Source organism: Theobroma cacao, chromosome 10 (assembly GCF_053813885.1).
Source record: "Theobroma cacao isolate CCN51 chromosome 10, ASM5381388v1, whole genome shotgun sequence".
Lineage (NCBI taxonomy): Eukaryota > Viridiplantae > Streptophyta > Magnoliopsida > Malvales > Malvaceae > Theobroma > Theobroma cacao.
The window spans coordinates 21,019,166-21,091,254 of NC_142648.1; the positions used below are offsets into that span (position 1 = coordinate 21,019,166).

General features: G+C 34.0%; 2 protein-coding genes and 1 non-coding gene across 3 annotated transcripts; 1 reads left to right on the plus strand and 2 right to left on the minus strand.

Annotated features, from left to right (window-relative positions):
• Positions 1-25,703: 25,703 nt before the first annotated feature.
• LOC18586850 (glycosyltransferase BC10-like) lies at positions 25,704-28,326 on the minus strand. Its single transcript, XM_007010421.3, has 2 exons — positions 27,094-28,326; positions 25,704-26,099 (listed from the first exon to the last, which is right to left on the minus strand). The coding sequence occupies exon 1, from the start codon at positions 28,178-28,180 to the stop codon at positions 27,104-27,106; it is 1,077 nt and encodes a 358-aa protein (XP_007010483.1). The 5' UTR covers positions 28,181-28,326; the 3' UTR covers positions 25,704-26,099; positions 27,094-27,103.
• Positions 28,327-36,075: 7,749 nt separating this feature from the next.
• Positions 36,076-38,766, plus strand: LOC18586851 (dnaJ protein homolog). Its single transcript, XM_007010422.3, has 7 exons — positions 36,076-36,237; positions 36,332-36,498; positions 36,852-37,017; positions 37,110-37,251; positions 37,360-37,636; positions 37,758-37,956; positions 38,254-38,766. Exons 2-7 carry the CDS (start codon positions 36,349-36,351, stop codon positions 38,571-38,573), a joined length of 1,254 nt encoding a protein of 417 aa, XP_007010484.1. The 5' UTR covers positions 36,076-36,237; positions 36,332-36,348; the 3' UTR covers positions 38,574-38,766.
• A 12,574-nt stretch (positions 38,767-51,340) lies between these two features.
• On the minus strand, positions 51,341-51,447 carry LOC148760413 (small nucleolar RNA R71). Its single transcript, XR_016023293.1, has one exon. It is a non-coding gene; the product is annotated as a small nucleolar RNA R71 (small nucleolar RNA).
• Positions 51,448-72,089: the final 20,642 nt, after the last annotated feature.

Here is a 72,089-nt window from a genome sequence, read left to right on the forward strand (position 1 = left end):
AGCCTAAAACCACAAGATCCCCTCAACACTTTATTTGAATCTCTTTTACTGTCTCTTTACTTACTAGACAGCTAAGTCGTTAACCTAGAGTTTTAATGTATTTATAAGTCTCATTCGATGTTCTTATAAAAATATCTCTCTTAGCCAACCTACTATATTCCTATGAAAATTGTAATTAAGAAAGACTTATTAAGCTTAAACTTTAATTATGGCTACATATGACATGCAAGTGTATTTCTATCCTATAGCAAATCAAATCAATCATCTCATGCAATTGAAATTGAACATATGCTATTTCATCCAAGGCTTACACTAAACTCCCTCTTCCAGTTCCAATTAGGTTACCTTATCTATTTAATTGGTGATCAAGTAATCAGATGAATTAATTATAAAATTAAAATAAACAACTAAAACACTATCAATCAAAAGCAAGAAAGAGTATTAAAAATTCAAACTATATGTTGGTTCAATTGCAAATTATAGATAAGAAATTTAGTTCCTCATAACTACTAAAAACATCATCCAAAAAAGCTTAACCATCAATACAAAAAAAAAGAAAGTATAAAAAGAACTAAAGAAGAAAAGAAAACTAAGATTTGTCAAGTCTTCGATCTTCAATCTTCAAGAGCTTTTCCTCACTTTCTTGTTTTTTTAATGGCTCTTTTTCTTCAAAGAAAATCTATCTTAATTGTTGCCTTCAAGTGCTTTGGAAGGGCCTTTAAATAGGGCTTGAAATCCTACATGAAATCAACTTTTGAACTTTATGCTTGGGAGGCTTATTGTGTTAACGCTGCAGCAACACTTCCCCAATGTTGCGACGCCCAAGGTCTTATTTTTTTTCTGTTTCCTTCTTTCAAAGTAGCAATGCTCCTCATTTGCCATCACAGCACCCTACTCTCTATTTTTTTGTCCTTTGCACTCCTCTTCAAGGTCCCGTGGCGTTTATGCATCAATAGCCATGGCACCTAATGTGCTGCCTTGTCTTGTCTTCTCTACTGCACTTCAAATTGTGACTCAATTTTTTCCTTCTTCCAAGATGAAATGGGCAAAGTAGTAAACATGAAAATTATAGCCTTGTCTCTTAGCTTTAAATTGGTTTAAGAATCACATCAATTGGACTTCTATAATGAGAGTTGTGCTCAAACTACTGGAAAATATGCATGAGAAACATGGACCTTTTATGCACTTTTTTTTACTAATTGTAACCCTTTTCATTTACACACCTACAAAAGCAACAAAATAAATGAAAAACAACTAAACTATAAGAAAATTATCATCAAACTACAATAAAATAACTTAAATTAAATCAACCCAACATGATTTACTAAACTAAGACAAATAAGACAAATAAATAAAAATACCTAATTTCTAAACTAAATCTCAAGAACTTCCCCAATTTAATACTCAAAATGTGACAAAATAACTCTATAACATGGAGCTATCATACCCCAAACTTAAGATTTTGCTAGTCCTCAAGCAAAAACATAAAAGAAACTTTAAACAAAAGAAAACATGTAAATGATGAAAACAATTTAAATTAAGCAAACAACTAAATAGAACAACTAATTAGAGATAGGTTTCACCAAATCAATGATCTCCCATAATTTCCTCAAAAGTTATCTTGAAATCTCAACTCAAGGTTAAACAAAGGTATCATTCAAATTCATGATTCAATTCAAATGCAAGCTCATTCTTGAAAAGATTTTTGTGTGTGTGTGCAATCTTTTATAAAGAATATCATGCAATTTGGATAAGTTTATGCTCATGCAAATTCAAACTAGTCCAGGAATCCCATAAGTTTGCATTTCATCTCTTTCTCCACTAATATAGACTAACACTTAATCAAGGATCCTTAGGACTTTATTTGGCATGTAATGAATGACTAGGGTCAATGTTGGATAAGATATTTTTATGGTTCAAATCACCCTAAGCATTTCAATTATTCTAAGACCCTTGTAGAGCCTAGTTCATCCTCCAAGCAACACCCCATACTTAACTTCAAGTTTTTTTTCATTACAATTCTATACCCTCCAAACTTATTTCTTTTTAATATAGATAATGGGGTGAACATTAAGCATAATTTAATTTTTCAACAACTCCACCCTTTTTACCTTATTTTTCATTTAGCTTAATACACTTCCTAAAGTGAATAACATACTTAGGAGTGAAGGATGCAAAATTGAAAACTTATTTATTGGCTAAGCTAAATAAAATAGGTGTTTGACAAAGAAGCCATTGGTAATTGTTGGAAGCCATCTCCTTTAACAAGTCATATGCCTCATCAATAAATTTACCTATCAGTGCTCCTCTTACTGCAACATCAATGGTAGCTTTAATTGGTCCTAGCAAACTATCATAAAAAGTTTGTACTTACAACAATTTAGGTAACTAATGGTGAGGAGATCTCCTAAGTAAATCCTTATACCTTTTCCAAGCCTCATATAGTGATTTCGAATCAAATTGCATAAAATAGGTGATATCATTCTGCATCTTTGTTATCTTAGCTGGTGGAAAGAACTTGGCCAAGAATTTCTGAGCCAAATTATCCCATGTACTAAAGGAACCAGTTAGAAGCAAATGCAACCACCTATTTGCCTTGTTTCTTAGTGAAAATGGGAAAAGCCTCAATCTAATGGCATCATCAAAAGCGCCATTGGCCATGAATGTATTGCAAATCTCTAAGAAATTCATAATATGTGCATTAAGATCATCATTTGATAATCTGTCAAACTGAAATAAAGTTTGAATCATCAAATGATTGATGGCTTAATCTCAAAGTTATTGGCTTTGATAGTAAGTCTATTGATGCTAGAATGAAGGCCTTGTATGAGAGGTACAACATATTCTCACAAGGACTTGTTTTGTTCTTGATCAGCCATTGTGTCTTGTTGAGTCAAAACTTGTTGATTCTCCCCCTGAACTCTTTGAAAGGTCTTTTCAATTTCTAAGTAAAATGGAACAATTTCCAAATCTCTTATTCTTAGCATACAATGACCAAAAGTACCTACAAACAAAGATAAAGAAAGTTTGAATTAAGACAAGATTGCTTGGTATTAATATTAATAAAAATTATGAAAACAATTCCCGATAATGGTGCCAAAAACTTGTTGTCGAATTTACCACACAAGTGCAAGTATCATTAACAAGTAATATAATGAAGATTTAAAGTATCATTAACAATTTCGATGAAGAATTGCACCAAATATTTTGCTAACTACTAAAATTAACACAACTCAATCTTATCCAAACTACCAATTTTTAAAACTACTAAAAAAATAAAGCAACTAAAACTAATAACAAGAATTACAAATTAATTAGATAAATTCAATCAAACAAAAGCCTAGAACCACAATATCCTCTTAACACTTCATTTGAATCATTTCTACTCTATTTACTTACTAGATAGTTGAATTGTTAACCTAGAGCTCTAATGTATTTATAAGTCACTTTCAATGTTCTTATAAAAATATCTTTTTTAACCAATTATGAAACCTCACTTCTTAAATTAGGTTAGATTTTTAACCTAACTTAGTGAATTGTTAATTCGGTGTTTTGAACTTAAATTCTAGATTTATTTTAATTTCGAAACTTGCATGTTTTGATAACCAAACATGTTTATATGGGAGTTGGTACCTTTATGGGGTCAAATGGGATGGTTTTGGATTAAAATTGCATTTTTTGACAAAATTTATTGATACATGTTCATCATGTATCTATACATGAAACCTATAAAGAGATTTTCATGAACATGTATCGATACATATTCATCATGTATCGATACATGACATTAAGGGCAAAATGTATCGATACATTACCCCTATGCATCGATACATTAGGCATAGACTTAAAAAAAGAATAAAGTTATTGTAGTTTTTTCAAACTCATTTTAAAACCCATAAACCCTCAAACTTTCCCTTTGGGGAAACAACAAGGTTTTCACTTAAAAACCCACCACCTTCATCCTCTTTTGCTCTCAACTCCATTTTTTGAAAAATCAAAGGATTTTGAAGATTTAAAGTGATTTTCAAGCTTGTTTCTTCATTTCAAGAACTTTAAAGGGTAAATTTCTTATTTTTAAACCTTTTAAAATTAAGGTTTGATTTCCAAAAATTGTGTGGATGCTAATAATTTTTTTTTTTAGTTCTAAAAACCTTGCTTTGATTTGGTTTTGGAACTCTCAAGGCTTACTAAGGTAAAGTTGCTTTAACTCTAGCTAGAATAGATTATAATCCTTTAATTAGAGTTAGATTAGTTGCCGATTTGTGGATTAAAGGATTGTTGGAAATTTTATGGAAAGATTTGATGGTTCTTAGACTAAGAAAAATAGGTATTAATGTTGGAATCATTGTATTAGGTTTTATGAAGAAGATTTGAAGTTGTTGGAAAAGCAAATGTTCAATGAAAGGTGTGAGAGAGCAAAACACGCTTTATTGAGGTGGGTGGATATGGCGTTTTTAATTATTTTGATATAATTAAGCATTCCTATTCTACAGCCTTGCATATAAATGGATTTTGATAAACTTTGTGTGATGAACAAATGTTTTCAAGTGTGTTTGATGAATATTATAGACTAACTATATATAGTCTACTATATAATATTTGAAAATAGGAAATAAGCCTTTCGATTGTATTTATATCTGAACATCTCATTTGTGAATGATTGATGTACGATGGATGGATTTTAAAAGTTGCATGAGAAATATTTTTCTCCTTGATGATCCCATGGTATGTATGGCCATCTATTATAAAATGTTGTGTAGTTGATTGACTATGGTTTTATGTTGTCTTAACCTTTGTGGATATTAATGATTGATTTCATCCCTTGATTGATTATATATTGTACATTGAATTGTTGTATTATGGTTATTGGAGCTTATCAATATAAGGACCTACAGCTAATGGCAAGAGGCACTAGCCATTGTGCACAATGAGTCGTAGGTTGAGCCAATTGATTAATTCCCTAGACTCACTAGATATTGGTAGCTAACAAAGTACTACCCTTTTTATGAATAATTGTTAACCAAGAGCAATGGCCTATTCGGTTTAATGTGATGACACTACGTGGTTTGGATGTCCTTGGTTAGAGCTCCATTTTGATTGATTGAATGTTTAATGTGTGAATTTATAACAAGTTATTATTGAACTCATGATTGAATTGATGAATTGTATCATGTCTATCATGACATGATGTTTAAATGATATTTATTTGTCTATGGTTGATTTATAGTCTTGATTAAGAACCTAGTGGTTAGTTCCAGGCTGAGATTTTGCTTTCTATAACAGATCTATCGACACATGGAGTCAATGTATTGATAGATTCAACACAAAACCAATGGATTTGCATTGTGCTTCAAATTTATCGATGCATTGGAGCAATGTATTGATAAATGCGACAATCTATCAATAGATGGAGTCCATGTATTGATAGATTAGGCTTATTTTGAAATGATAATGCTTTTAAAGGATTTTCTAAAAAGGAAAATGACCTTGTTTTATAATTGAATCTTTAATAACCTCGATTTATGTTTCAAATACTCTTTAATTGATGTGTCACTAGATTTTATCTAAATTTCTTGAATTGAGTTTCAAACTTTAACTATTCTTTAAAACTTATGAGTCAATTTGCAAACTATGTTTATAAAAAATATATATTCATGTATCCTTGTACTATTTGAAAGATAGTGGACAAAAGGTTACAATGGACATATGTTTCTTGAGTCATTTGAAAGACAACAAGCTCGGAAACTATAAGATGATTTGGCCCATGATCTGTTTGCAAGATAGAGGGCTTGGAGACCATGGGGACTTTAGATACGCTTGATAAGTGCATTTATTCTACAATGATGCTCAAAAAAACTTAACTTGATTTGTGGTTACACCTAGAGAAGTGGGTTTTGCAAAACACTAGTTAAATGTTCATTTGCATATTTCTAAAAGTGTATTTTGTTAAATACTCTTCCTCATTTACCTGTTCCCCCTCCCTATATTTGTTCTCAGAGTTGTTTATAACTCACACTTGTAAGATGTACTTGTTATTTCAAATCAATAAATTGCTTGGCTCACTATCCTTTTGAGGGAGCTACTTCTACAGTCAACTTTGGTAGGTGATGGTCATGGCTTTTAGTTGATATCAACCATTCTATTCTGAGTCATACTCAGTTGAGTTTGGTCTTGTCCAATCTAGTCTTTTATATTTGAATGTTATGGATTTAACTTGTTATGTTTTGTAATAATTGACACTATGGATATTGCCACGAGATGGCTTATGTTTTGTGTCCACCACAAGATGATGTAGACACTAGATTATATTTTATGTTGCTTCCGCAATTATGAACACGAAAGCGTGCAGAGAGATTTTATATAATTTTTTGTTATATGATATAATCATGTTTATATCTACTTCCATATGATTCCATGGTGATGATTTTCATGAGGCATTTATGCTTATTGGTTTATTATCTATTTTAGGCTTGCACCAGGTAACTCTCATCAATACTTTCGCGCCGATCATGCCCCAGGTTTGGGTTGTGACAAAGTTGGTATTAGAGCTCTAGGTTAATTGAGTCTTAGGGGTTTTATTTGAGTCAGTGGAGTAATTGGGTGTTCAAGTTGTGTCTTGTTTTTGGTATGCGACTGCAGCACAAATAGCGAACGGGATGCTACATGGATCCCTTATTTGTCTAGTACTTACCTTGTATCTTGTACTGAGTTTAGTGGTTTCTCTTTGTTTAGGTCAGGATGTCGCCTCGGACACAAACTACGACTAGGGCTATGGTAGAGCAAGCCGCTCATGTTGATGCTATTACAAGGCCATATTTTTCCACGATTAGGGGACATGGTAGGCAAGGTAGGACCACTAGGTTTGCTAGTGAAGAGCCACCAACTGCTATTAGTGGTGAGCCACCAATTGTTGCTAGTATTGAGATGATTGCAATAGAGGAACCAATTGATGCTTAGTCCCAAGAGGTTAGTGAGAAGATACCCACTAAGGAGTCGACTTTGGTAAATGTGTTAGCTAATTTACAAGGGGTTGGCAGGGTGATGGAGGTGATCACCACCTGTGTAAATGACTTTCAATGTCACATAGAGGAACGACAGCTAATGGACACTACACACAATTCTCAAGGTCAAGACGACCGACATCAGTCTGAGTCTACTTGAGGGACTATTAAGGCTTCACTATCGGAGTTTCTTAAGATGAAACCACCCTCATTCTCTAGTTTAGATGCAACTAAGAATCCATAGATTTTATTGGATGAGATAGAGAACAACTGCACTACTTAAGGATCCTTTAGTGTCCGATCAGTTGAGTTGGCTGGCTTTAAACTTAAGGAAGTGGCTTATTTGTGGTATCAATCTCTGTATAGCGGTAAGCTGATTAGTGTTGACCCATTGACATTGGAGGAGTTATACACTGCTTTTCTGAGTTAATTTCTACCAGAAAATGCTTAAGCCATCAAGGCACGAGAGTTAGAGGCACTGGTTTAGACACCTGATATGATGATATCTGAGTATGACATCCAATTCTCACAACTGTCATGGTATGCACCATAGCTTGTCTCTACTGAGGATATTAGGGTCGAACGTTTTGTGGATGGATTGGCTGAGCTGCTGTTTAAAGCTGTTACATCTCAAAGTTTTGGTACTTATGCCTCTACAGTTGATTATTCTCAGAGGATTGAGACCAGGATTGCAATGAATCAAGCAACTCAAGGTAGGTCCAAAAGGGCAAGTTTTAAAGGCCATCAAGGCCAATGAAGTGCTAATATTAGACATGGATCATCCATGCAACATCCGTACTCTCGTTTAATCGCCAATAAGACCTTATCGATAAGACAAAGAGTCACTTGATGTAAATTTAAGTGTCAAAGAGCAGTTATGGGTGAAAAAAATTTTGTGGATGGATTGGCTGAGCCGCTGTTTAAAGCTGTTACATCTCAAAGTTTTGGTACTTATGCCTTTACAGTTGATTATTCTCAAAGGATTGAGACCAGGATTGCAATGAATCAAGCAACTCAAGGTAGGTCCAAAAGGGCAAGTTTTAAAGGCCATCAAGGCCAATGAAGTGCTAATATTAGACATGGATCATCCATGCAACATCCCGTACTCTCGTTTAGTCATCAAAAAAATCTTATCGATAAGATGAAGAGTCACTTGATGTAAATCTAAGTGTCAAAGAGCAGTTACGGGTGAAAAAATATTTTAAAATAAAATATTATTTTATAAATAAAATAATATTAAAATAGTAATATTTTATTAATTTCTAAAATTAGTCTAGAAGAAAGGTATATGATTAATTTAAGTGGGGCAGAAGAAGTAAGGAAGAATTTTGGAGAGAAAACGATGATACTTGTGCCCGTATGATTTTATTAAATCGAGCTAGCGCGGGTAAGTAAATATTTAAATATTATGGTGATACCGCGTTGAAGTGCAAATTCGATATTTTTGTTATACACATGTAGAGAAAAAAAGATAGAAGGAAATTAGAATTTTAAACGTGTCGGAAGGATTAAATGTTAAAATACGAAAGTTGGAAGGTTGTGTAGTAAATAAAATGAAGTTGAAGATTTACGTGTAAATTTTAATATTTAAAAGGAATAAAATAAATAAATAATAAAATAATAAAGAAATGAAAAGAATTGAGAGGTGGCGGATGGGAATGAAGAAAAGTCAAGTCAAGTGAGAAGTATAATGAGATAAGGATGAGAGAAGAAAAGACAAGTAAGGAAAAAAAAGTGTGGTAAAAGGTGATGAATTGGACAGTCGCCCATGTAGGGAAAATAAGGGAGACAAATTTTGTTTAAGTTAAAGATGGTAGGGGTCGGCCAATAAAGGAAGAATGGAAAGAAAAGATATAAGGAGAGAGTCGGCTTTCCCCCAAATGGGGGAACAAAAAAAAAAGAAAAATCTAATTGGTTTTTTGTTTCCTTGCTTCAGCCGAGCATGAGACAAAGAAAAAAAGAGAAAAAGCTGGTGAGAGAGTAGCAAAATGGCAGCTAGAGAGTGAGAAAGAGAGGTTGTGTTGCTACCAGTTTGTGAAGGAAAAAGGGTGCTGTTGGCTACCGATTTGTGCAGGAAAAATTAGGGTTGTTTGCTACCGAATTGAGAAGGAAAAATGGGGGCTTTAACCCGCCGGTGGAAAAGATGGAGCTTGGGTATTCGTCGTCGGTTAGAAAGGATAGAGCTTGGAGTAGTTTTCGTCAGTTTAAGGCAAAAAAAAGGCCCGATTGGCGATAAAGGAAAGAGAGAGAGAAAGCCAATCCAGCGGTGCAAGTGAAAAGGAGAGAGAAAGAAGGAAAAAAACGGAAAAACAGAGAAAAAAATAAAATAAAATAAAGTAGGCATAGCCAAATAAGGAAAAATGGAAAGAGCCCATGAGAAGGGCCCAATAGCAACAAGGAATGAGGCCCAATGGAAACAAGGAAGGGTAGACCCAAAAGAGCAAAAAAAAAAAAAGAAAAACAAGGAAGAAAAGAAAATACAAAGGTAAAGAAAGTGAGCTGTGTCGGAGTGTCAGACGAAATAACGAGCCATTGACAAGTAGAAATAGCGACATAGTATCCCGCTATTGTGAGGTGAGTGGGTGCTAAATTTTAAAAAAATTATATCCCGATAAATATGTTATATATGTTACATTTGATGGTTGACGAAATTGTGGAAAACATGAGTTGGTAAAAAATCTTAGGTTGTTTGTGATTGAAATCAAGGATTTTAAATTCATTTTTTATACTCTACATAAGTATATATCTACATGCTTTTAATTACGGGGAAACAAACCTTTGACCGGCTTTTCACTTCAAAATCATTCCTTGCAAGTTTATGTGATGTTTAGGCCAATGGCTTTTTGTATTGATATTTGATTTAAAAAAGAAGACCTGAAGCCCCGATTTATATATGATGGCGTGGGTAGTTCCCACGAGTAGGTAAAGAGGGACTTGAAGCCCCAATTTATGTATGGTGGCGTGGTAGTTCCCACGGATAGGTAAAGGGAGACCTGAAGCCCCAATTTATGTATGGTGGCGTGGGTAGTTCCCACTAGTAGGTAAAAAAGGGGACCTGAAGCCCCGATTCATTTGGTGGCGTGGGCAGTTCCCACAAGTAAGTGATGATGTCGGAAAAGTAAGCTTAAGGGTTATATTAATCCTACCCGAAAATAATACTCACTTGTGGATTTTTATTTCACTATGCATGGCATTAACACTTGAAAATTTTTATTTAATGGCAAGTGAAATTTACATATTCATTGGTGATCAATTAATTCACCTCTTTATATTTGAGACTCTTCATTCTTCACTTGTCATTGAATTTAATGTTGACTGGATGTCGAGGTTGAAAGATTTTCTAATACCTTATATACAACTGTTTTCATATATGTCTACTTGTGAATTATTATTTTTAAGAATTGCAAGGTATAAAAACAAAATCTCTCAATTTAATGGAGTTTGTTTTCTACGCCTACTCTTAGTTTTATAAACATCCCATCTTTACGTTTGTTTCCCCTCTTCGCCTGCTCACAAGGTCGATGATGATCACTGAGTCTATGAGACTCACACCCCTTTCATTTCCCCTTTTTCAGGCAGGGATCAGCCTAGTGCATACTCATCGACATGTTCAGTCCACTGAGAATAGGTAAAGGCATCTCTTAGCCCGCTCCAAGTCACTCTGTTGTCTAGGGTCAAGTTACATAAGATTTTTAGATGTTGTGAATTATTGTAATTCATGGATATGTATTGTTAAAAACTTGGTGGTTGACATTTAATTATTATTATTTAAAAAGAAATATTAGTAGTACGACTATTATTATTAATCGCTTATGCACATGAGAGCATTTTTAATAAATGTCTCGAGAATTTCATAGAGGCTTGTTCGGGACTTGACGGGATCTCCCAGAGGTCTCAGACGCCAGTAGCGACTGAGGTTGGGTTGTTACAATCCACATGCCATCAGGGCCAACAAGAGTTTTTCAATATCATGGTTTCTATTAAGAGAGTAGTAATGTTAGTTTTGGATCCCAATATGATATGAGATCACACTTTACATCTAGGCAGTAAGCCTCAAGTTCCAATACTCAGTCAATTTCACTTTGCTATTGATGTGGACAACCAGGGCATATGAAAAGGAACTGTCCTATGCACCACAATCACAAAAAAGTTCACACCACACCTCATAGGTTACTTTATCGCCACCTACTACAACTCAACTTATTTGAGCAATTCCTGGAAAGAGGAGTAAAGGTACAGGTAATCCTTCTTAGGGTAGAGCCTTTGAGTCTGTGCACCAGGGAAGAGTTGGCAGGGGATAGGCCAAGGTTTATGCTTTGACATCCCCAGAAGCTGAGATGTCCAATGTTGTAGTTTCAAGTATCTTTTTTATTTATGGTTCTAAAGCACGTGTTTTATATGATCCTAGATCTATAAATTCTTTTGTGTCAACATGTTGCATTGAAATTAGATGTTGAATGTACTTTAATGGAGTATGGTTTGGTAGTGACCACACCACTTAGGGTTGTGTTTATTTTACGATTTGAGTATAAGCATTGTATGGTCCGAGTGAAGGACAAGGACACATGAGCCACTTTGATCTTGCTTGGTATGCTTGACTTTAATGTGATTTTGGGTATGGATTAGCTACCGCCAAATTATGGTACTGTGGATTACCAGCACAAGCTAGTAAGGTTTGATTACCTAAAGGAGCTTTCCTTTAGTATTTAGGCTTTTTGTGGTAATGCTCCAACTAATGTGGTTTCTGCCATGACGACAAGGAAGTTGTTGAGGCACAGGTGATAAGGATTTTGGCGATCATTAGAGACACTTAGGTGAATGTGGGTAGTATGACCGATGGGCCCATTGTTAGGGAGTTTTTCGTTGTATTTTCATATCAAGTTTTGAAAAACACCATAATCCTAAGTTTTAAGTAATATTTTTGTTAGTGACATTTGGTTCTTTGTTAATTATTTAGTTAATTAATTATTTTTTGTTTGATTAATCAATTGAGATCGAGTGTTTGGATAAGATTATTGTCACGACCCGGAACCTCCCTCGGGCCCATGACAACCGCCGCAACATCCCGATTGATACTCATTACCCGAAATACCAATCGAAACCCCGCAAAGCTTACATATCAGTTTTAAACAATTTTCAGTCGTTTCCGGCTTAAGTAAATCAAAGACAAAAATATAACATTTTTATATAAAACAATATTTATAGAAACACGTGTAAGTAATCTTTTGTAACTTAGAAGTAAAATAAATTCATACATACAATAATTTACAAAGTTATAATGTACAATAATAATTACAATGTTCGCCTTTCCTAGATGATAGTCTATCACCAAGTCATAATCTTTTATCAACTCCAACCATCGCCTTTGCCTCAAATTAAGCTCCTTCTGAGTGAGCAAATATTTTAAACTCTTGTGATCCGTAAATATCCGACAATGCTCACCATACAAGTAATGCCTCCAAATTTTTAAAGCAAACACCACTGCTGCTAACTCTAAATCATGGGTAGGGTAATTTGCTTAATGCCTCTTTAGCTATCTAGAAGCATAAGCCACAACTTTTTCATCCTGCATCAGTACGCACCCCAACCCTAACTTTGAGGCATCACTATAAACTACAAATCCCTTACCACTCACAGGAAGTGTTAAAACAAGAGCGGAGGTTAACTAGTTCTTTAGCTCCTGAAATCGATTCTCACAAACATCATCCCACTCAAACTTAACTCCCTTACGAGTTAGACGGGTCAAAGGAGCTGTTATTAAGGAAAACCCCTGAACAAACCTCCGATAATAACCGGTTAATCCGAGAAAACTACGAATCTTCGTCACTGTCTTAGGTTGCTCCCATTGTAAAATTGCCTCTATCTTCTTAGGATCAACATATATTCCAGCTCCTGATACTACGTGTCCCAAGAATACCACTTCCTGTAACCAAAACTCACACTTCGAAAACTTTGCATACAACTGCCTTTCTCGCCAAGTCTGTAATACTATACGCAAGTGGGTAGCGTGCTCATCATTATCTCTCGAGTAAACCAGGATGTCATCAATGAACACAATAATAAACTTGTCCAAGTAAGGGTGAAACACCCTGTTCATGAGATTCATAAAAGCTGTCGGTGCGTTAGTTAACCCGAAAGGCATGACCAAGAACTCATAATGACTGTACTGAGTCCTGAACGCTGTCTTGGGTACATCTTGTTCCTTGATCCTCAACTGATGATACCCAAACCTCATAACAACCTTAGAAAACACTGTAGCTCCCTGTAATTGATCAAAAAGATCATCAATCCTCGGCAACGGATACTTGTTCTTAATGGTCATTCTGTTAAGCTGTTGGTAATCTATACATAATCGAAGTGTACCGTCTTTCTTTTTCACAAATAAAATCGGTGCTCCCCACGGAGATGTACTAGGGCATATAAAACCCTTGTCCACTAACTCTTGCAATTGTACTTTCAACTCCTTCAACTCTGTCGGAACCATTCTATATGGAGGAATAGAGATAGAGGCAGTACCCGAAAGTAAGTCAATGGTGAATTCAAACTCACGATCGAGAGGAAGTCCCGATAATTCATCAGGAAATACATCAGAGAACTCACTTACTACGGGGACATTCTCTAACTTAGGTTCCTCCCTCGATATATTAATCACGTGAGCCAAGTATGCCGAATATCCCTTTCGCACCAATTTCAAAGCTTTGAGGGCTGAGATTACACAAAACAGTAATACTCGACGTTCCCCCGTAAAGACAACTTCTGCTCCATCTAAACTCTGGAGAATCACTTCTTTCTTAAAACAATCCACCTTTGCTCGATGAGTGGACAACCAATCCATACCCAAGATCAAATCAAAGTCCCGAATCTCCAAAGGGATTAAATCACCCATAAATTCTTTTTTCCCAACTTTAATACCACAGTCTCTATAATACGTATTTCTTACTAACCGCTCGCCTAGAAGAGTATGCACTACAATCTCTTCCTCTAATGGTGACAGGTTCCTATCTGAGAATGATGCAAATGATATGCTCACGTATGATCTATCGGAGCCCGAATCTATCAAAACATGTGCATCTCTATCAAACACAATCATAGTACCTGTCACTGTGCTAGGTCGAACTCGGGCTTCATCCTTAATCACTGCAAAAACCCTGGTCGAAATCTGAGGTTGCGATCTGAAAGATGGCTGCTCTGGGGTATTACTCCCCATGCTTGACAGTATCACTGGGCCCTGTCCAGATTGTGATCCTAAAGTGTCTCTCCGCGGTATACTAGGACGAGTCGAAAGAGTAGAAGTAGCTACTGTACTTCGTCTCAACTGAGGACAATCTCTCTTGATATGCCCCTGTTGGCAGCATTGAAAACACGTTACAGGCTTTCTACATGACCCAACATGAAATCCTCCGCAATTACGGCATCTGTCTAATCTTCCTAAAGTCCCCTCCTGTCTACTCATCACTGGCTAATCGAATCTAGAAGATCTCGACTGTGACTGCTGAGATGGAGGTCTAGTGGATGCCACAGACGCTGAGGTAGTACTTCCTACAGTAGATGTCGAATCTCTACCTCTCTTTGAAGACTGATCCAGGAATGTAGGCAGATTTCTTCTCTTTGCAAACTCAGCTCGGATCCGTCTATTCTCAATGACGAGCTTCTCAGCCCGTAAGGCCATCTGCACAACTTCCTTATACAACTCTTTGCCAGTCACTATCATACGCTCCCGTATCTCATTACGGAGTCCTTCCTCAAAGTAGTTTACCTGGTCTTGCTCTAATCTCACCAACTCAAGTACATAAGACATCAGCTCATTAAAACGAGTTTCATACTCCTCAATGGTCATGTTCCCTTGTTTCAAGCTCAAAAATTCTCTCTTTTTCTCTTTCTGATGGAAATAAGTGTAATACTGACCATCGAACTCTCAAAGAAAATTCATCCAAGTCAGCGGTATAGGAGAGCGAGACTTTACTGAATTCCACCAAGTACGGGCTCTCTTCTCAAATAACCGTGTAGCCACCTTCAATTTTATCTCATCATCTAATCCCATATCTGTCAATGTCTCCGATACCTGAATAATCCAATCCCTAACTGCGGTCGCATCCAACTCACTAGTAAACGAGATGCAACCTAACTGTCTAGCTTCCTTCAATTTCTTAGAAATGGAGACATCCGATGTCTGGGGTGGAATAGGAAGTGGTGGTACTGGGGCTGTTACAGGGGAAACAACGGGTGGAATTGGACCAGCCTGAGCCTGACCAGTAAAAGTAGCGAGAAAAGTCACTAATGCTTGAGCTACCTCGGGTGACATGGCAAGAACGCTAGGAGCAGCAACAGGTGGTGGAGGAGGTACAAGAATGTTAGTAGACTTAGCAGTAGGAACTGCTCTAAAAGAAGACGCAGCCAACTCCTCTTCTATAAAATTCGGTTGACTCTGTCTGGGGCGACCTCTTCCCCTACCGGTAGATCTAGTGATAGGTGGTAGCTCACGTCGAGGAGGCATAATGATCTACAAAAGAACGGAATTGGTTTAGACGACTTAAGACTTTATATGCAACTACATACAACTAACTAATCTTAATTGGGCCACACTGACATTGTAAATTATTTTAAAATAACTTTAAATCCAAGAACTTTAAAAATCAAAAACTTCTTTCAAAACCATAAGCTTTTAAACCAAAGGCTCTGATACCAACTGAATTGTCACGACCTAGAACCTCCCTCGGGCCCATGACAACCGCTGCGACGTCCCGATTGATACTCATTACCCGAAATACCAATCGAAACCCCGCAAGGCTTACATATCAGTTTTAAATAATTTTCAATCATTTCCGGCTCAAGTAAATCAAAGACAAAAATATAACATTTTTATATAAAACAATATTTATAGAAACACATGCAAGTAATCTTTTGTAACTTAGAAGTAAAATAAATTCATACATACAATAATTTACAAAGTTATAATGTACAATAATAATTACAATGACAAGTGGCCTCTAAATACACTAAGTGTTGGTGATAGTAACTTACCGTCTGTGAGATAGAGGGGTCAACTGTAATCCTCGACAAAATCGGTATCTACAAGCTACCACAGGCCTCAAATATTTGGAAAGGAGGTGGGAGAGATTTTACAATCCCAATGAGTAAACAGACATTATCATAAATATCTAAAGGCGAGTAACATGGAGGCAAATTTAAACAACAAACTACAAACCATTTCATAAGGTTTTCAATTTATTTCTTAAACCGTAAAATATTTGTAATTTACCAAAACAGTTGTTAAGGCTTCTGACTTTTATTAAAAAATAAGGTTCAAGCCAAAACTAATCCTCGGAGATACCTTGGCCGAGACATCTAACCTAGTCCGCCAAGGTTGTTAAGATATTTACATGTGAAATACATTTTTATTTTTAAAACAAGTCGTTCCTTGGCGTTGGCCGACTTACACATTCACATGGGGGTTCGACGTGAAGTGAACTCTGATACTATCCCGGGAGTTACCCTCCTCGCCTCTACTACCGGAGTAACTATATAATCGGGTTTATCGTGCTCCTCTAATAGGCAGTCCACGAAAACCCGTCACTACAGTGACTAAACCCACCAACTTTAATAAAATTTCGACAGTATAACGTGACTTTTATTTATTTACCCAGCCTGTATAGTAAAAGACAGCTTACATAAATTCCCAATGCAATTATCAAATATAGCCACATATATACTCATATATCATAAGCCATTTATAGGAAAATATATTTTTCAAGACAATTGGCTGCCTCCAATTACTCAATTTCATGGTTAAAAGTTTCTTATTTCAGATAATCAACACAATGAATTTATTTGGCACATTTATTTCTAAAACATCAAAAGTCTCATTTTAATCTCATTTTAGTTTCATAAAATACATAAAGATCATTTAAAAATAAACTCTAGATAATTTACAATAATAATAGGTTTACTCACCGTTTGTACAAACTAAATGCTTCCTAGGTGCCCTGATCACTGTTCATCGGGTACGACTTCCTTGCCTTTACCGGAAGGCTCTCCTCTTAGACACATTGTAAAAATTACACAATTCACCACATTGATGCTAAATCACTATATAATTGACTTAAATCCTATACTAATGCATGGTATGAAATGCAATAGCGTAAAATGGCTTAAACGCGGTATTAACCTATTTTTGGCACTTTACCCGTTAAATTGCTAACGCGCTCCATTTTAGCTCTAATGTCATGACCCGAAACCTCCCTCAGGCCCATGATAATCATCGTGACGTCCCGATTGACACTCATTATCCGAAATGTCAATCGGAACCCCGCAAGGCTTACATATCAGTTTTTTTTCCTTTCTTGTGAGCAATCGTTGTTAAATATCGAGTTTTTAGAGAATATACACTATTTTAGATCAAAAACAATCAAAATAAAATTTTTGCCACACAGGGGTATTTTGGTCATTTTTTCTCAAAAATTTTGAAACTAGCTAAAACGTAATATACAAGTACAAAACACATAATTCATATTCAAAATGAGTTTAAAAGTCTAAAATCTTCATTTAAAACGAAATTACGATTATTTGAATATAATAAGAAAATAAAAGAAATATTAAGGGAAATATTCTATTTTCTTATAAAACAATATTTATAGAGTTATACGTGAATAATTTTTATAACGTAAAAGCTAAATAAATTTATACATACTGAAATACAGTAAGCCAAAATATTTAATTTAATTTACAATAACAAGAGGGCCCCTGAATAAACAAAAGTAAAGAGGACTGTGAACCTACGGTTTGGAAAATGCAAATCCAATGGTAGTCCTCGATGAGATCAGCTATCTACAGTCTATACTGAACTTGAAATGGGTGGAAAGGAGGGTGGTGAGATTATAAAATCCCAATGAGTAAACAGATATTGTCATAAATATCTAAAGGCGAGTAAAATGGAGGCAAGTTTAAACAACAAATTTCAATCCATTTCATAATGTTTTCAATTTATTTCTTAAACCATAAAATATTTGTAATTTACCAAAACAGTTGTTAAGGCTTATGTCTTTTATTAAAACAAGACTCAAGCCAAAACTAATCCTCAGGAATACCTTGCCGAGGCATCTAACCGAGTCCGCCAAGGGTGTTAAAATATTCACACGTGAAACACATTTTTATTTTTAAAACAAGCCGTCCCTTAGCGTTGGCCGAGTTACACATTCACGTGCGGGTTCGACGTGAAGTGAGCTCTAATACTACCCCGGGAGTTACCCTCCTCGTCTCTATAACCGGAGTAACTATATAACTGGGTTTACCGTGCCCCTCTAATAAGCAGTCCACGGAAACCCGTCACTGCAGTGACTAACCCACCAATTTTAATAAAATTTCGACAGTATAACGTGGCTTTTATTTATTTATCCAGCCTGTTAGTAAAAACAACTTACATAAATTTCTCAATGCACTCACAAAATATAGCCACATATACTCATTTCTCATAAGCCATTCCTAGAAAAATATATATTTTTCAAGTCAATTTGCAGCCTCCAATTACTCAATTTCATAATCAATACAATATATTTTTATCTGTCACATTTATTCCTAAAACATCAAAAATCCCGTTTTAATCTCGTTTTCATTTCATAAAATACATAAAGGGCATTTAAAAATAAACTCTAGATAATTTACAATAATAATAAGTTTACTCACCGTTTGTACAAACTAAAAGCTTTCTAAGCGCCCCGATCACTACTCGTTGGGTACGACTTCTTTGCCTTTTCCCAAAGACTCTCCTCCTAGACACATTGCAAATATTTACACAATTCATCACATTAATGCTAAATCACTATATATTTAACTTAAATCCTATACTAATGCATGGTATGAAATGCAATAGCCAAAAATGGTTTAAACGCGGTATTAACCTATTTTTGACACTTTACCCAATAAATTGCTAGCGCGCTCCATTTTAGCTCTAAATTGTCCCATTTTCTCTCCAACATTTCTAACCATTAATTATCAGCCAATATCCCTCTAAAATCACCAAAATCAGCTCACTCTCTTTCTTGGAAAATTCGGCCAAAAATGGGACATTAACTTGGTTAATTTTCCACTTTGTTTTTCTATCACGTTTAATCGTTTTTCATCATTTTCTCTTCATTTTCCTTAGAATAAAATCAATTCATCATCATTGTACAGCATTGAGCATCCAGCCAAGAGTGGGTATTGTGAAAATTTCATGCTTTCTTACCCAATTTAATTTCTATACACATTTAACTAACTAAAACTATCAATTTAACTAAAAATCAAAACCTAAAAATTCCAAAATTTGCCCCTTGAATTTCGGCCAGCACATGGTGTCACTCTTTGATCTCTCTCCTCAAGCATGCCCAATGGAAATAAAGGCATAGGAAAGGTAGAAATCAAGCTAAAATCGAAAAATCTTACCGTTAGACGCGTAAACGGACGAAATTCACGATTTTCCCTTTAAATTTTCTTGTTTCTCTTTGGTTTTTCTTTTTTTCTTCCTTTCCTCTCTATTTCCTCTCTTGTTCTTCCTTATGGCCAGCCAGCACTTAAAATGGGGTTTAAATGGGCTGCCTTTTCATTAAAATAATATTATATCATTAAAAAAATACCACGTGTCACTTTCCCATTGGCCCATTTTTAAAATTTCATCCATTTGTTTCCAAATTTTCACCATACACTTGTCCCATATATTCATAGCTTAGATAAAATTCTCAGACTTATCCAAAGTCTCGGTGGAGTAATTTTTAAAATTTACACTTTTACCCCCGTAAAAGTGAAAAATTACATTTTTGCCCAAAAAACTGAAAAATTGCCCATAGACATATTTTTCATCCCTTATACTCATACCATTCTCCAATTTGTCAAATTTGATCTAAATTCTCTCAAAATCTCAAATTTTATCCTCGAGTGGCAAAATTACGATTTTTGCCCCTACACTCCAGAAATCACCAGAATTAAACTTTTTCACTTCCTATCATTAAATTATACTCCAAATAGTTAATCTTGGTCAAAAATTTCACTCCATGATCAAATTATTATCTTAGGTGACAAAATGACGATTTTTGCCCTTAAACATAAAAATTTTCGATTTTACCCCAAATGAACTCTCAAACTCCGAACAATCATTTTTAGTCATTCCTTGACTATTAAATATTAAATTTCATCCTACAATTCCTATTTGAACTAGTTCGAGGTTAAATCAATTTAAGTATACCGTTAGGTACAATATCGGGTTTCGTCTATTCTTAAGTGCTTTTCTAGCGTAATAACATGCTACTCAGTGCATGTATGTCATGACATGTGTTTATAGGGTCAGGTTTTACATCAAAATTGTCCCATTTTCTCTCCAACATTTCTAACCATTAAATATCAGCCAATAACCTTCTCAAATCACCAAAATCAGCTCACTTTCCTCCTTGAAAAATTCGGTCAAAAATGGGACATTTACTCGGTTAATTTTCCACTTTGTTTTTCTATCACATTTAACCATTTTTCATCATTTTCTCTTCATTTCTCTTAGAATAAAAATCAGTTCATCATCATTGTGCATCATTGAACATTCAGCCAAGGGTGGGTATTGTGAAAATTTCATGCTTTCTTGCCCAATTTGATTTCTATACACATTTAACTAACTAAAACTATCAATTTAACTAAAAATCAAAACATAAAAATTTCAAATTCCTCCCCCTTTGAATTTCATCCAGCCCTTGATATCACTCTTTGATCTCTCTCCTCAAGCATGCTAAATGGAAACAAAGGCATAAGAAAGGTAGAAATCAAGCTAAAGTTGAAAAATCTTACCGTTAGACACGTAAACGGTCGAAAAATACGATTTTCCCTTTGAATTTTCTAGTTTTCCTTTGGTTTTTCTCTTTTCTTCCTTTCCTCTCTATTTTCCCTCTTGTTCTCTCCTTATGGCCGGCCATCACTTAATATGAGGTTTAAATGGGCTGACTTTTCATTAAAATAATAGTAAAACATTAAAAAATGCCATGTGTCAGTTTCCCATTGGCTTATTTTTAAAATTTCATCCTTTAAACTTTAATTTTTCACCACTTAAAGTACCATAGTTATTCATACCAAAAATAAATAAATCCTATGATTTTGACAAGTTTTTGGTGGTAAAAATTACGATTTTAACCCTAGGATGACAAAATTACCGTTTTGCCCTTATATTCCAAAAATTACCGAAATTGAAATTTTTCACTTCCTATCATTAAATTATACTCCAAATAGTTAATCTTGGTCAAAAATTTCACTCCATAATCAAATTATTATCTTAGGTGGCAAAATGATGATTTTGTCCCTAAACATCAAAATTTCCAATTTTTTCTCAAATGAACCCTCAAACTCCGAACAATCCTTTTTAGTCATTCCTGGACTGTAAAATATTAAATTTCATCATACGATTCCTATTTGAACTAGTTCGAGGTTAAATCAACTCAAGTGTACCGTTAGGTATAATATCAGGTTTCGTCTATTCTTAGGACTTTCCTAGCGTAATAACATGCTACTCAGTGCATGTATGTCATGACGTGTGTTTATAAAGTCGGGTTTTACAATTATTTTGTTAGAAAATTTACTACTTAGTAAGAATTGGTATAAATCTCTATGGTAAATGATACTTGACTTACTTTACATTACTTGTATGACCATATGCACTTGCGTGTATTAAATCGGCAAACAATGTCTGTGGAAGTCATGCCAATTATGCCCACTAGTAGGTCAAGGCAAAGAGGCCAAGGACATCTAGCGATGATGGGAGATGCTTCGATAGATGATATGAGTGTGGATTACTTAACAGTAGTAAGTGAGTATTCGAATGTATTTCCAGATGAATTGCCTAGATTGCCTTCCGAGAGAGAGAGATCGAATTTTGCATTGATTTGATTTTAGATGCCAATTTCTATACCTCCTTATCGAATGGTACGAATTGAGTTAAGAGAGCTTAAAAAGCAATTAGAGGACTTGTTGAACAAGCACTTTATACGCCCTAGTGTTTCACCTTGGGCAACTCCAGTGTTATTTGTTAAAAGGAAGGATGGTAGCTTTCGATTGTGCATTGACTACCAACAACTTAATAAAGAAACAATAAAGAATAAATATCCACTCTTGAGGATCAATGACTTATTTAATCAATTACAAGGTGTAGTGTGCTTTTCAAAGATTGACCTACGCTCAAGGTATCACAGTTGAGGATAAGGGAGAATGATATATACAAGGTTGCGCACATGCTATAGGCATTGCGAATTTAAGGTGGTGTCATTGGACTCACCAATACACCTGCAGTATTTATAGACTTAATGAATAGGATCTTTTACGCATATTTGGATAAATTTGTGGTCATGTTTATGCTAGGAACGGCATGATTAGAGCATTAACGCAAGCGAATAACAAAAAATTGAAATAAAATAAAAACCATGCCTCTTACTTTTGGATCACCTTGGTTGTTTAATGCAAAATTAAACACCACAAAAAATTAGAAAATGGTTTTGGCCTTTCCAAATGATAACATAATCAAGTAATTCCTTTTAGTGTTGAAAAACGTGAACCCTTTCTTGTGTGAAAGAATCTCAGCCACTCAAATGTTTGGCCTCTAATGTTACACACATGATTGCAATGGATCCTTCACAATGAGAGAGCTTTATGCCACGTGCTTTTGCTAGCATGTGGACAACGATTTGTCCTGTTTTCTTCTTTGATTTCCATCAAATAATCAATGGAGAAGTTTTTCAAACTTCTTAAGAGTGGTGGCACTCAAGAGAAAAACTATTTATATCTGATTTTAACTTATTAAAATTTGTAAAAATAAGTTCTTAATATCATAAAAATTATAATATTTAACCAATTCCTAATTAAACTATTTTAATTAGGTCCTTTGTAGTTAAAACTAGAAATGATTTAAGTCTAACTTAAATCATCACACTCTCAATTTAATCCACATTTTAACCTTTGTGTGTCACCTATTAGGTTCTTAACATGTTAGCAATGGAATTGAATTACAATATTATTAATTAATTAATTTAAATGAATTATATTCAATTTTAAATTAACAAATTCAATTTCATAGACCATGATTTGCATCTAACAATGTATCATAGCCACCCAATTGTTAGGGAAGTCAAAAGATTCTTTGACAACCTTTCAGTATATAGTTTTTCAGTGTAATTCATTCCTTCATCATATATCTTAGAGATGATAAGAGTTTAAGGCAGTGCCTACTCTTATTGATCTCCATATTTGTTCTTGTAGTTAGATCATTAGGTTTATGAAGACTTATGAAAATCAATTCATAATCTCCTAATCACATTGGCCAAGAATTTGATTAAGCTAACGTTAACCAAGAACTAATGAGATATTTCTCCTTGAATCACTTGGGGTGATGATTCCTATTTTGACTACTCATTTGCCTTTATATGCTTTATATTATACCCAAAACATTCTGTTTTGACATCCTTGGTTAGGCACCTGTCTCAAGTCTATGAAGTAGTTACACAACTGACACATGAGAAGCATTGCATAAACACTTGAGTGAGGTACCAAATTCATTTCTCATGGCGAGTCATGTTCAGTGACTTCGCTCTCCCATGGCAAACACCCACATGCTAGTTCCAAGTATCTCTATACTTCAACCTATGAGAGCGATTGCTTACTTCACAAGTAAGGAACATAACATGTGTCGATCTTTGAGCATTATTGATGCCTTGTCTCAATAATACAATAATCAGAAACTTTTAAGATAATAAATTGATACATAAAGATCTCATAATTATATCCCAATACAATTCTTTTGCAAGGCATATATAGTTTCATGGGCTTTATCTACGTAAGTACAAAAAATAATTAAATCACAAACTTATAGATAAAGAACCATCTCAATGTTTTATGAATAACAAAATGTTATACATGAATATCTCAAAATTGCAGTTCCCATACAACCATAGATTAGCTTTTAAGGCATATACTAACAATCTTCCACTAACACTAAAACCAATCGCCTATGTATCTAATACCAATATTCTCAAAAAGCCTAGTGCTTAACTCTCAAAATTTTAAATTTCTTTTGCTCATGCGAAAAGTCCATTTGGACATTCAAACGGAGTTATAAATTAAAATTTCTTCAATAATTGCTTCTGTATAGCAAAAAATATTCAATGAGATTTTTTTTTTAAATTCTCATTTTACCCTTCAAGGATTCCTAAAATTTTTGTAAGAAAGAATTATACAATTCCACATTCATCTTTTTCATTTCGTCCAATTTTTTCTATTGATTTCATTTATTTTTATTTCTATTATTGAAAATTTTTTCTTTATTATGCATATTTATTTCACTTAAAAACTCATGACTTAGTTTAATAAAGTTGAGTATTTTATTTTGTTTTCAAGTATTAAAATTAACAAAAATATATGAAATAGTTGTTTACATTCTACAACTTATCCACTAAATTTGCCAACTTTTTGTTAGTTTTTAGAATAGATTTACTCGAATACTACTTCCTACAAAAATTTTAATGGGACCAAACAAACTCAAAATATGATACAAAATACTAGAAACATTGCTCCAACCTCACGTGAATTTATTTGAAAAAAGTCAAGAAACCAAAGTGACATGAATCAAAATGGCCCAATATGAACCAAACCAAACTGTGACCCAACTCTCGGGCCCAAATATTTTGGTGTTTATTTTATATAAAATTTAAAATACAAATGAAAATCACAATCACACTCAGAGTTTTTATCTCATATCAACCAATAAACCAATATATAATTGTATAAATCTAATATAAAATTAGATCAAACTTACACAGGATGAAATTTATTTTTAAACCTTCAAAATTTTCACATCTTTTTCTAGCCATTGACACAAGGCCTCCATGGCTTCGGTATTTAGTCTTTATTAAAGGAAGATCTTTGATAAAATGCTTAAAAAACACCTCTTAGTTATTTATAAAAGTTTAAATAAGTTTTTATTTTTTTATTGGATTCAATAAACTCTTGTATTTTTATTTTAAATTAAATAGAACCTTATATCTTAACATTTGACTCATTAATTGATGCATGATAGAGAAGGCATGAATCTCCTCCCCACAATTAAAAAAAAACTTAAATAAACTCTTATAATTAATTATTAAATAATTTTTATTAGTTCAAATATTACTTATTATTATATATCATGTAATGCTGACGTGATATGTTGACACGTTAATAATTGATGATAATATGATATGTTGATATAATATTTTCACCTTCTATATTAATATCACGGAAACATAAAAAAAACAAGTAATATTTTAATTAAATAAAAATTAATCAATTACTAATCATAAAAACCTATTTGATTCAAAATAAAAATATAAAACCCTAACTTAATAAAAGAATTGCAATGTTTGTCTCTTTAGACATGACTAGAAATTAAGCATTCCAATATCTTGATCAATTATTTTTCCCCCCTCTCTTGATTAAAAAGACTCAATAAAAAATAAAGATTTATTTTCCAAAATTTATATATGTCTCCCGTTTTCTGTTAAACAAAAATTTCATTAAATCCCAACTAAGCATGGTGCATGCCAGCAAATCATATAAAATCCACACAATTTTCACATCCAAAAGTGGTTAGGATTTATCAAATTTTATATGCACCAATATATTTAAATCCAATAGTATATGATTTTGTTTGGCTACTCGAAGATAAAAAAAAGAAAATGAAAAGAGAAATTTCATTTCCCCATGGTGTAGGTAACATAGTATAATTGCAATAACAGAAGCTTGGTGGAAGGAGCAAATGGGAGATCATTACGGGACCCAAAAATAAAAATAAGAAACCAGAGGAAGCAAAAGGCAGTTGTTTAAACCATATTGCTTTTCTCCACTCCACTCTATGCCCACCTTCCTTTCAAACCTTCCAAGAGAACTTTTGAAAACTCAATAAAGGGTAAAACTAGTACCATATATTCATGGTGATCCAATTTCTGTACAAAAGACAAAAGAGCACCAAGGCATAGGTGGGCATTAATTTAATCAAATTAACCCCACACGGCAACATGATTCTTTCTCCACTCCCAAAGACCCCAAAGCTTCCTTCCTGGTTTCTTCTTAAACCTGAAAATTAACAACAACAATCACATGAACACCCATATTATATATACAATGTTTGGATCAGATCTGGGAAAAGAAAATGAGTAATAAACATTACACTAGCTGTGATTTAGACTTGCTTCATGTGAACATCAATGTTTTTCCCACCACCATTCTCAACTATACTACAAATGTTTCCATTGTACCGAGGATCAATGCAAACAATGTTTCCATTACACATTCGCCTTGTTAAGTTAGGTTGTCAACAAATGGGTGAGTAGTCATTCTCTGAACAATTATTAATATCTTAAACAAAGGCACTAAAAACCATTACTACCTAATTTAGGGGAACAAAAAACATCTTAAGTTATTAAAACACTAAGCAGCCACCCATATTCAACAAAAATAAATTGATTAGAAATATATTAAACTCTTATGTTTACAAGATATAGAACTAGACAAATTGGTCTGATTTAAAAATTCAAATTCTGTCTTGTTGTGCTACTAAGATTGAACATTTGACTGACCAAACCCCAAGATCATAAAGACCACAATAAACACATGTCAGGTGATGACAAGCAAAGGGCAAGCTTTCAGCTGGCCCAGTTCTTCATGAATCAAATAAAATATAACCTTAAGGGTGGGTCAATTAATACCAAACCAAACAATGATATAAAGATAGGTAAGCAGTCATGTCCTAATACCTAACTAAAACCAAAACGGGATGATGCCTCTTGGCTTCTACCAATCCTGCCATTAAGAAAAAGGGTGGAATTTAACTGAAAGGAAAATGCCCGTTGTTTACTTTACTTAATTGGACTTGAGTAACTCCATATAAATTGCTGGCCAAAATTAGAGATATTTTAGCCTGAAATGGTGGGGAGTTGTTTACCCAAAACAGATCAGCATCATTAAAAGCGGAAAAGAGTTTGACTCTTACACTGAACTCAATTCTAGCGACTTAACTGAGCCTAATTCTAAGCCCTGATGTAAAAAAATTAATGTGAAAAGAACTTACCTAGGTCCCTTCAATCTCTGAAGATGACATCATCGGCAATTGCCATCAAGGGTTTCAAGCAATCCGGAGAGAACTTTCGAGCAAAAAAATAGGAGTAACTCGAATTCGACTTCCTCAATGTATGTAAGAGGTCCGGTGACACCTCCGGGGAATGGTAGGTATGTGGATGACCATCAACACTGTCGGTCCAGTTGACCCTGGTTAATGTGTAATGGCTGCATCCTCGTGGATCCTGCATTGACAATAATGTAGGAAAATAATGCTCCTCGGGGTAGCAAGAGTCCAAGTCTAAGCAAGGGAGTTTAAATTTTCTCCATAACTTCCTTTCTTTCAGTACAAGTAAAGCATGTCTTTTTGCCAGCACGAAAAACTGAGATCCAACCCTGAACCGCTGGAATGATACTTCAGGGAGCATCACACCCTCGCCTCGAGCAACGTAGCGGTTGTGCAAATGTGGCTCATTGGACAAAATCTCGATGGAGCTTTTGTGAGATGGTTGAGTTAGGAAGGATTTGGATGCTGCTGTCGGGTTCCCGAGAAGGGAAGTGTAAATGTATTGGAAGGAATGGAGAGGAATGCAATGTTGGGACAACAGGGCAAAGTATAGATTGAATGGATCGTCGATGATGGCGTTGGCGAGGAGTCTGCGGGCGGCGGAGACGAGTGTTGGGGAGCCGCGTTCCGTTCTCTTGGCTGGGATGAAATTGGCTTTGACTGACCACTGCGGGGTTGACAGTTTGGAGTACGGATCCGCATGGACGTAAACGTTGAATAGATGATCGTTTCCCTGGAAAAAGCGTTGCCACAAGGGGGCAAAGACGAGATCCGAGTTCGTAAGGAAAAGGAAGGCGATTTTAGGCGTGGGATTGGTGGTACCCAGATGGGAAATCTTGGAAAAGCCACGGGACGATGCGAGAGTGGCTTCATGGAAGAGCTGGAGATCGTCCAGTTCGTCCTGGAAAGTGATTGGGGATTGTTGCTTCTTGAGAGGTAGGATCTGGGGCGCAAAGAAGAAAAGGAGGAAAAGAGAAAAGAAAAGGGTAAGAGAGTAGACAAATGGAGATGATGATGATGATGATGATAACATTGTTTTGGTTTCAGGTCTTGATTGTGGCGGCTGTAGGTTGATACTGTGGCGTTATATATAACAAAGAAAGGGAAACAGGAAGGAAAGCAAAGGAGAGATCTTAAGATTCCATATTATTACTGGACTTCATTTCTCTCACCTCATTTTTTGTTTTCATAGAAACCATAGAACTGGGGTTTCCAATTGGGGAGGCTGGTAGCAGAGAAAGGGGATAGGAAGTGCAGAAGATCTGCATTTGGTGCTGAAAAGGGTTGGGGAGTGAGGCAGAAGAAAAGGATAAAGGATTGTACTGATAAGTGGGAAAAAGAACAGAGTCACTAAAGAAATGGTGCCCTGGTGGGGGCTGCCTCTCAGGTTTTCATTTATTTATCAATATTTAAAGATGAAGACAATCAATTGCTGAGGCCGTGGATCTCATGGCGTATCCATCCATCCACCCAATTAAGCTGATTGGCTCTGGGCTTTTGAATATAAAAAAAACAACGCTGCACTACTCTTCTCTTTTTTTATTTTTCCGGTAAAAGATAACAAGCTTTGTCCCTTTCCATTAAAAAAGAAATCTACTTTTTCTCAAAAGAGATTTACAATTGATACTAGTACTCAGTATTTCCTAATTTCAAAGTTTTTCTTTTTTAACACAAATTAAAATTATTGCAAGTTACAGCAATAAAAACTGTCTTGATCCCATTGAAACCATCCATGTGGTTTTATTTTTAATGGAGATTTTGTTGATTTTTAAGTCGTATCACATTAATTAAGTTGAATCGGATGTAACTAATAAATTATCCTCTGTCTTCTAATGAGGCATCAAATATTTTGATTGAAGTCTAACAAGATTATGATGATAGATAAATTGGAATTGTATTTTGCCTTTGATGTATTAGAAAAATGAGATCTCTAGTAACAGCAAAATGTATAACATATATAAAAGGAAGACTCAAAGCTGTTTTCAAGTTTGACCACGTCATAGTCATATTTGAACATAAGTTTTTTTTATATTTTACTATCTATGTATTTGGAGCTTATTGAAGCTTTAGAAAAATAACAAATTGTCGAAATTTTCTAAATTGTGAGATGGCTAGAAAAATAAGGAAGGTTCAGAGTGTAAGAGGTAGCCTTTAGAATAAGAAAAGGAAAGCAGTTGAGTGAAAGCCCGTTTTTTGCTTAAAGAGAACTACCATCAACACAAAAATCAATTAGCTTTATTAAGCCACAAACAAGTGATTCAAATAGAAATTACAAATTACTGATAACAAAAATCAATAGAAAAATTCCTAAAAAAAATCAAACACAAAGTAATTAAAAAAAGCCAAACCGTAAAAACCAAAAATGAAAAAAAATAAGAGTCAGCCAATGTTGAGAGACTTTATGGGATTTAGGGAAAAGACAGACATTGGGGGTTAAAGCGAGGAGGATAGAGATGGCTGTCAAATGAGAGAGAAAGAAAAGAAAAATTAGTAAAAGGAAACGAAATGAAGAGAGGAAAAGGAAAAGGCAACCAGAGTGGGAAAGGTTAGTATAGAGAGAAGAGAGAAAGAAGAGAAAGGTATCTAATAGAAAGAGAAAAAAAAAATGTGAAGTTTAGATTTTTATACTTAATTGAAATTGTGTGTTTTGGGTGGAAAAGAAAAAAAAAAAAAAAAGGAAGAAGGGGAAGGAATGGGTTGCTGAAGCTTCAAGCCTATTAGGTTCAACCTAGAATTGTTTTTTCTCTTGACCCACTTAGTTTAAGCCAAAAACCCAAGAAAGTAAGAGACAATTTTAAAAAAAATACAAAATAATAACAAACTTTATAATCATCCAAAAATAATAAATAATAAATATAAAAATTTGTTAATAAAATTGAAACACCAAGAAACTTTTTAAAAATTATCAATACTTTAAAATAATTAACTTTGATTTATTATTACTATTATTATTTATAATTTTTTTAATTTAAAATTATTCTTTCTTACTATTATTATAATTATTTACAAGATTTTTCTAAATATCATTGATTTGTAGTACTACAATTCCAACAATAATAGATAATATCCTTGATATAGGGTATTATGGTATCAAGCATAATGCTTGATATCCTTGATCTATAGTGATGCAGTTCAAATCATTATGCTTGATATTCTTAATATGCAATGCTACGTTTCCAAGCATAATACTTGATAACCTTGATTTGGGATACTACGGTTCCAAGAATAATAGTTAATAACCTTAATACTGTTTAATTATATCTTTGATTTATGTGTTGAGCTACTAATGATTTATGACTTGATGTTCACTAAGGGGCGTGGTAGTTGAGCTACATGTTATATGGATATATATATATATATATATATTGATTTATCACTAGATGCTACATTATGTAGGTATGATGTTATGCTTTGTGTGATGTAAATGATATGTTATGTGATTGTTATGTTGATGATGTATTGCATGCCCTTGGTGGAGTGGAAGCAAAGCATCAAAGAAAAGGGTCAGAGTACCCAATTAAAGAAAGGGTCAAAGTACAATAAATGTGCATTTAGTCTCAGTGGGACTGATAATACCTTTGGAGATACGTGCACAATGATGAATGTTGGTTTCGTTTGAGTGCTATATAAGGGTGAATAGCACTAAAAAATTTTTGCTCAGCCCTCTAAAGCTTGAAGAGCACTTAATCAACTAGATGAAGGGAAGGATTAGAATTTGTTAAAATTACAAGACATCAAGTAAGGAAGGGTAAAGAGAAGTAGACAATGTAAGACTATTTACAGTGGTTCGATCCCCTTGACCTACATCCACTACCTTGATCTCCCAATCAAGGATTTTCAACCCAACTTTGCTAAACTAGTGGAATTAACAGCTTCCACCAAGTTGTTATAACGTGAGCTTCTAACCCAAGCTCTAATCTTTTACAACAAGTTTTGCAATGCTTCCCACACTCTAATTTTTCAAGAAAAAGAAGTACAATTAAGTACCTTATCAAGTCTGGATATATTACAATCAAGCTCAAACACTTTTTTTGGATATGGAATGAAAGATAAGTGTTTTTTTTTTTAAGAATATTTGGCTTTTTGCTCAAAATAGCTGTTCTCTTCTCAATTCTTCAACTTTCTCCTTTCTTTAACCATTGGAGCTTCCTTTTATATTTAGAGAGTCAAATTTTTCTGTTGGAAATAGTTTCTAGCCGTTAGGAACAACTCTGATGCACTTCTAGCCGTTATTTTTGTTTTCTAGTATTTAAATTCAAAAAGGGAGACAAACTTCGACTAACCAATTATAGGCAGTTCTAACCGATTACAACTTCTCTACCTTACACTGTTCTATTGCTATGTTCTCTGCTCTAACAGATTATAAGAGGCTCTAACTGATTAAGAGTTCTCTGCTTTCAAACTCCTCTTCTTTAGCAGACTTCCTCTAATTGGTTACGGTAGGCTCTAACTGATTACAAACTTTATGTTTTCACTTTTCTACACAATAGTTTTCCTCTAATTGGTCAGCGCTTCCCTTAATAGATTGAGGTTTTACTTCCTTTAGCCATAATTGATTAAAATCAACTTTGATAGACTAAAAGATTTTTGAATTTTGAACTTCTCCATTTTAGCTCCCTTCAACGGTCAACAATATTTTCAAACTTGTTTTTGGCGCTTGAAAATACTAGGACCTTATGCTTTAACTGATTAACTAGACCTTTTAACCGATTAGCATCTTTCTGTTTTGCTTTAACTTATCACACAGGCATGTCTTAGTTGATTAAAGTCCTTTGATAATCAGTTTCTAAGGTTCTATTTTTGTTCATTACTTGCTCTTTCCCTCTTAACTGATTAACTTTTCATTAAACTTAGCAAACTCCTTGACTTGCCTTTAATTAACAACTTTGTTAGGGCTATGAAATTAAATCCTGCACACTTAAATAGTGAAGTTAGACATTACTGAATGAGGAATGTTTTGTTATCATCAAAAACATACGGAGTCAACAATGAAAGTTAAGCATGCATTCTGCTATGAAATTGCAAATGGTGCATGTAATGTTTATGTATATGTGATGGGTAAAACCTAGTTGTTTTAAGGTTTATGTAATGTTTATGCATGGTTGATGGGTAATACCTAATTGTTTAAGGTTTATGTATTCAAGTAAAGAACCAAGAAAGGTAAATGGCAGTTAAGGTTATAAGTGCAAAAGATTGATATAGGAAAGGCTTAGACAGCTTTGAAATGAATACATGTGCGTAAGATCCTGCACATTAGATTGAGATTTCAAGATAGTCTAGGTAAGATTTAAAAACCCTTCTAAGAAGTCTGCCCATTTATTTTCATGCCACCTCAAAGTTCGCTGTTTGAATTTATATGTAAGTTACGAGCATTAGTTAGATACTAGAGCCTATGATTGACAATGATAGGTGCATTCAGGTCAAGTATGTATATTTTTATGGGTGGAACCCAAATGCATCACAGATTTATATAGGAAAATTGTGCATATTTTCAAGAAAATGAGCATGGTTTATAAAACTTCTAAGTTGTTGCTTGTTCCCCTTTATATCCCTCACTGAGCAATTGTACTACATTTTTTTTAAACTCTTATGTTTTGTAAATCCGGTGTTACATGAGATGTAGACGTGTGAGGGATCCACGTACACATTATGGTAGGCTCAAAGACTAAGGCATTCAACAATATCTTCCATACCTCAAAGTCACTCTACTAGTAGTCAATCTTTAGTTATGCTATGTTATTGGCCATGGGGCCTTCTATGTATAAATATAAGTGGGTTATGGGACATAGATGTAATGTCTGGCATATGGTGATGTAACCATGTGTTGGTAAATAATAGATAAGTGGTATAGTTCATGTATGAGTACATGGTCCATGTCATAGCACAAAGTTATGCCTTATATAAATGCCTAGTGTAGGGCAATGTGGCTACAGGGTGGCAGACTAAGAAATGATAATTAAGTCAATGAAATGTTGATCTAAGTAATGGTAAATGCACAATGTAGTGCTTTGTGTATATAAGTAAAGAGGTTATTATGTTAAGTATGGCTTATTTGATAGTAATTCATGTTCCAATGATGGACTAAATGATCATGAAAGATAATAAGGCTTATGTGGGCTTGGTGGATTACCTCTACCAGATCCTCGTGTCGGTCATGGCTTGGGTCAAGGTCATGGTAGTCCATTAGTTGTGAGAAGAAATTGTTCTCGTTGTAAAAAGAATTGGTCGACAAATGACAACTGTTGAAGATGATTATTGATTTTAGTTCAATACCTCTAATAAATTCCAATTTGGTCATTCTTCTTTTAATTATGAATAGGAACGATGTTCCCTTCGTAGAAATTTGGACCATTTTATAATAGGAACAACCGTTGTTTTAATGAGACATTTTGGGAGAGAACCGTCAGCAAATTTTATGAATTTTCTTCGTTGATATATTATGTTTAATTGTCACTATTAATTTGTCAATTGTTTAACTCATATTATTATTTTTATTATGGATGGTATTGTTGGTTGTTGATTGAGGAAACCATGGCTTTTGGATTCATTAGACAAACAACCTTGCTATAGAAAATTGTCCTCCATCCCCTCTAGGAACACAAATACTAAAAGGTCTCTTTTCATAAGAGTCACCCAACAAAAAACTCAAGATTAGGTAATTATTTTCTGCCTTTTATAACCTACACTTCTTAAATAATTATTCATTACTTGCAAAAAGATGTGTCACATGTCAAAATTGATTCTAACTTAAATTACAATTTACAACATCATTCTTCTTATTGTTTCAATGCTGAACAAATAAGAGACAAACGCAATGAAAGGATAAAAACCAACTATACAACCTCAATTTTATAGATGCTAATTATTCTTTCGATCCTAACGCGAATATCTATATTAATTAATGATTGAATTTGTTGTTTAGTAACCTACACCTACTATTGCATTGTTATTAGCATACTTATAACAATCTTCTCATAAAACATGTTTATTACACAACTTAAAACATCATTTTTATCATATTGCAGTACTATATGTATGGATGAATCGCATAAGAATAGTTATAATTGATGTCTCTTAATCAATTTTTGTTGAACACTGCGTGGTGTCATGTGTTGGTAATGTTGTCTAAAGCAATAGTAGTGTATTTTTTTAATCTAATCTATTTTTGGAACAACATGCTACATATTCATCTAAGAGAATATTTGTGCCTCATTGTTGACTCCCAAAAAATCGATTACTTTCAATGGCTTTCCCAAATGCTAATAGTAAGAGTGTGCAAATTCAAACCGATTTGAAGAACCAAATTGAATCGAATTAAGTTCAGTTTTCTTGGTTCAGTTATTTCGATCCATTAAGTTTGGTTAGAACGGTTTAATTGGTTTGATCTTCGGTTTGGAATTTTCCCAACCAAAGTAACCAAACTAATCAAAGTGAGTAATACTTATATAATGGGGGGTAATTTGGGGTTTTCTTATCTTAGAGAATTAAAGTATATGTTTTTCATTTGCAAAGTCTAAGATCAAAGTATATAACATTAACTCCATATTTTCTACTGACAATGCCTTCATTAAAGGAAACAATTATATTAAGAGTGGACATTGTGTGTATACATTTACAAGTGAGCTTTGAGTTCAACAAACAAAACAAAATTCTTCATTCTTCATTCTTTATTATTCAATTAAAAAGATAAAACAAAAGAAAATTTCAACAACTAAAAAAAAAAACAACCAAAAATCTCAACATGAGATTTAATAAATATGTGACACCTTCACAGTTTTTTCCTCCATCTGCACTAGTTTGGTTTTCAGTAACCAAACTGAACTACTCAAAGTAGTTCGATGTTTGATTTTTTGGTTACCATTACTTCAGTTTGGTTTTGGTTTTTTTGATTTTGAGATTTTTAAAATCTATTTGGCCGAACTGGCTGTTTGTACACCTCAAGTTGACAATTATATTTTTTTTATGTATTTTACAGCATATAAATACTTTCGTGGAATTCAAATTTTTTGTGTGATGTTGTCCAAAAAAATAATGAAGAGCATGTTTTTGAATCACTGCAGTAGACAACTACTGTACTCTATTTTTTGGACAACATCATACTTGTTTATCACTCTAAATAGATTTTGTACTGCATTCATATATTTGGTAACACTCTTTCAATATATTGTAATAGATACAATTTACGTATATATACAATGTTAACCATTGTATTTCTTTTCTTGCATACTATATTTCCAACCAAAGACGACATAGTTTCCCTGCAAATCAATAAAATTCATTTACTTTCTGCATGCATCTTCATAAATCATTTTTGACATAAATCTGTATGAAAACTTTTCTGTACATATTTGGAATATTAACAACCAGATGTGCTTCATTGCTTCTTTCTTCTACTTTCCACTAATAAATGGATACAAAGTCTTTATATAGTTAGCAAACAAAGACCAGTTCACTTGCAAATATCGTTCGCAATAACTTCCCGTGTATAATTATCGCATTCTGTCTTCTTCTTATTCCACTTTTTAAATTATAAATGGATACAATCTAATTATTTACACTATTATGACATTCACAATTATTAAAATAAATTCACAATTATTTAAAAAATTTTACAGACCCGTTATGGAGGGTAGGTTCTCATAGTTTATTTAATTATAAACAAAATAATAATGTAGAAATATATAAATCAGGTTTCTTAGAAAGGAGTACTTGAAAATGACTCAAAGGAATAAGCTTCCCTTTGGGATTCTTTGCCAAGAAACTCCCCCACCGCCACCCACAGTTTGTTTTTCATTCAACAACAAATGAAACATATCAACGGCCCAGGTTGGGCCTCAATCGATGAGAATTGGAGAGAATTCTAGATCCTTCCGTAATTCATTTCCAATGCCAATAAAAGCACATACCTTTCGGCCACCTCTCAAAGTATTTCAACCTTTAGATCTGGACCGTCCATTTTCTCTCCTATAACTCAATCTCTAACCGCACGCTCTTCCTCTTTCTCTTTTTCTCTCTCGCTCTCTGTTTCTCTCGCCGTCTCGCGTCCGCTCTTGTGGCTCTCTGCAACCTTCTCATATCTATTCAGGATCTGTTAGTTCTCCCACTTTTAATTCTCAATAATTTTTTGAATCTATTTTTTGGGTATTAATTGTTTCTTTATCACCTCCTTCCGGGATCTGATCAGATAAAAAGAGAAGAAAGATGTTTGGGAGAGCACCGAAGAAAAGCGATAATACCAAATACTATGAGATATTGGGAGTATCCAAAAACGCCTCTCAAGATGATTTGAAGAAGGCTTACAGAAAAGCTGCTATCAAGAACCATCCTGATAAGGGTGGTGACCCTGAGAAGGTTAGCCTGTTCTTTTCATGTTTACTTTTTTGGATTGATTTGGTGTTTTGGTCAACTGGGATTTCCTTGTTTTGTTGTTTCTGTTAGTTGATCGGAGCGAATTATCAACTGATCTGTTATTTTTTAGCATATGCTTTGATTTTATTACTTTTGGGATTTCTTCTTAATTTGATTTGAATAAAAAAGAAATAAAATAAAGTTATTGGCTATCAAATCGGTTAAAAGATTGATAAAATTGAAGACCTGTTAGTTACAGAATGGTTTAAATTTTTGGGGTTTCGAATTTGTTGGTTTGGATATTGTTGACCTATGTAGAAGTAACTCGTTTGATTAGGGTTGTGTTTGAAATTCAGTTTAAAGAGTTGGCTCAAGCTTATGAGGTGCTGAGTGACCCGGAGAAGCGTGAGATTTATGATCAGTATGGCGAGGACGCCCTTAAAGAAGGAATGGGTGGAGGTGGTGGTGGCCATGACCCATTTGACATCTTCCAATCCTTCTTTGGTGGCAATCCTTTTGGTGGTGAGACTTTGAATTTGAGGTTGCTGTTTCTGTTTTTGTGATTGAAATGTTATTTTGATCACTCTGAGCTAAAACCTTGGTTGCCTGTGCAGGTGGTGGAAGCAGCAGAGGCCGAAGACAAAGAAGGGGAGAGGATGTGATCCATCCCCTCAAGGTTTCTTTAGAAGATCTCTACAACGGAACATCCAAAAAGCTTTCTCTTTCACGCAACATAATTTGCTTCAAGTGCAAGGGGTTTGTATCTGAATCAATTAATGTTTGTGACACTTGTAGCAGTTGGAATGCTTTTTTCTTTGGAGTATGTTATGTGAACATTAGTTGTTTTACATGAAAATCTTGCAGTAAGGGATCTAAGTCTGGTGCATCAATGAAATGTTCTGGTTGTCAAGGGTCTGGGATGAAAGTCTCCATCAGACACCTTGGTCCTTCCATGATCCAACAGATGCAGCATCCTTGCAATGAGTGTAAGGGTACTGGTGAGACCATCAATGACAAGGATCGCTGCCCACAGTGCAAGGGTGAGAAGGTTGTGCAGGAGAAGAAAGTCTTGGAAGTTATTGTTGAAAAGGGTATGCAAAACGGACAGAGGATTACTTTCCCAGGAGAAGCTGATGAAGCAGTAAGGCTAATTATCTCTAAAATAAATTTAATTATTAGTAATGCCCTTGGCATTTTGTTGTATATTGCCGAATCTTGAATTCTTGCTGTTGTTCACTTGGTTGTTTGCTAAATATTTGCAGCCTGACACAGTCACTGGAGACATTGTATTTGTCCTACAACAGAAAGAACATCCCAAATTTAAAAGAAAGGGTGATGACTTGTTTGTAGAGCATACATTGACACTTACTGAGGCACTATGTGGCTTTCAGTTTATTCTGACTCACTTGGATGGCAGACAACTCCTCATTAAATCACAACCTGGGGAAGTGGTTAAGCCTGGTACGTAGGGAATCACTGCTAACTTGCTTAAAACTGCAGCATTTTTTTTATGATAAATGACTGTACACCTTTTGTCAATTTTTGGTTATATCATTAGCTGTTGAACTTTGTTGATTGATAATGAACCTTTTTCGTGTGTTAGTGGGTATTGATTTTTTTTCTAATTGGTGTTCATTAAATGAACCCCCTTTATATATTAGTGGGTATGTTGATCTCCCTATTTGGTGTCTTTCAATGGATAGAAGCTGTTTTATCTGCATTTGAAATTGATCTCTGCTTCTTCCTTGTGTAACTTAGATCAATTCAAGGCTATAAATGATGAAGGAATGCCAATGTATCAAAGGCCGTTCATGAGGGGTAAACTTTACATTCACTTCACCGTTGATTTCCCCGATTCCTTGATCCCTGACCAGTGCAAGGCATTAGAGGCTGTGCTACCTCCAAGGACCTCAGTCCAGCTGACTGACATGGAGCTGGATGAGTGCGAGGAAACCACTCTGCATGATGTTAACATTGAGGAAGAGATGCGTAGGAAACAGGCACAGGCTCAAGAGGCTTATGAGGAAGATGAGGACATGCATGGTGGTGCCCAGAGGGTACAATGCGCTCAGCAATGATAGAACTGATGTCAGTAACAGTGGTTTGGCTGAGGAAATGGACGGAATGGTTTAACAAAATTATTTGAGAACAAGATTCTCAACATTGTTGGCTTTTGTTAGTCCTTTTTTAGAGTGCAAGTCTTATTTAATGGAATACTTGTTATGCTTTCAAAACTGATAATGTATGGAAAGAATTAGCTTTGGAACTTTACCTACTTGTTTTTGTACACAACCTATTGCCGATTGTGGAGTGAGATCCTTTTTTGTTTTTTTTTTTTGTCATTTTTCCTTTTAAATTTAGAAACTAAGTTTTAGGCTGTGAAAAATTTTAATATGTCAAGTGGACCTAGGAAATAGGGTTTAAATTATAAAATGTATTTTAAAGAGTGGGTTTTTAGGTATTTTCTAATATATTGTTAGTGGGTTTTTAAGTATTTATAATCTCATAATTTTTCAAAAGAATTAAACTTTTATAAGTACTTCATCTCTATCATATCAATATTCATCAACCTACCTTGATCTAGTTGGTTTATCTAAACATTAATAATCATCTTCAAAAGAAAATCTCAACAAAATACTAAACAATAAAAGTCTTGAAAATATTATCTTCCAACTAGAAAAGAAAGTCAAAAAGAAAAAAAAGAAAGAAACAATAAGATCCTCATTTCTCTCCATTACTTGAAAATAGGGAAAATCACTTGTCACTTTCACAATAGAATGATGTGTTAAAGTCAAAGTACAATTGTTTCAGTAATCTAACAAGTTTTTTGCCCAACATATTGAAATGAATTGCCAAAGAGAATTCTAAGTGTTTTCATTATCTTTTTGAAAGGGCAGACTCTTTGACATGGCTCTTCAGAACAAGAGATCCTCGATAAAACCCTTATCCGTGTTTAAGAGTAATTTTGGAATGTTTTCCTTTTTCCTTTTTATTGTTTTAATTTTTTTTGTTACAAAACATAAGTAATCAGATTGGCAATTCATATTAACGAGTTGTAAACATGTACTTTAAGTGTAAGGGTGTAATAAATTAGTTAATATGAACATGATAAGATTAATTAAATGTAAGACTAGATAGCTTTATACGATTAATTAAATATATATAAATGTATCATATACAAGTTAAGCATGTCAATCCGGATTAGATATAAATATTTTTGTCATAAATGATTGATACGATCATGACACAAACATAGTTATACAAAACCTAAACCTTCTTAACTCTACAGCAGCTTGCCACTGGAGCTCTTGCGCGTCGGCTAAGCATTGCACTACAGTTTAGGCGTGGCGCACCCTAAAAAAAAAAAAACTCTATATTTTATTTGTATTATTTTAAGGAGTCATATCCAAAAGTACCAAATCTAAGTAAGTAATCAGACCATGAACTCCTCTAGACAATCATACATGAAGAACATCTTTAGCTAGGTAACATAAGTTGATGATAGTTGGTATGATTTAGTACATGACACTAATTTAATTTTTTTTAAAAAAAATTATGAGGTGGCATTATATATTACAATGATTTTAATATAATTTAATTTTTTTGGAAAATAAAATCATTAAATAGATTTATATCAATTAAATGAATTAAAATATTAAATGAAATTTAAAAGATTGAAGAAAAAAAAAGTTTAAAAGAACATCATTAGTAATTTTAAATTTTTGCTTTTATAATGTAAAATAAAGGGAAGTAGTTCTCTCTCATCCCACCCATTAAAATTGGAACCACCCATTTAAAATTAGAACTTGGGATTAGACTTATCCATGAGTCGAGTGGCCAAACAGGCTTGTCTTGGATCGAGTCTAGCCTTGGGCAAGATTTTCTAAGCACATGCCCAACTTGGCTCATGATAACTCTATATTATAAAGTTATTTTGTCACATTTTGAGTATTAAATTGAATAAGTTCTTGAGATTTAGTTTAAGAATTAGGTATTTTTATTCATTTGTCTTAATTTAGTAAATCATGTTGGGTTGATTTAATTTAAGTTAATTTATTTTAGTTTGATGATAATTTGCTTTTAGTAGTTATTATTGAGTTAGTTTGTTGCTTTTGTAAGAGTGTAAATGAAAAGGACTTCAATTGGTAAAGAAGAGTGTATGAAAGGTCCATGCTTTTCCTACCCATGTTCTAGTATTTTGAGCATAATTCTCATTTTAGAAGTCCAATTGACATGATTCTCAAGCCAATGGAAAGTTAGGAGACAGAGATACAACTTTTATGTTTACAACTCTGTCCAATTTAGCCTGGAAGAAGGAGAAAATTGCATCACAATTTGATGGAGTGTAGTAGAGAAGACAAGACAAGACAGAACATTAAGTTCTCTGGCCTGGATGCATGAGTGCCATGGCACCTTAAAAAGGAGTCCACAGGCCAACAAAACAGAAAGTTGAGCGCCGTGGTGGCAAAGGAAGACCGTCGTAACGTTAAAAGAATGAAATAGAAAAAAATAAACAGAACCTTGGGTGCTGCGACGTTGGGGAGGTGGTGCTATGATGTCAACACTATAGCTTCTCTAATCATAAAATTCGGGAGTTGATTTTGAGTAGGATTTTGAGCCCCATTTAAATGCCCTTTCAAAGTACTTGAAGGTAACAACTAAGATAGATTTTCTCTAAAGAAAAAGAGCCATCAAACCAGCAAGAATGCGAGGAAAAACTCTTGAAGATTGAAGATCAAAGACCTGACAAATCTTGGTTTCTCTTTTCCGCTTTTGTTCTTCTTACACTTTCCTTGTTTTGTATTAATGGTTAAACTTTTTTAAATAATGTTTTTAGTAGTTATGAGGAACTAAATTTCTTATCTAGAATTCTAATTGAACCCAACATGTAGTTTTAATTTTTAATACTCATTCTTACTTATGATTGATAGTATTTGAGTTGTTTGTTTCAGTCTTGTGATTAATATAGATAATTGCCTGATCACCAATTAGATAGATAGGGTAATTTAAACAAAATTGTAAGAGGGAGTTTAGTGTAAGCCTTGGATGGAAAAGCATATGTTCAATTTCAATTGCATGAGATGATTGATTGGATTCGCATGTAAGGTAGGAATATAGTTACAAGTCATATGTAGCCATAATTAGAGTCTAAGCTTAATGAGTCTTTCTTAGTTGCAATTTGCATAGGAATATAGTAGATTGGTTAAGAGAGATGTTTTTATAAGAACATCGGAAGAGACTTATAAATTCATTAGAGCTTTAAGTTAACAACTCAGCTGTCTAGTAAGTAAAGAGAGAGTAGGAAAGATTCAAATGAAGTGTTAAGGGATATTTGAGGGGTTTGGCTATGGACGACATGCTCAAAATACACAGTGAAAAGAAAATTAAAATATTATAACTAAACAACCAAAACATGCCTCCACCTATAGATCACCTTAATGATATTTAACACATAAAAGCACAAAATAAATTATTATTTAGAAAGTTACCTTGCCAAGTAGTTTTGTAATCACAATGGCACTTCTCGAAGTTATCCCGTGAACACCACAAGGAGCAAAAATCCTAGCTAATCAAGTGCTTGGCCTCCAATGGTAGTACACACGATTGCACTTGAACCTTCAACAAAGGAAGGAGTTTTTAACTATACTTTGTGCTAGCAAAAGGGACAATAATTGTCCTTTTCTTCTTTTTCACAATCTTAGTTGAACCTTTCTTGAAAACTTCTTATGAAGCAATTTTCTCTTTCACACAAAAGGGAGTGGCGGCAAAGAGAGAAAACGCTTTTCTTTTTCTAACAAAAATTAGGTTTTCTTCGATTATGAAAAACTCTCATGTGAAAAATAGTTAAAAGGTGACTTATATAGTTAGGTTAAAATAACTTCAATTTTGCAATTAAGACTTCAATTTTATAACACATTATAATATTGAGCCCATTACTTAATTGAACTCTTTTAATCAAGTCCTTGGAAATTAAAATCAAAATTAATTTCGTTGATATTTTACAATCAAGGCCTTATAATTATAACTATTGATAATTATGTCTAAAACTTAATTAACTCTTTTAATTAAGTTTATAGAAGTTAATTACCTAGCATGTGATTTAAGTTTAACTTAAATCATCACCCTCCAAATTTAATTCAAATGCAATCATTGTGTGTGACTCATTAGGTTCCTAACATGTTGGCAATGAAATTGATTAATGACTTAATTGATCAATATAAATTTCAATCAATTAACTTATAATCAATTCCAAAGACCAATATTGGCATCTAGCAATGCATCCTAGCCACCTAATTTTTAGGAGAGGCAAATGGTTCTTTGACAACCTTTCAGGGTGCAGTCTATTAGTGTAATTCATTCCCTCATCATATATCTTGGAGATGATAAGAGCTTGGTACAGTGTCTACTCTTATTGACCTCTATATTCATTTTTATAGTTATAACATTAACTTCATAGAGAGTTATGAAACCTTTTTTCATAATCTCCATGTCGCCTTGGCCAAGGACTTCAATAAGCTAATGTTAATCAAGAACTGATAGGATATGCCCTCTAAAACACTTGAGGTGATGATTCCTATCTTGACCATTCATTTGCCTTCACATGCTTCATACTATACCTAAAAGTATCATGTTTTGGCATACTTGGTTAGGCACTTGTAGGGATGAAATCAAAGCATAGCACTTCTCACATAAGACAACCTAGTGTCTCAAGTTTAAGGAGTATTTACACAAATGACACATGAGAAGTGTTGCACAGACACTAAAGTGTATTACCAAATGTACTTTTCATGGTGGGTCATGTTTAGTGAACTTGCTCTCCTAGACAAGCACCTATATTCTAGTTCCAAGTATCTCCATACTTCAATCTATGAGATCGATTGCTTACTTCTAAAGTAAGGAACATAGAATATACCAATCTCTAATCATCATTGATGTCTAGTCTCAATGATACATTAACAAGGAACATTTTGAGATTATGCTTTGATACATAGGGATCTCATAACTACAACCCATTATAGTTCCCTTGCAAGGCATATTAATCTCATGGACTTCATCCAATTAGACTTATAACTCATTATAATTGATTCTTATTGATGAAGAAAAACCTTCAATCATTCAACATGAATGATATTGTTGCATGATTGGAATCAAGCCTTAACCAATCCCAATTGGTTGCAAGTCTCATCCCAACAATATTGTGGTTCTAGGCTTTTGTTTCATTGAATTTATCTAGTTAATTTGTGATTCTTATTATTAGTTTTAGTTGTTTTAGTTTTCAGTAGCTTTAAAAATTGGCTGTTTGGATAAGATTGAGTTGTGTAATTTTAGTAGTTAGCAAAAGATTTTGGTGTAATTCCTTGTGGGATCAATACATACCTTTCCATTAAATTGCTTGTTAACGATATGTGCACTTGTGTGGTAAATCTGACAAGAAGTTTTTGAAGTTGTTGCCTAGGAATTATTTTCATAATTTTTGTTAATATTAATACCAAGCAATCTTTGTCTTAATTCAATTTTTTTTTTCTATTTTCAAGTACTTTTGGTTGTTGTACACGAAGAGTCAAAAATTTGGAAATTGTTCCTTTTGATTCAGAAATTGAAAAGACCTTTCGTAGACTTTAGAAGGAGAATCTACAAGCTTCAACTCACCGCGACATAATGGTTGATCAACAAATGTGAACAAGTCTTTGCGAGAATTTGCTGTACCTCTCGTGTAAGGCCTTGATTTTAGCATTCATAGACCTACCATCCAAGCCAATAATTTTGAGATTAAGCCAGCAATAATTTAGATGATTTAGACTTCATTTTGATAAATCTATTATATAGAGTTATTTTGACACATTTTGGAGGCTTAAGTAGCTAGATCTTTAAGATTTTAGGTTCGGATTGTAGCATTTTAGGTGTTTTTCTAGTTTAAGTTTGATTACATGTTGAGTAGTTAATTTAAGTTATTTTAATTAAATTTTATGTTATTTTTTTAAAATTACTTTAAGAGTAGTTAATGCTGGTTTCTTTTATTGCTTTTGTAGGAAATTTGATGAAAAAGGCTCATTTGATGAAAATCTCTGCAAGTATGGCAATAATTTCATTCATATATGTTGCCGTATTTTGACCATAGCTCTCTATACATAACTCCAAATGAAGTGATTCTTAAACCAATAGAATGATAAGAGGAGGGGCTACAACTTTGATGATTACCACTTCACCCAATTTTGACTGGATCATGGTCAAAATATTTGTCTAAGTCAGAGCACTGCAGCAGTATGCATGGACTGAATATGATGCTGTATTTGTAGTATATCTTTCAATCCAGAAGTTCAATTGATGTGATTCTTAAGCCATTGGAAAGTTAAAAGATAGGGCTAAAACTTTCATGTTTATCACTTTATACAGTTCAGAGTAGATCAGGGTGAAAAAGACATTCGAAATTGATAGACCACCGTAGTGCTGGGAGAACAAGGCTGCAGCATTGGTGAAAGGAAACACAACACAGTTTCCCAAGAGCTCAGCACCATAGAGCTGACTAAGTAGCATTGCAGCGCTAGGCGATTTTCCAAAAATAAAAAGGTGACAAGATTTTGGAAATTAGTTTACTTTGAGGCTATTTAAGGGACCTTTTTCGGAGGTTTAAATGAGGAGGTAGCAAGCAACTATTTTGGAGATTTGGAGCCAAGAACAAAGCAAGAAAACAAGAGAATTTGAGAGAGAATGGAGATCATAAAGCTTTAATAATTAGTTTCTTTCTCTACTTCAGTGTTTTTCTTATTTTCTTTGACTTGGATTCATGGCTAAATTTCTTTGGATGTTGCTTTTATTGTGTAATAAGTTTTAAGAATGTATGTATTACAATTATGTACGTTAATGGATGTGATATGATGTTTCTGCATGTGATGATGAATGTTTGATGTTGTAATGATATGAGGCTTGCTTGGGCATAACGGGTTATACTAGTTTAGGTCCATGCGCCGGTCACAATCTCCTCAAGAAATGGGATGTGACACGTTTGGACTCACTAATGCACCTGCAGCATTCGTGGATTTAATGAACAGGGTTTTTTGGGCATATTTAGATAGATTTGTGGTCGTGTTTATCGATGATATTTTGGAGTACTCTAAGAGCTTGGAGGAACATAAACAATATCTGAGAATTGTGTTACAAAGCTTGAGAGAGGATAAACTATATGTTAAATTTTTGAAATGTGAGTTTTAACTGAGTAAAGTCAGTTTCTTAAGACACGTTGTGTTTGAGCAAGGGGTACAAGTGGATCTTAGCAAAGTGGAAGCTGTGGAGAATTGGCTAAGGCCGACGTTTGTAACAAAAGTTAGAAGCTTTTTGGATTTAGCTAGATGTTACAGACGATTTGTGCAAGACTTTTCAAAAATTGCATCCCCTTTGACAATATTGACTTGGAAGGGAGTTAAGTTTGATTGGTTTGATGCATGTGAGCTCGTTTTTAAAGAGTTAAAGCTTGTCTCACTTTTGCACCAGTGTTAAGCTGGCCATGTGGATCTGGAGGCTATACCGTGTATTATGATGCATCACGGGGTTGGATTGGGTCACGTGTTGATGCAACATGGAAAGGTTATAGCATACGCTCCCAACAATTGAAAAGGCATGAATAGAACTACCCTACGCACAACCTAAAGATGGCCGCAATTGTATTTGCTTTGAAAATTTGGCACCATTATCTCTATGGTGAAACTTGTGACATATATTCTGATCACAAGAGTTTGAAGTATATATTTCAACAAAGAGATTTGAATTTGAGATAGTGTAGATGGTTGGAACTATTGAAAGATTATGACTACACCATACTCTACCATTTAGGCAAGGCCAATGTGGTGGCAGATGCCTTGAGTTGAAAATCAATGGGGAGTTTGGCACACATGACAATAAGGAAAAGATCTTTGGTGAAGATCTTGTATGATCTGGGCAATATGGGTGTACATTTTGAGGTTAATGATTCTAATGCCTTCTTAGCTCATTTTAGATTTTGACCAGTGATACTGTATTGAATTAATGCTACCTAGGATCAAGATGAATATATGGTGAAAATATTTGGAGACAAGAGCGAAGAGAAAGCTTGAGACTTTGTGTATGGCACATATGGTTTAATGAGATATCGATCATGAGTTTATGTGCTGAATATGGATAATTTGAGAGATGAGATTTTGGAAGAAGTGCATGTTGTAGCTTATGCATTCCACCCAGGAGCCATCAAGATGTATCATGATTTGAAGTCTGTGCATTGGTGGCCAAGACTAAAAAGAGATGTGGTAGAATATGTCTCTAAGTGTTTGACATGTCAACAAGTGAAAGCTGAAGATCAAAGACCTTCAGATTGCTACAACTATTACCAATTTTCAAATGGAAATGGGAACTTGTAGCGATGGACTTTGTCATGGGTGTACCACAAGTTAGGGGTGGCTATGATGCCATTTGGGTGATAATTGATTGGCTAACTAAGTCTGCTCACTTATTGCCAGTCAAGACTAAGTATAGAGTAGCTCGGTATACCCAAGTATACATTAATGAGATTGTAAGGCTACATGGATGCTCCAGAAATGATAGTCTTTGACAGATAACCACAGTTTATGAGTCAATTTTGGAGGAAATTTCAAGAGGCTTTAGGCACGAGATTGGATTTTCGTATGGCTTTCCACCCACGAACGGATGGCTAGTCTGAGCACACTATCCAAATGCTCGAAGATATGTTGAAGGCAATTGTGCTCGATTTTAGAGTCTCATGAAACCATTGCTTGCCTTTGGTCGAGTGTGCTTATAACAATAGCTATCAACCCACGATCGGTATGGCACCAGATGAGGCTTTATATAGGCGAAGGGTAAATCGCTTATTAGTCGGTTTGAAATGGGAGAAAGAAAGCTCTTAAGACCAGAGTTGGTCCATGATGCTGAACGAGGTGTTCAAGTAATTCAAGAAAGAATGCTAACAACTCAAAGTTGCCAGAAGTCTTACGTTAATAATAAGCAAAAGCCTTTGAGTTCGAAGTTGGTGATTATGTGTTTTTGAAAGTCTTGCCTACCAAGGGAGTGAGAAGATTTGGAAAGAAAGGAAAATTGAGCTCTAGATACATTAGACCCTTTGAGGTGTTCAAGCGAATTGGAGCAGATGTTTATGATTTGGCGTTACCTCCCAATTTGTTCGATGTTCGTCCGATCTTCCATGTATCCATGCTTAAAAAGTATGTTCGTGATCCTTCGCATGTAATACAATATGATAAAGTTTAGTCACAAGACGGACTTAATTATAAGGAGCAACCCATAGCCATATTGGATCAACAAGTAAAATGGCTTTGCTCCAAGGATATTGCTACGGTGAAAGTATTATGGCAAAGACTTTCGGTTGAAGAAGCCACATGGGAACTTGAAAAGAAAATGAGAGAGAAATATCCCTATCTATTTAAGGTTTAATATATTTGTATGTTGAAATGTGGCATATGATTTGAAATTTGGGGAAGAATTTCTTTTAAGAAAGGGAGAATGTAAGACCCCTGATTTTTAATGTTAACTATGTATGATGCAGGACAAGTTTATAAGTTGATGTGAACTTCGATGTACATGTTTATGAATTTGAGGAATGCCTATGTCCATAGAGAGATTCTGATCATGAAAAGTATGAGTATACAAAACCTCAATTGATGTTTTACATACACTTGGCACATGAATGATATAGTGCATTTGTTTGGCTTTAAGATGAGTATGATATGTGCACCTGAGCATTTGTCTCATTGGTTGGTGCATAATCTCCCTACCTAAAAAGCAAGGTTCGAATCCCCCCTCCCTCAATTATAAAAAAAAAAGATGAGTATGATATGTATGCAAGTAATGCTATGTTTAAGTGATATGTTATGCGACATATATCATGAATGAGAAATTGGTGTGCATGATGAACCTGTGTGTTGATTTTAAGTGAAATATGAATGATTGGAGGTTGTGGAGAAGATTTAGAATGAGTTTAAACTTCAAAGAGATCAATTTGTACGAATTTGGACCTAAAAAGTCGATCTTAGTGCATAGAGGATCAATCTTGTGAAGTAAAGAGCAAAAGAGGTAAGTACACTAGCCTGGGATTGACTTTAGAGCCCTTGTAGTCAATCTTAGGTAGGGAAATGGGAGGAAGGGTGAGCAATTTGTTCTAGGATTGACTACAAAGCTCCCATAGTGGATCTTAGGTTGCCATATTAGCCAAATTTAGGCTTAAAAGCCCCAAAACTCGATTATTCATCACTTTCTCTCTACACCTTTATTTTCCACCCATTTTCTCTCAGCTCTTGCATCTTTCAAACCCACTAGATTTCGTTAATAAACCAAGGATTTTGAGTGTTGGAACTAAGAGTTTTTACCTCATAAAGGCTTGGTAGATGATTTTCACTTTCTCTCTTTAAAAATCCAAACCTTAGCTTCCAAGAATAATTTTTAAAGCTATGTAGAGTGGATTGGAGTGGATTGAAGCTTGGGAAACACTTCTAAAGTTAAGATTAAGCATTTTATTGATTGATTTCTAATTTGAACGGTTGATAACTTAGATTTAATTTGATTAAGCTTTGAAGGAAAATTACCCTCTTAAGTTAACTAGAGATATGGGGTAAATAATTGTGCAATCTAGCCTCTAAGGTATGGGTTTAGCTCATTATTGAAAGATTTGAGCTAATATGTTAGATTGCTAAGAATTTACTTAATTTTAGAAAAGTTGGCATTTTTTGAAAGCCATGATTTAACTAGTTTTGTGATGTTTTGATATGCTTAAGGGAAGATTGAGCAATTTGGGCTTATTGATGAGCTAAAATACAGTTAGAGGACAAGAATCAATGTTTAGTTGTGGAGTACCTCCAATTTGTCACTATGAGTGGGTTAATTAAATGCATGTGATGCATAATGCATGGAAAATGCATTGAACTGGTACTATATTATGAATGTAGGCCTAGTTGAACATGCCTAGGCTAGAGAACTATGTATGTACATATGTGAATGTGATTGCCTAGATGGGTGTGCCTAGGCTAGAATATTGTTAACGTACATCTTGGTATATGTGTTTGTTTGTGTGTGCATGCGGGGATGGTGGTAAATAGGGGCTAGGGTTTATCCCACCTACAGTGCTGTGATATGGCTTGTTAGGAGATTACTCAGGGTGATGTCGTTGGTGGGAGATTGCTTTGGGTGATGCCGACTGTCGGGAGGTTACTCCGGTCGATGATGTGATACTTACCATTGGGAGATTACCTTGGGTGATGTTGACGTAAGGAGATTACTCCGGTCGATGATGTGATGCTCCCCCTATTGCCTTGACATGTGCATGACTTTTATTTTGCCAGTTGCAGCAGCACTGGGCATGATTTATTTTTTCGTCGGTTGGCCATTGTGCGTGATTTGACTATGTGCATGGAAGGACCACTCGCTGATATGATGTGATGTGAATTGATTTATATACGACGTGTGATAGCCTTAGAAAGGCTCAATTAAACATGATATGAATCAGTATGATACTTCGACAGCTAAAGTGTGCCATGGAAAATGGTGTACTTGACTTTGAATTGGCTTCAAAAGTAATCCTAATGAGGTGTGATGATTTTTGCAAATGTTAAGGATGATGATATACCCTCATATTAGAGACTCAAGGATAATGATATGTTTTCTATTCAAAGATGTTTGCTAGTTTTTGTAGACACACTAAGAGTGCAATATTTATTATGTGTCCAATATATGTATATAAATTTGATTTTGTGTACCACTCAATGAGTACTATAGTGCTCATCCATTTTGTACCATGTGTAGATGAATTGGCCACTGGACAAGATGTGGCAAGGGTTGTTTATTGACAGATCAGTTTTAGCATTCGGTAGGTCCCTTATTTTGGTCACTTTACTGAGTCAAGTCCACATTAGCTTCCGCACTCTAAATTTTAAGTTTAGAAAGAAATGTATTTGGATATTGTAGGCACTGAGTGCCATGTTATATTGTGTACTATGGGTTGTTATGTGTGAACTCACCTTGAATGGTCAACGTATGACCTCACGATAACTATATGAACTTGTGTGGAAGGGATATTGTGTATTATGTTGAAGTTGAACCTTAGTTTTGAATATTTGGTAATGAAATCCCTTGTTTATGAGTTATTTGATTTTTGAATCCTAAGGCTTGCTCGGGTCTCATAGGCTTTCCCTACCATGCTCGTGCTCAGATCACAAACCCCCAGGTTTGGGTCCTGACATTTTTGGTGCCGTTGCTAGGGAATTGGGCCAAATTTTCTTTGTTAATATTAATACCAAGCAATCTTAGTTTACATTCAGACTTTCTTTTTGTTTATTGTTAGGCACTTTTGGTCATTGTATGTGAAGAGCTAAAAATTTAGAAATAGTTCCTTTTGATCTCGAAATTTAAAAGACTTTTCAAAAACTAAAAGGGAAAATTTATAAGCTTCTTCTCACGTCGAAACAATGTCTGATCAACAAGAAGAAATAAGTCTTTGCGAGAACATGCTATGCTTCTTATTCAAGGCAGTCATTCGAGCATCCGTAGACCTACCATCCAAACCAATAATTTTGAGATTAAACCTACAATCATTCAGATGATTTAGACTTTAGTTCATTTTGGGGGATAGTCGAATGATTATCCTAATGCACACATTGTGAATTTCTTAGAGATTTATGATATTTTCAAAAATAATGGCATTATTGATGATGCCATTAGGTTGAGGCTTTTGCTTTTTCCACTGAGATATAAGGCAAAGAGTTGGTTAAATTCACTTCTATCTGGTTCAATTAATGGTTGTGATGATTTAGCTAAGAAATTCTTGGCAAAATATTTTCCACCTGTTAAGACAGTAAAGTTGTGTAATGATATCACTTCTTTTATGCAACTTGATTTTGAAACCTTGTATGAGGCCTGGGACAGGTATAAGGATTTATTAAGGAGATGTCCTCACCATAGGTTACTTAAATGGCTGCAAGTTTAGACTTTTTATAAGTTAAGATTTATCTAATAAGCACTCGATCATGAAAGTATTGAAGTTTTGTTTTTGGAAATATGGTTACTAATGGTTACCGGATTTGAATCATCCGTGATGTTAAACATATATGAATAAATAAAGAGCATTTGATCCTTATGTATTGTGAAATGCGTAAATGGAATTTATATGGGAGAATGAAAAATGAAATAAAGATTGGTTGACAAATTAGACCCATAATCAATGGTGGAATAGATGCTTGAATATTGGAAGGTTTTATAAAGGAGCAAGGTAGAAGAGTTGTGGATGGTTAAGTAAACATGCATAATTGATGATTTAAGGATGATTTGATTGAGGTGTGACCAGAATTAATAGCTTATTTGAATTCTCTTCATAAGATGAAGGATGATATTACTTTGATTTAACAAGAGTAGTACACATAACTATATACTATGACATTGTCGAGTTTTCTATAAGATTGGAAGTCGATATGATGCATAAACCAAGATTCTATGTTAAGAATGCCCGACGAAAGTGATGTAGCAAAACTGTAGAATTTTGATTATTCACTCTATGTCGATTTGAATTCGAGGACGAATTCATTTTAAGTATGGGAGACTGTAGTACCCCGTATTTTGATACGGTGGCTAATAAAGTTTATGGATACCATTTGAGGTTGATTACTGAGTTAAAAGGGTAATTCAAAAGTGAACCTGTGAAATCTTGATCTCCATAGACACATAACTAGAAGTAGACGCGATAATGCGGACTAGGGATAATTTTGTAATTTCTCTTGGTAAGCTCTTACGAGTGGGCTTTTTTTTTGTGCTATTAAGGTCTAAATAGGCCTAAGGAATGAATAAATGATGTTTATGTTGGTAAATAAATGAAGAAGATAAAAATAATGATAATTTCCATGGTAGGGGTAAAATGGTCATTTTGCAACTCGAGTCTAAATTTTTAAGTTTCGTGAACCCGAGTACCTTTAGACTATTATGGACTTTGTTTCGGTGTCAAAAGAGCAAAAAGGTTGCATAAAGGATGGGAGGAAGACAAAACCACCATGTTAAGGGCATTTTGGTAATTTTGGTGGAAATTTCGATTAACTTAAAGTATAAATATTTGAGCTCCAGCAGCTTCTCCTTCTTCTTCTTCCTCCCCTTTCACGTTCCTTTTATCCTTCATAGAAGCTTGCTTTGCAACTTCCATAACTTTCTCTCTCTAGCTCCAATTTTCATGCTTTTGTGCACTTTTTCATAAAACCTTTGTGCTCTTTCACTCTCCCACCTTAAAACCCTCAAAAGTCTTTGTTCAGCATTTTCTCTCACTAGCTGAAGTTTTAGAGAGAGAAAAAGAGACTTGCCATAGTAGCTTGGAAGGTTTTGAAAAGGAATTCAACTATAAAAAACCACCAAGGTGTGTAATGAATTAAGTTAAATTTTCAAGTTGTTGATAATGGTTGATGATTAGAGTGGTGAGTTAATCTATTGTTGAGATTGTTATTCCTTTTTAAGGTGACTAGAGTGGTGAAATAAATAGCCACTTAATGGTGATTGAAAGCTAGTTAGGAATAACTAGCTGAACTTGAGTTAAGAAATAGCTTTTAGAATATTATTAATACCAATTTGGGTTGGTTGTGATGTTGTGTGTGTATAGGTTCCAACAAGGCCTCACCTGCCCATTTGAACCATTAGTGGAGGTGAGAGTCGATTGGAGGTTCAACAATATTGGTGAGTGAACTTGCATTTCAAAATGGTTTTGGGAATGTGAATGTATTTGCACAAGACCTTTGAATGATTTTATCCAATTTTTTTTTCATAAAACGGGTGCCTTGGGAGCAAGCCCTTGATAAATTGTTTCTATGTTGTGACATGTGGCTGTTATGGATTCTTGTACTACTACATTGTGTTGGTATATATATATGTTATGCATTGATGGTGGATATTGTGTGATAATGATAATCGTGCGTGTGCACGATGTGGTGGGATGCATATGCCAATGATGACAGTGGTGAGGGAGTTGGATGATGAGAGTGCCCGTGTGCATGATGTGGGGGGATGCACACGATGGCATTGACTGTGCACGATGTGGGGGGATGCACACGATAACTCCGGCTATGTGCACAATGTGGGGGGATGTACATGAGTCGGATGAGATGATGATGGTTTTGGTGTTTATCTATGTATATATGTGTATATATGTTTATGGAATAAAAGCTCATAAATATGGTATATGATTGTAATGCATGTGAAAATTTGGCATGTTGAAATTGGCATGATGAATCTTGAGAATTTCCCATTTTCTTGCAAATTGATTTTTATTGCAACACCAAATGGATTTTTAGTGCAAAAGTGGTCCTTTTTACACTTAGGTGCCCTGGTTCTTGCTGCAGTATTCTCGCTGCAGCGAGAAACATTCTGTTTTGGCAGCAAACAACTCGTTACAGCGAGAATAAATCTCGCTGCAGTGAGAAACTCTCAGGTTCTGATGCAGTTTTTTCACTTTGATGAAGATTTTGACCATATTGTTTTCCGAACTGGGAAAAGTGGTAAACATCAAAGTCATATCCTTGTCTCTTAGCTTTCTAATGGTCCAAAAATCAGGTCAATTGAAATTCTGTAACGGGAGATATGATAGAAAAACTGAAACACATTCAAACTGACACTGTTTCTCCCTGTAGCAAGAAACTCTCTATTTTGGTTACCTGAATCTCGCTGCAGCGAGAAACTTGCTGCCATGCCTGCTACCTTGCTTGATTTTGACATATTTTTCATGCATTTAGCTTCATGGATTGATCTTGGGTTTTTGTAACACTATGAGGTTATTAATCAAAGTTTGAAATGAGGGGTTTTTAGTAAGAAACTAAATCAATTGCATTGTTTTTGAAACAAGTGCATCATGATTTCCAAATTCTTCCTTTTGATTGCTTGTTCCCTTCTTATGTTCACTCACTGAGTTTTATACTCATGTTTATAAACTTCATGTTTTCAGATTTGGAGGCAGTTGGGACCTAGATTGAGTTGTCCACGTATGCTCACCTTCTTGTTAGGTATTTTGGCATCTTAATAGCTGTACCTTCATCCACGGTCACTCCGTTGACGGTCAAGGGTCTGTTACCTATGAACGCGTATATGTAATGTAATCCGCTAGGATCCATATTATAAGTCAATTATGTATATTTGATTACCGATGCCACTACGAGTTGGCAAACAGGTGACATTATTTTGACATAATAAAATTGTGAGTTTTGGGTCACTATGGAATATTACTGAAATATTTTTAGTTTAAAATTTCAATATGTGGTTTTAGAAATGATGGCTGGGAATGATGATCGGGTTTGCATAAAAAGGCTTGCTTGGGCTTAGTGGGCTATGCCCATTGCGGCCATGCGCCGGTCATGGCCTGGTATTTAGGCTGTGACAGCCCCGACGTCAAGTAATGCTTCAAGGGCCTCCAGGATGTTTGACATCGCAACCACCATTAGCTAGTGCTGTGATGCCGAAGAGAAAAAACAAAAAAAAATAATAATAAGAGGTTTAACTGGTGGAAAAGACTTTTTGTGCACTTGGACTTCTATATTGACACAATCATGAGCCTATTTAAGCAATCTTTCAAAGCACAGTTTAGGATTTAAGCAAAAGTTTTCTGAAGAAAAAGAGGCATTGAAGCTAGTAAGAAGGTAAAGAATTCAAAGGAGAAATTGCATATCAAAGAATTGACAAATTTTGGTGTTATTTTATTCTTTAGTTTTTTTTTATACTTTCTTATTTAGTTTTAATGTTTATACTTTTTTGGATGATGTTTAAATACATTATGTTGAACTAAGTTTTTTAATCTTGAATTGCAATTGAACCTAATGCGTAGTCTAAGCTTTTAATATTCTTTCTTGCTTACTATTGATAATGTTTGATTTGTTTATTTCAATCTTGTTCTTGATGATTCTGATTGCTTGATCACTAAATAAATTGATTTGGAAACCTAAACGGAATTGAGAGAGCAAGTTTAGAGTAAGCTTTGGAGGAAATAATATATGTTCTGTCAAGCCCAACTCTATAAAATATTTGCCATGTCATTCATGTGCTTGATAATATGTTTGCATACTTGGAAAGCCCGAAAAAAAAATCGTTAAAAGTAGGTAGTGAACCTAATGGTACAACTAAGCTGAATTAAGCCTCAAACTAGTCCAAATAGAGATTTTAAGATGAAACTGAGAATTTTAAAACCCCAGAATGACTTAATATGGTGATTCGGAGTTCGAGGATTAATTTGGAGTAAAATTGGAATTTTCATGACGTAGGGGCAAAATGGTCATTTTGCCACCCAAGGGCAAAATTGGAAATTTACACCACCCAACACTTGTCATGCCTAAGGATTTCATCCATTAACATTTTATATTATGGATAATTGAGATATTTTATGTGGTGGTGAAAGAAAGCTTAGTTGTTAAGTGTTAAACATGGACCAATGGAATGGTGACAAGTGGCAAGCTTTCATTTCTTTATAATTTACATTAAAAATCAGCACATGACTCTCCCATTTCACTCCCATATGTTCGACCTCACCAAGGAAAAGAGGAAAGAAAGAAAGAACAAAACCCTAGTTAGAAAAATTGAAGAGAAAATTTTGGAATTTCAAGGAATCAAGTGACAAAAGGTAAGATTTTTCAATTTTAGCTTGAGATTTATCTTTCCTAAGCATTCTTTCTCATTTTTCATGGTTGAAATTTATGATTTCATGGTGGATCCCTTGTTGGCCGAACCTAGGGGGAGAAGATTTGATGATGAATTTAGTTGAAAAACATGTTATTCTAGTGTTTTTAGTTGGTTGGTGATGTGTAGCATAAAAAGCAAACAAGAAAAAATTCATGTTCTTCCATCACCCTCATTGGCCAAATCTTCCTTATGGTATGTTGATGGTGGATTTGATTTTATTTTAAGTGATTTGATTAGGAATTAATGATTTATGGTGTAAAAATCAAGTATGAAAAAAACCATAGTGTTTATGCACCCACCATGGCCGAATTTCATAAGGAACCTAGTGATGATGATTCTTGTGATATCTTGTTTTATTTAGTTAGAATTTAATGAATGGTGGTGATGGAAATCGAAAATGGTAATTTTAAAGTATAGTTCTTTTAGTAAATAAGTTGAATAACAATGAGAAAGTCAAGCTCATTGAGGCGCTTTGGTGTATTTTGGGACATTGAAAGTGTGATGAATATAATTGGAGTCAATTTGGATGTTTTGGTTAAATCAAAGGTGGAGAGTTCGAATTAGGTCGAAAATCGATCCATTTCGATCACAATTGAACCAACGTGTAACACCATCTTTAAATGACTATTCGAACAACCTCATGCATTCATATAGAGCCTGAAATAGATTTATAATGACATGACACAATGTATTGAATTATTTATCGTGTATTGTGTATAGGTGGTGAGTCTTTTAACAAGGGTAAGGAGATTATAGCCGAAGATTGGGACTAGGAGTACTTCGACTCCCGATATCGTGAGTAACCTTATTATCGCCTTAATTATCTAAAGTAGTTTTTATTCGTTTTTGTGATTTTATAGAAAAATGAGTTTAAATGGTAAATCCTTATGTTTAATAAGTAAAACGTGATTAAATGAAATGAGTTTTATAAATCATTTTGAAATTGAATGATGATTTTAGAAATTGAGTAATTGGAGACTGTTTGTTTGTGTTGTAAATTTATGGTTTGAATTGAATGGCTTATGGTGATGTTGGCATGAATGGATGAATTGGAAATTGTGTTGAAATTGTATGAATTGTTTGTTTTGCCTTAACAGGCTGGGTAGTAATATAATTGCCATGTCATGCTGTCGAAACATTTATTGATTTGGTGGGATATTGATTAGTCACTGTAGTGGTGGGTTTCCATGGATCAGCCTATTAGAGAGGGGCACAGTAAACCCGATTATATTTTACTTCGGTATGAGAGGCGCAGAGGGTATCTCTTGAGGTAAAGCTTTAGAGTTCACTACACGCTAAACCGCCATGTGAGGGTGAACTCAGCCAACGTCAAGGAACGACTATGCTTTTAAACAAAAAAAATGTGTTTTATACGTATATGAACTTTTCTTTAACAACCTTGGCAGACTCGGTTATATGCCTCGACCAAGGTATCCCCGAGAATGAGTTTTGGCACGAGCTAAATTTTTAAGAAATTCATAAGCCATGTTGATTATTTGAGTGAAATGAATTTATTTTGTTTAGTTGAAATGAGTTTGAAACGTTATGAATCATAGTATGATGAACTATTTTAAGTTGTCTCCACTTACTTGGTTTTAGATATTTTAGATGATGTTTGTTTACTCACTGGGTTTATAATAACTCACCCCTGATTTCCACCCATTTCAGGCTCAAGTTAGTCTGTAGATAGCTGATTTTGTTGAGGGCTACAATTGGATTTGCATCCTCAAAACTGTAGGTTCGCAGCCTTCGTTACTTTTGGTCATTCGGGGGGGGGGGGGGGGGGGGGGCTCACATGTCATTGTAAATTAAATTACACACTCTGGCTCACTGTGTTACTGTATGTACAAATATATTTTGTAAAAATTATTTACGGATATCTCTATAAATATTATTTCATAAGAAAATGAAATATTTTATTTAATATTTTATTTTATTCTAATAGCTATCATTTCACTTTAAATGAATGTTTTAGATATCTAAACTTATTTTTGGTCATGAAATATGTATCTTTCACTCATATACTACATTTTTAGATGGTTTCGAAATTTTTGGGGAAAAATGACCAAAATACCCCTGTGAGACGAAAATTATTTTTTTATTGTTTTGGTTTCGAAATAGCTTATAATCTTTTAAAATATGATATTAGCAACTATTGATCGTAGGGGAGGTGAGAAAACTGATATTAAAGCCTTGCGGGGTTTCGGTTGGCATTCCGGGTAATGAATGTCTATCGGGGCATCGCGACGGTTGTCACGGGCTCGAGGAGAGTACCGGGTCATGACATGTTCAATATCAATTGCATAAGATGATTGATTTGATTTGCGTGTAAAGTAGACATACACTTAGATGTCATATATAGCCAAAATTAGAGTATGTTCTCAATGAATCTTTCTTAATTTCAATTTGCATAGACATATAATGAATTGGTTTAGATAGATATTTTTATATGAAACTCGATGGAGGCTTTTAAATAAATTAGAACTCTAGGTTAACAATTCAAGCCTATTTAGTTAGTAAAGAAAAAATAGAAGAAATTTAGATGAAACATTGAGGGGATATTGTGGTTACAGACTTTTGATTAATTGATTCTAGTTATCTTTGCTCTAGTTCTTGTTTTGAGTTTTAGTTTAGTTTTAGTTTTTTTTTTAATTTTTAGCATTTTTAATTTTGGTTGTTTGAATAAGATTAGGTTGTGTCAATTTTAGTACTTGGTAAGAATAGTAGTGGATTAAGTACAATTCTTTATGGGAATGAACTTTACTTTCATTATATTACTTGTTTATGATACATGCAGTTGCGTAATAAAATAGACAATGACAAAACGGTATCCTTTAAAGCCAGTGTTATGAAAAGGGATATAAAGATATTGTTGTACTTTGTATTGGAGAAGATGCTTCCATCCACACACATTAATGATGTTACGAGGGAAAGGGGATTGTTGATATATGTCATTGTTATTGGTAAATCCATCAACATTGTCCAACTTATCTCTAATGCCATATTGCACATAGCCCGCACCAATCAAGATGGTTTATGGTTCCCGTCTTTGATAGCTGCTTTGTGTGGGAGAGCTGATGTCCATTGGGACAAGAGTGAAGAATTGTTGCATCGTAAAGCTCCCATTGATGTGGGATTTATTCGTAGATATTATGATCCCTCTATTGCTAGTAGTAATTATTCCTCTACACCACGACCTAGAGCTGCTTGGCCTTGAGCCCAAAATTTGACATTGGTCCAAATAATGGAATGTGTCAAGCTCCAAAACAAGCAACAAATGTCATATCAAGTGGAGTGTAATCAAGCAATGGAGCAAATGTTCCGTGCTTGTGCCAACTACATGACGATGGACATGACCAACTTTCTTACTCTACCAAATCCTCCTTTCAGCCTCGATGACAATGAGGAAAAGGAGTACAGTCTCTTCATAGTTCTATTAAGGGAGTATTCTTTTACCTTTTTCTTTTTATAACTTTTAACATTGAAGACAATATTGAATTTAAGTTTGTGGGGGAGAGTTTGAATTTTTTTATGAGCTACAGTTTTATTTCTTTTGGGTTATGTTAGTTTTATTTATTTTGATTTATGTTTTTATTTATTTTCATTTATGTTTTTAGGTTTTAAGCCTATTTAGTTGTTCATCATTTACTTTTCTTTATGTTTTGTTTTAAGAATTTTAAGCTAGAGTTGGTTTTGCCAATTTTCTAATGATTTTCCTATCCAATGATGAGAAATTAAAAGTCTTGTGTTCTTAGCTTTTGGTAAATATGGATATTGTTTGAGTTAGTGTTAAATTTTTATGTTAGGCATCATTGTTGTGATGAGATTTCCATATATTGAACGCATTATCTTTTGCTTAGAATTATTGTGTATCTCTAGAGAAGGCTTATGTTAATGTGACTTTTGGATTATGTCATATAGTATTTGTTTCTTTCAAGGAGAAATTTTAGGCAATACTTGTTAAGGAAACGAATTTGGCCATTGTTGGACCGATCGAGCCTTTTGAGCCTATCTTTATATATTTTTATCCCTAGTATATCCCGTTGAGCTTAATATTACCTTTTCTTTGTCAAACACCTATTTTATATTGCCTAGCCTAAAATAAGTTTTCAATTTTGCACCCTTCACTCATAAGCATGTTAATCATTTTATGAAGTGTATTGAGCTAGATGTTGAATAAGGTAGAAGGTGAAGTTGTTGAAAAGTTCAAGTATGCTTAGTATTCAACCCATTATCCATATAGAAAGAAATAAATTTAGGGGTGTAGAATTGTGTTAAAAAAAAAAAGTGTTGGATAAAAGAAAATGTTGAAATCAAGTAGAGGGAATTACTTAGAGTATAATGTGAGCTCTATATGGGTTCTAGAATGATTAAGTGCTTAGGCTGATTTAAGCCTTATAGTATCTTTTATCCTACCTTGACCTTAGCCATTTATTACAAGCCAAATAAAGTCCAAGGATCCTTGACTTAGTATTAGTCTACATTAGTGGAGGGAGAGAGATGAAAAACAAACCCATGGGATTCTATTACTAATTCGAATTTTACATAAGCATAAACTTATTCAGATTGTGTGATATTCTTTGTAAAGATTGGATGCAGACACGAAAATTCGTTTGAGAATGAGCTTGCATTTGAATTGAATCATGAATTTGTATGATACCTTTATTTTACCTTGGGTTGAGATTTCGAGATAACATTTGAGGAAATTATGAGAGATAATTGATTTGGTGAAACTTATATCTAGCTAGTTGTTTTCTTTATTTAAAATGTTTTTATCATTTGCATATTTTGTTTTGTTTAAAGTTTCTTTTATGTTTTGGTTCGAGTACTAGCAAAATCTTAAGTTTGGGAGTGGGATAACTTTATATTGTAGAGTTATTTTGTCACATTTTAAGTATTAAATTGGCTAAGTTCTTGTGATTTAGTTTAAGAATTAGGTATTTTTACTTATTTGTCTTAGTTTAGTAAATCATGTTGGGTTGATTTAGTTTAAGTTATCTTATTTTAGTTTGATGACAATTTCCTTTAGCAGTTATTATTGGCTTAGTTTGTTGTTTGTAGGTGTGCAAATGAAAAGAGCTTTAATTGGTAAAGAAAAATGCATAAAAGGTCCATGCTTCTCATGCACATGTTCCAGTATTTTCAGCATAACTGCCATTTTAGAAGTCCAATTGACATAATTCTTGATCCAACATAAATCTAAGAGATAGGGATACAACTTTCATGTTTACCACTTTTCCTAGTTAAGCTAGGAAGAAGGACAAAATTGTGTCAGAAGTTGAAGAAGTGCCAAAGAGAAGAGATGACAAGACATCACATTAGGCATTGTGATGATGGATGCATAAGCCCTGTGGTGTAATGAAGAGGAATGCACTATTGTTCGATTTACTACGCAAGTGCATGCATTGTTAACAAGTAATATAATGGTAAATAAAGTGTTGGATCCTACAGAGAATTGTGCCAATTTTTGCTAAGCACTAAAATTATCACAAACTAATCTTATTCAAACAACCTTAATAAAGTGATTAACTAAAAGAAAAAAACTAAAACTAAACAATAACTAAACAAAATGGCAAATCTTAACTAGAAAAAGCAATCCATAAACAAGCATAGGATTAAAATATCCCTCAACAATTCATCTGAATTTTCTCTCTCTCTTGACTTACTAAATGGATTGAATTGATAACTTAAAGTTCCTAATTATTTATAAGTCTCTGTCAAGGTTCTTATAAAAATATTTCTCCCAACAAATTCACTATATGTCTATGTAAATTTAATTGAAGAAAGTCTGATTAAGCTGTTGTTCTAATCTTTGCTACATATGACATATAGGTCTATGTCTATCCTATATGCAAATCAAGTCATTTGGTGGTAGTTAGCTTGAACTGATTTGAACATATGCTATTCCATCTAAGGCCCACAATAAACTCCCTTTGTCAAGTTACATTTAGGTATCCAGATCATTCTAATTGGTAGCTAGTCAATAAAAAACATTAAACACAAGATTTAAATAAACAACTCATATGCCATTGATCATAAGCACGAGAGAAATTAAAGAAAATTAGTTCATGATGAATAATAAAAACAAAATCCAAAGAAATATAACCAAAGTAACAATTCAAGAAAAACAAAGTAAAAATAGAGAAGAAAATAAAACTAAAGATTGTCATGTCTTCGATATTCAATCTTTCGAGTTTTTCTTCACTTTCTTGCTTGCTTGATGACTCTTTTTCTTCAGAGAAAACCTAGCTTCATTGTTTTCTTTAAGTTCTCTGAAATGGTTTTTAAATAGGCCTTAGAATCCACTCAAAATGAAATCCCAGAATTTGTGCCTGTGGAAGTAATCATGTTGGTGCTACAGTTGTGGCTTTTTGGCATCGCGACACCTTTTCCTCGAGTCGATATATGGGATAGCTACCTCTCATGGTGTCACAACGATAGCTTTCTAGCACTGCAGCCTTGAGCTCACAAGTTGCATTATAGAGCCTCTTTTTAGCATGACGTTGAGGTGCCTTTTTCTTTATGGCTATAGCGCTCAAAGTTTTGCCTTGCCTTGTTGTCTCTGCTACACTCCTCCAACTTGTGATGCGACTTGCTCCTTCTTCCATGCTGAACTGGGTAAGGTTGTAAAGATAAAAGCTATATCCTTGTCCCTTAAATTTCCAATGGCTCAAGAATCACATCAATTTGAATCTAGAATGAAAGTTATGCTCAAAATATTAAAACATGTGTAGGATAAGCACTTGGCCATTCATGCACTCTTCTTCACCAATTGAAGCCATTTTAATTACACACCTACAAAAGCATAAAACTAACTCAAGAATAACTAAACTAAAAGCAAATTATCATCAAATTAAAATAAAATAACTTGAATTAAATCAACACAATGTGATATACTAAATTAAGATAAATAGTTAAAAATATCTAATTCTTAAACTAAATCTCAAAAACTTAGCTAATTTAATACTCAAAATGTGACAAAATAACTCTATAACATAGAGTTATCATGCACGGGCCAACAAAATAAAGAGTTGAGCACCACAGTGGTAAAAAAGGAATGTCATAGTGGTAAAATAAGGAAATAGAAAAAAATAAACAGAACCTTAAGTGTCACGGTGTTGGGGAAGTGGCGTCGACCTGATAGCTTCTCCAGAAATGAAATTTGAGGGTTGATTTCAATTAGGATTTTGAGCTCTATTTAAAGGCCTTTTTAGACTACTTGATGGTAACAATTAAGATATATTTTCTTTGAAGAGAAAGAGCCATCAAGCAAGCAAGAAACCGAGGAAAAAGTCTTGAGAATTGAAGATCGAAGACTTGACAAATCTTAGTTTTTCTTTTTTTCTTTTGTTTTGTGTTAATGGTTAAACTTTTTTGGATGATATTTTTATTAGTTATGGGGAACTAAATTTCTTATCTAGAATTGCATTTGAACCTAGCATGTAGTTTGAATTCTTAATACTCTTTCTTGCTTATGATTGATAGTGTTTGAGTTGTTTATTTTAGTCTTATGATTAATGTATCTGATTGCCTGATCACCAATTTGATAGATAGGGTAACCTAAACAAAACTAAAAAAGGGAGTTTAGTGTAAGCGTTGGATGAAATACCATATGTTCAATTTCAATTACATGAGATGATAGATTTGATTCGCATGTATGGTAGAAATACACTTATATGTCATATGTTGCTTTTATAGAGTCTAAGCTTAATGAGTCTTTCTTCATTGCAACTTACATTGGAATATAGTAGATTGGTTAAGAGAGATATTGTCATAAGAACATCGAAAAAGACTTATAAAAACATCAGAGCTCTACGTTAACAACTTAGTTGTTTAATAAGTAAAGAGGGAGTAGAAGAGATTCAAATGAAGTGTTGAGGGGATATTATGGATCTAGGCTTTTGTTTGATTGAGTTTATCTAGTAAATTTGTAATTCTTGTTATTAGTTTTAGTTGCTTTAGTTTTTAGTAGTTTTAAAAATTGGTTATTTGGATAAGATTGAGTTGTGTAATTTTAACAGTTAGCAAAAGATTTTGGTGCAATTTGTCATGTGATTGATACTCTACTTTCCATTATAATATTTGTTAACAATACATGCACTTGCATGGTAAATACGACAATAGCTCGAAACTATAATAATACTAGAATTTTGCCCGTGCATTGCACTCAGGACAATTAGGTTTTTTTTAATAATTTGTTTGATTAGTGGATTGGTCTTCATGCTAGGAATTTTGAAAAAATGGTGCCTTGGAAAGCAAGTATATTCTCATGCTTAATTTCATTAAATTTATTTGTAAAGCAAGTACATTTAGATAATAAGACAAAGAGTTTGTTTTAAGTAAGCATTCATTATCTAGTTATTAAAATACCATGATTCTATTGAGATATTAAAATACATTTGTATGAAGAGTCATACATAGGAGACATGTATTTTAATTGAATCTAAAAATTGTTCACAATCGTATAATAAAGTTGGTCACTTTATTGTGTTAAGGCTGTAGTGTCCATATTACTTCCAACAAAACTAATGTGATTCATTTCAAGAGAATGATGAGTCTCAAATCATCGAAATGGTTGACTTCGAGTAATGACACTATAACATGAATTGGAATCATGTGAGAACCAAATTTAAGTTTAACTATTACTTAAATCTTGATCTCACACTTATGCATTTGCTTATAGTAGAATCGAAATCCTGATGGATAGTGGACTTATGTTTAATCTCCTTATAATCTATGATTTACCATTAGCATGATCATCATAAAGCATTGATCTAGACTCTGTATTTTGGGATTATAATCGAGATGAACATCTAGGAACATATATCCAAATAATAGAGTTCATAGTATTAGCATCACTTCTAGTGATTTCAAAAAGATTGGTGATTAATCTGGGCCTAGTGGATTGAAGAATTAGCTGCTCATCACATATAGATACTCAAAAGATTAGATCTAAAGTATTGAATCATTAATTGGATGAAATTTAAGACTAGGGGACAAAATTGACATAAAGGGTAAAACGATAATTTCACCTTTTGTCTTTGGATAGTTATGAGGGTTTACAATATAAGGTTTGCAATTAGACAACTAATAATTAATATCAACTATTGAATTGTTTCTTGTAATTATAGTTAATCCAAGAGTGCAATCATGAATCTATGGTGGAGTGATTTCATAAATAATAAGCTTGAATTATTTTTTAATGAGATTAAGAATAATTCTAAGTTTATTGGAGCTTGGAATATCTATGCCTAAATAGATTCCCCACTTAGCTTAATAGAATTCAACTTGTTTAAGTTGGAATGCATGTTTTATTTGATTAATTAAATTGTGTACAAAATTGGCAGCTTTAACATGTTTTGACTTAATTTAGACAAGAAAATGTGTTTGATCTTAATTTAGATAAAAAAATATGTTTTTCTTAATTTAAGACAATAAAAATATTTTTTGTCTTAATCTAGATAAGAAAGCATATTTGTCTCAATTTAGACAAGATAAAATATTTTTGTCTTAATTAAAGACAAGAGTTGTCTTAAATTAAGATAATGCTAGGAGGATTCTTGCAAAATGAATCTAGACATCCATATTGATTAAAGGAGACTCCATGTTTGACTATTATTCTTTTATTTATTATTAATTTTTTTAAATAAAAATGGATAATAATAAAATAAGAGTTATTATTCAATAAGGAGTTTTATTTTATCAAGAACTCCAAATGATAATTAAAGATTTAAATTATTTATTCTTTAATTTTAATTTTGATAATTTGGAGTATGCTTGATGCTTCCATAACTCTAAATGGATGGTCAAGATTGATTAAAAGATATTTGTTTTTGATTAAACCTTTGAGGCAAGAGTTTTAATAAAAAGAGAAAAGATTGGTAGAAAATAAATGAACGTACTTTTTCTTGAAAAAGTTTCAGCTGTCACTTCTCTCTTCCTCCTCCAAACTTTGCCATATCTTTCTTCCTTTCTCCCATTCTTAGCTGAATTTTATGAAAGAAAATAGCCATTAATTTTTAGAAAGAAAAAAGAGACAAAATCGGTTGCCATCTTGTAGTCTAGCATTAATTAAGTTGAAAACGTTCTTGAAGAATAAGTGGTAAACTTGTTTGGTCAAGAAATCATTCATTGGTGTGGTGGTGTCCGAAAATAAGAATATCAAAATAAAAGGTATGTGATTATGTTACTTGCAATAAGAATGATGTGTGTTTTTGCTTGTGTAATTGGATTGCTTGCTTCTTTTACAAAAGAAATTTTTTGAAATCCATGCTTTACACAATTACATCAATCTACTAAGATCCTACTCCAACAATTGGTATCAGAGCAAGGATTATTGGAAGTTTTGTTTCCTATATTTATTTTGTATGGTTGGCACCTTTGCATATATTTAACTATCTTGATGTGATCAATGTATGATTGTATGTTATGATGCATGATTCAAGGTTTTTACCTTTTTAATTGTCCTTAAAAATTTTACATGTACCTTTTTTCTTTTGGTTATGTAAAAAGAAGGGTGGCCTATCATTGTCATGTTTCCTTTTTGATTTTTTTTCTTTAGATTTATGTAACTAGGAAAAGCTATGTAATTTTAAAATTAATTGATGTATTTGGCGCATTTGTGGATAAAGAAGTTCAAAGCCAAAAGGAAAAAGCTAATTAGGTAATATTTGATCTTTTTAATTTTTTTATGACTATTATTTTTTTTTAAAAAGGAGTTTTTCTTGTATCAATTTTTTTAAGAAAAAGAATTTTTCTTATATTAAAATTTTGTTATTATAAAATTATATATATTTTTTCTATTAAAATATTTTTTGATTTAAAAAAAAAGGAAAGAGGGGTGGGGTGTGTTGCCGGGCAACGTAGTCCTTTATGTGTTGTTGGGTAGCAACACAAGCTGTTACCGGACAGCAACACATGCTACTAGGTAGCAGCAAGTGCTGCCGCAAGGTAGCAGCCCACCTTGGGCTGTTGGGCAATAGCCCATTAAGGTGGGTCCCTTTTCAAAATTTTTTTAATAAATTAATTTTTTAAGAAAATTGTACATATATTTTTAAAAATTTTCCAAAATTTATTTTTTTTAAAAATTAATTTATTTTAATCTTGGATTGAAAATTATTTTATGTTGATATTAATTAACGAGGTTAATTAATTAGACAAAATAAAATTATTTTCTTAAATTGGGTTAAAATTAAAATTAAAATTGAGGATTTTAAATAGTCATAAAATTCAAAAGAGTGCTAAATGGATGTGATCCTAACAAGCAGCAAAAGCAAGCAAGATTGAAGAGAATTACAAGTTGTAATTTTTTTATTTATTATATTTTTCTAGGATTAACGTTATGTGGCATGAGCCAACCTTGTATAAGGCCATGACAAAGTAAAACTATTTAGGAGACTAAGTCTTTTGTGCCCTCAAGGGAGATGGTCCCCGTTTAAACATTATAATGGCACTTGTTGTCATATTTGGAAATGCTTGTTAAGTTTTTAGCCATCTCATATCTTGTAACGATTCTTGGCGATATAATTGTAAAAGGTTGTTAGCTTTTTATAGGGGATAAACAATCGACGGATTATTGGGTTGTCCACTAGTAAAGGTATGTTAGTAGCAAACCATCGAGGGATGCCTTTATGACCGAACGATGGCACGTCTTGGTCCCTTTGTAGTTATCTTGATTTTAATAAAAATTTTTTCTTTATGTGGCTTCGGTGGTTGCATATATGGCATTTGTTATGCCCTATGATTTCAATATTACGTTTCCCTAAACTAATTTGTGGCTATTATTGATGTTTGCTCATATATAATTAAGTTATTGGCTAGCTTATGTTGGAGCGTCTATTCAAGCATCACACAGAATATTGCATACTTAAGCACAAAGAGTGTAGTTAGCGACAATTGGTCTTAAATCACGGGGGAGACGTGCTAAGTGAAAAAGAAAACATGGTGACCACACAAAGTGCACTAAAGGATCATCAGAGAATTGTTGAGTTAAAGCCCGCGATGGCCACAATAAAAGCTAAGATGGTCCTGCGTGAGTAAATAGAAGAGATTAAGACAGTCTAGCAGGAATTGTCTAAGATGATAAATACCATGAGTGATGAGGCCAGGGACGTGTTGAGCACTCTCCAAGGTGAGTTTGGAGAATTAAAAGCTTAAGTAAATCTCTTTATTCTTGTTGTAACTAATACTAGTGCAAACTCAGGAGATCGAGGGAAAAAAGGGATAAAGTGTCGAAGACTAAGCAATATACAAGGGCCAAAGATGCAAAGGAGTTGGATAACTTCCTTTTTGATATTGAACAGTACTTCCAAGTTGTGTGCATAGGGTTGGAGGAAGACAAGGTGGCGATGGATGCAATATATCTTACCAGGGATGTAAAGTTATGGTGGCGTTCGAAATTTGTCGATGGTGAGTGCCACATCAATACTTGGCGGACCTTCAATGAGAACTGAAGAATCAATTTTTCGTTGAGAATGTAGAGTAGATGGCTTGGCGGAAGCTACAAGAGTTGACAAAAATCGAGTCAGTACGAGAATTTGTAAGGAACTTCTCTACCTCAATGCTGGATATTAAGGACATGATTGAGAAAGATAAGTTGTTTTATTTTCTCAATTGTTTGAAACCATGGGCAAGGATGGAGTTATAGTGACGAAAGGTGTAAGACGTGACTTTAGCGATGGTGGCTGCTAAACGTCTTATTGATTATAATGATAATTGAAATGAAAAGAATACCCTCCATGAAGATACAGTAGCTCAAGCTCCAATAGTGGGGTAAAAGTTTCAAGAGTTAGCAGACGCTTAAGTAGGGGAGGAGAAAGGAGATGACCCGCTAGGGATACACCTCAACCAAGAACAACTATGCTGTTAGGCTTTAAACCTTGAGCTCTAATATCTTATTTTCTATGCAATAAACCTTATTGGGTAGCTGACTGCCTACATCGAGTAGCTCTTAATGGGATATGTATTGCTAATGCAAAAACACCTTTGGCCTGCACCCTAGTTTAGGAAGTTAAGGAAGAGTCGGTGTGAATGGGTTCAATTTGGTTCCTTAGTGCCTTATAAGCGCAATTAGAAAAGATGAAGAAAGAGCCTCAATGAGGTATCATGTATGTGGATGTGTTGTTGAATGATAAAAGGACCAAAGTCATGCTTGACACGGGGCCCTCTCATACCTTCATCACCCAAGGAGAGGCAAAGACATGTAATCTCGTGGTAGAGAAAGACTTTAGGCAGATGAAAGCAGTCAACTCAACAAGCTCAGCTATCATGGAAACTCTAAAGATGAGAAGATTAAGATTGGCTCCTAGGAGGTGAAGGTAAATGTCACAACCCGGTACTCCCTTCAAGCCCATGACAACTGCCGCGGTGTCCCTATCGACACTCATTACCCGGAATGTCAACCGGAACCCCGCAAGGCTTTAATATTAGTTTCTCATTTCCCTTGAGAGTAACCGTTGCCAAATATCATGTTCTAAAAGATTTTAAGGTATTTCCAACTTAAATCAATAAAAAAAATGAATGATTTTTGTCTCACAGGGGTATTTTGGTCATTTTTCTTCGAAAATTTTGAAACTAGCTAAAAATGTAGTATTGGAGTATAAAACACATAATTCATAATCAAAAATAAGTTTAAACATCTAAAACCTTTATTTAAAATGAAATTATGACTATTTGAATATAATAAAAATATTCAATAAAATATTCTATTTTCTTATAAAATAATATTTATAGAGTTACAGGTAAATAATTTTTGTAGCGTAAAAGCTAAATAAATTCATACATACTGTAATACAGATAACCAAAGTATAAAATTTAATTTACAGTGACACATGGGCCCACGAATGACCAAAAGTATCAAAAGCGGTAAACCTACAGTTTTTAAGGATGCAAGTCCAATTGTAGCCCGCAACGAAATGAGCTATCTACCGACTATCCTGAGCTAGAAAGGGGTGAAAAGGAGGGTGGTGAGATTATATAACCCTAGTGAGTAAACAAATACCATCTAAAATATCTAAAGCTGAGTAAATGGAGACGGATAAAATAGTTTAACATAAAAATGATTCATAGCATTTCGAACTCATTTTAGTAAGATAAAATAGATTCATTTCACCCAAATAAACAACGAGGCTTATGATTACCTAAAAAGCTTGGCTTGTGCTAAAATCATTCTCATACTCAGTTGTCAGGGATACCTTGGCCTGAGGCTATCCCAACCGAGTCTGCCAAGGCTGTTAAAAAGTCATGTAAGCATAAATCATGTTTTTATTTTGAAAACATAGCTGTTCCTTGGCTTTGGTTGAGTTCACCCTCACGTGGTGGTTTGGAGTGAAGTGAACTCTAGAGTTGTACCTCGGGAGTTACCCTACGTGCCTCCCTAATCGAGGTAAGAATATAATAGGATTTCGTGCCCCTCAAAAAGGTTGGTCCAAAGAACCCGCCCACTGTAGCCAGCTAAACCCACCATACAATAAAATTTGCGATAGCATGACATGGCAATTATTTTATTTTACAGCCTCTCAAGGTAAATCAACAATTAATACATTTTCAGCACATTTAGCAATTCAACCATTCATGCCAATATTATCATAAGCCATTCAATTCAAACCATGATTTATAACACAACAATTAGTCTCCAATTACTCCATTTTCAAAACCATCTTTCAATTTCAAGACAATTTTATAAAATCACATTTTGCTTATAAAACAGAAAGATTTACCATTTAAACTCATTTCCATAAAATTCACAAAATCGAATTAAAATTCACTTCAGATAATTAAGATGATAATGAGGTTACTCACTGTATCAGAAGTTTGAATTTTGGAGTACTCTGACTATTAATCCTCGGGTGTAATTTCTTTGCCTTTTTCAGAGGATTCACCACCTAGACATAATGCAAAATCAAGCAATTTACCACATTGGTGCTAAACCGTTATAAAACTAATCTAAACTGTATATGAATGCATGATATGGAACGCGAATTGTTTGGATTATCGTCTACATGAGGTGTTGGCCTAATTAGATCTATCACTCGATTAATTGGCCAATACGTCCAATTCAACTCCAAATAATTCCATTTCTCTCCCAATACTTCAAATCACCAAACACAAGTCCAATAACATAAAATTTAGCAAAGCCATCCTCACATTTCTTCTTGAGAATTTCGGCCATGGTGAGTGCATCAACACTATGATTTTTCCTACTTGATTTTCTCACCATAATTCATCATTTCCTAACCAATTCACTTGAAATAAAATCAAATCCACCATCAACACTCTACAAGGAAGGTTCGACCAATGATGAACTCATGAGGAATATGTGAATTTCAAGCTTAATTCTTACACTTAACACCATAAACAACTAAAAACATCCATATATCTTAAAAATCTATCTAAATCATCATCAAATTCTCTCTCCTAGGGTTTGATCAGCACACTATCCTTCATGATATCTTGTGATTCAACCATGGAAAATGCAAAATAATGCATAGGAAAGATAGATCACAAGCTAGAGTTAAGAAATTTCATCTTTGATGGCTTGATGACTTAAAATCCACCAGTTTTCTCTTGAATTTTCACTCTAGGGTTTTTGTTCTTCTTTTCTTCCTTTGTTCTTGCCATGGCCGGCCATAAGAACGAATGTGGAAGAGTTCAAATTGGCTTTATAAAGGAAAATATTAAATGGACAAAAATTTACCATGTGTCATCATTCCATTGGCCATGTGTCATACTTACCCATTAAGCAATCTCTCTCCACCACTTAAATTTTCTCAATTATCCATGATAATATTGGGTAAAATCCATGTGCTGGATAAGTGTTGGGTGATGTAGAATTACAATTTTGCCCTTGGGTGGCAAAATGACTATTTTACCCCTATGCTCGAAAAAATATCAAAATTAAAATTTTTCACTTCTCAAAC

Excerpts from the sequence above, each read along its gene's own strand:
- LOC18586851 (XM_007010422.3), top strand. The coding sequence starts at position 36,349 with ATGTTTGGGAGAGCACCGAAGAAAAGCGATAATACCAAATACTATGAG. Across the intron at positions 36,499-36,851 it reads AGGGTGGTGACCCTGAGAAG|TTTAAAGAGTTGGCTCAAGC; the intron begins GTTAGCCTGTTC and ends TTTGAAATTCAG. Across the intron at positions 37,018-37,109 it reads TGGTGGCAATCCTTTTGGTG|GTGGTGGAAGCAGCAGAGGC; the intron begins GTGAGACTTTGA and ends TTGCCTGTGCAG.
- LOC18586850 (XM_007010421.3), bottom strand. The coding sequence starts at position 28,180 with ATGTTATCATCATCATCATCATCATCTCCATTTGTCTACTCTCTTACC.